Source organism: Vigna angularis, chromosome 9, assembly GCF_016808095.1.
Source record: "Vigna angularis cultivar LongXiaoDou No.4 chromosome 9, ASM1680809v1, whole genome shotgun sequence".
Lineage (NCBI taxonomy): Eukaryota > Viridiplantae > Streptophyta > Magnoliopsida > Fabales > Fabaceae > Vigna > Vigna angularis.
This window is the reverse complement of record NC_068978.1, coordinates 17258352-17330440: the sequence shown is the minus strand read 5'-3', so window position 1 is coordinate 17330440 and position 72089 is coordinate 17258352. Positions and strand designations below refer to the sequence as shown.

The window sequence follows — 72089 nt, the reverse complement described above, 5'->3', positions numbered from 1 at the left end:
AAGTGACCTCTGCATTGTTATATCACAACCAGAAGATATACTACAGCTAGCATATGCAACTAAAATTTCAATTCAGTAAAATGATTATATCATCCTAAGTGCAACAATAACAAAAAAACTGAATTTCTGATGATGTATCAGTTTTTTTTTTTTAAGAAACTAATTTTAATCAAGCAGCAAAACCATTAGTCCATTAATGTCAATCAACATGGAATGAAAAGAAATATTTGCTCTAAATTGATCACAATTAATGTTTCAAACTGGTCAAAACAGATTGCACAACTATCCAAAACTAGATAACTAAAAAGGCTTAAGAAATCTGAAATGGTAAGATGTGGTTAGCTACAATTCTCCATCTGATCAGCATTTACCCCTGTGGATGTCAATTAAATCAAAGGCTTCACAAATCTAAGTAATTAGCACAATTCAGATTTAGAAAAAAAAAATCAGTAATTGAAATATAGTGCAGTGTTTCTCTCGGCCAATGCTATTTTGGCTTCATGTGCATCCACTCAACTCCATTTTCTGAACTATTTCAGGGTATTTTCACTTCACTAACAAATTTCTTTTGGATTATATACACTCAATCTCACCATCACTCAACTGTTTAGCTTGTATCTCAAAATTTGGCTAGTGAAGTTGCCAAAATTTCACACTTATCTATAGGTATTAAACGATAGTAGGCACACAAAATGAACCTAAGAAAGGTGCTAGAACGGATTAAGAAAGCCAGAAAATTACAATCACAAATTAAAATCCATTCAGACCGAAACTGTTTGATATTTTGCAAAGGTGTTTGATAAAATGCCCCAATGAAATTCAGATTTTGAGTTTTTGAATTTTAGGGCCTTTAAACTGGATTGTATGGTTCTATAAGCTTTTTATCACTTGACTGTTCTTCTTTTGATCATTTATTTTCATTTTCAATCATTGAACCAACTTTTACCAATCCAGAAATGAATTTTTGCAAGGAAAATAAGCAAACAGTGGCTGGAAAAAGTGAAATCTCCACTAGAAAAGTGAACTGATTTTGGTGGTTTGATACCCAAAAACAAGTGGAAGTGATTCAACAGCTCATGTGAATGACCAAACAACTTTGCTTGATGATTTTAAGCATATTCAAACTCTTAAACAACTTAGAAAATGATTACTAATCAAAATCACAGGACCACTTCCTTTTCAATTCAAAAGATGTTGGTTCAAAATGTAAATCTGCATATATACTAATTTTTTACCAAATGAATAGTATGAGCAACTTTCAATCATCAATTTGAATTGCTCAAACTTTTGAAAAGCATAGAAACAGCAAATTTCGAAAGTCACCCATGCTATATCAATTTATGCAGTAAAATACATCAATTAAACCAACCAAATTCAGTTTTCCAGGGATTCAAAGATGGATAGCAAAGAAAATGACTCAAGGAAATGTTATTACACAGAACTAAGCTAGAATTACAGTGCTTAGTATGATTAAACTCAACATAGACCAAACAAAATGGGATACCACGGTGAAAAGTTGGAACAAAAAACTGGACAACAAAGGCTACTGGTTTATTTAAGGCAACCAAGCTATGTTAGATGCATTTCCTTACTTTTAATGGTCTGCCATTGATAACAGTTGAAAAATTGTTATTTTTATACTTAATTTTGACCTTAAAGACAACATTTATGACTTAGAAACTAGCTTGGAATCATGCTTTTGCTTATGTTTTGGAAATAAGAGAGTTGGATGGGTTTTATGCTTAGTTTTCCTTGTTTTGCAGGAATTGAGATGAATTAGATGAAAGAATTTGAAGTAGTAAGGAGCTGGACTCAAGAAAGGAAGTGAAAGTGCTTAAAAGAAGAGCTGCAAACACCGTTGAGCGCAATTCTACCGCTGAGCGGCATTCTTAAGTCCCGTAGTCACCGTTGATGGCCAAAACTACAGCTGAGCGTCAATTCTGCACACCCGCACTTATCGCTGAGCGGAAAAAGTGCCGCTGAGCGCCATTAATTTGGGCGTGGGCCAATTTTCTGTAATCTATAGGAAATTATATAAGGTTTTAGTCGAATTAGGGTTAGTATCTTGGGATAGAAAGAGGCAAAATCACACTTTCTTCACCCTTTGGAGGAGGATTTTTGGATACTCAAGCTCTATTCTTCAACTTTGAGGGTTCTATCTTTCATTCTTTCATTGTTTTGCATCTAGTTTCACCATGTCTATGGTGAACTAAATTTTCATTGTTGTTGGGGAACCGATGTAATCCTTTGAAACTCTCATGTATTGAATTGGTTCTATATTCTATATGCTTTCTTTCATTAATTGTTAGGGTTTTTCTTCTATACTCTATGCATGCTTTATTTAACTCATTCAATTGCATGATCATTGATGTTATTTGTATGGACACATATAAGTACATCTAGAACTGAGGAAATTCTCCAAAGAGTAATATTACCTAGACATACGGATAGAAGGATTGGTTGCCTTTAAGCTTCTGTGTGAATGTAATGCATGAATAATTGTTAGGGAGACAAGACATTGTAAACTAGTGATTAGGAGTATGCTTTCTTCACCAAGACATCGGGTTTAAGGTAAATTAGAAAGTTGCATTAATATTAATGAAGAAAGATGAATTCTTCAATACATGAGAGTGGATAGGATGTATCGAACACCCCAACAACATAATCATTCATATTTTACATCAATCACTTTTGCTTCTTTCGATCCAATTGATCAACACATGCATTCATATTTATTTTTCAGTATATGCATCTAAACCTACAAGATTTTGTTTACAAGTCCAATTTAATCAACAAATCACATAACTGTTTAGGCCGTGAGTCCTTTGGGAAACGGTACTTGGTCTTACCATTTTATTATTACTTGATACGATTCGGTACACCTGCCGAGTGTTAACAAGTTTTTGGCGGCGTTGTCAGGGACTCGTGGTTTAACTATTCTATATATGTGATTATTGATTAATTTTGACTTGATTTTTATCTTTTTATCTTTTTTTGTTTATCTTTTTATCTTTCTATCTTTTTGTTTTATCTTTTTAGTTTATCTTTTCTATCTTTTTGTGCTAACAATTGTTTTTAAGGTCTTGTTTTCTTGTGTATGCAGGATAGAATTCGAACTAGGAACAAGAAAATTTCGGAACCTCATCTTGAAGGATTGGACGAAAGTAGAAGGAGGAGGAGAGTTCGAACATCTAGAGAATTATTTCCTTCTCCGGAAACACTTCTACAACCCTCACCACAAAGGTCTAACCAGAGTACTAAAGAGATGGCCGAAGAGAACAATGGTAGACGTACTCTGGCGGATTACACCAATGTTGTTGGCCCTCATCACTTTAATAGCATTGCTAGGCCGAGGGTCAATGCTGCAAACATGGAGGTGAAATCGACATTGATACAATTGGTGAAGAGAAACCAATTTAATGGGCTATCACATGAAAGGCCATATGAGCATCTAACCACACTCAACGAGATTTGCAACACGGTAAAGATAAATGGTTTGCCAGATGATGCAATAAAGTTAAGCTTGTTTCCTTTCTCATTGGGAGGCAATGCTAAGTTATGGTTGAATTCTTTCCCGGAGGATAGCTTTACTGAATGGGAAGCTGTGGTTTCAAAGTTCCTAAACAAGTACTTCCCGCAGTCCAAAATCAACAAAGGAAGCAAGAGATTTCTTCTTTTAGACAAGGCATGGAGGAGACTCTAGGTCAAGCATGGGATAGGTAATAGAGCTTGTTGAGAAATACGTCCACTCATGGCTTTGATGAAGCAACAGTAGTCCTTCTTTTCCTTAGAGGTCTTGGTTCACAAACCAAGTTGATGCTAGATGCCTCAGCTAGAGGTAATATTAAATGCAAGACTCTAGAGGAAGCCACTGAATTGATTGATAACATGGCTACTAATGATAATGAGATGCATAATGAGAGAGGAGTTCTACAATTGCAATCAAATGATGCCTTGCTTGCGCAGAACAAAATCATAACTCAACAGTTGGAGAATTTGACAAAAACACTTGCTCAGTTGCCAAAGGAGCTAAAGAACGTTGCACAGGTTCAACAACAACTTTGTGAACTATGTGGTGGTGACCATATCAATGGTCAATGTGCTTTTCCAGTGGAGGCCTTAGAAGATGTCAATTTTATGGCCAATCAATTTCAATACTGCCAAGGGAACTACAACCAAGGGTGGAAACCTCATTCAAGCATGGGTCAAGGTCAGAATGGAAAAGCTGGACAAGCAGGACAATTCAATAGAGCACAACAGCAACCATCAATATGGCAACATGTATCTGTATTGAATGAGAAATCATCCAAACTTGATTTAGGGTCAAGCACTAATTTGATGCCTTTATCTCTACTCAAAAGAATTGGTGATCTCGAAGTCAAACCAACAAAGGTGACTTTGCTAATGGCGGATGGATCTTCCAAGAAACCTTATGGTGTGGCGAAAGATGTGATGATTTGCATAGACAAACTAAAATTCCTAGTAGACTTTGAGGTGATGGAGATGAAGGAGGATGATAAGGTCCCAATTATTCTTGGAAGACCGTTTATGAAAACGGCAAAGGTAATCATTGTCAACACTCAATTTTGTCCGGGTTCTGAAAAACGTGTTTTTATTGGTTTTTTATTATTTTCCTTTTATTTTATTTTACCTTTTGTTTTATTCTATTTTAATGTATTTAGGTCTTTGCTTTTAATTTAATTTCTATTTTATTTCTTATATTCATTTTGTTTGAATAGAGTTAATTAATCAAAATAATTGAAAAATTGAAAAATAAAATTAAAAATAAAATAAAATAAAAAATAAAAAAAAAACGTGGAAAAGGGCGCGTATGGGAGGCGTGTCTGGGGCGAGGGAGACCAGGTGGTTAGAAGGGAATATTTTCCAAGATTTTGGGGAGGGGGATTTTGTTGGATAAGGGAGAGAAAAACAAGAGGGGGATGACACACAGCTGGGGGGACCTTCATCTTGGATGATGATCGAGTTTCCCTGAGGGATTCATCATTTTTTCGCCTGCAAAAAAAAAAAGACAGACGCCAACCATAGGAGAGGGAGGACCCTCATTATCCACTCTCATTAGCCTCTTCATCTATCCATTCTCGTTAGCATCTTCCTGGTCGTAGCTCGTAGACACTTACGAAGCAAGGAAAAGCTAGAACACGAAAGGTAAGTCTTCACTCTTAAAATGCTCATATGCTATGAATGTTTGGGATATTGATGGCTGTTGTGTGCTTGTATTGAGTTGATATCTGCTTCCATTTGATTTGATAACGCCTGGCATGGTTTGCTTGCTCATATCTGTACTAAATATGTAATTATAGAGGGATACATATTTCTGTTACTTCTGGTTTGCTTCCCTTCTCCATCCATTTCCAATAGCCCAAACCATGCCCAAGGTTACTAGGAGCACCCGTCATCTTACTCTTCATTGATCAAACACCTCATGACCACAGCCCAAGGGCACTAGCTCCCTCGTTACTACTCTTCCGTAACCATATCCGCAACTATCTCCAAGAGAGATCTTCACCTGAAACAGTTAATCCATATAGCTCACGACAAGCCCATCATCTTTAACCCTTCACGGCACTGACCCCTCTCTGCTCATCACCCCCATTTTCATCCTTATACCACCTCACGGCCAACACCATCATTTTCATCCCTTTCTTCTTCATTTTCATCTCCAACACCTGATACCACACGGCAAAACCTCAATATTGGGTCCAACCATATTCACTTCAACCATCCCAAGAGCCAAACTCAATTAATGCAATCAAACACGGAATCAGAAAGCAGATAAAGGGGACTAGGAGAGCCCGTCGGTGGCGGCATCCCGGGCTGATGGCGCCGAGGTTGGAGACGGTTCTGGTGGCGATTGGGGTTACCGCCAACGCCCAAATCAGAAGAGGTGGTGGCGTGGTAATTGGGACACGGTGGCTGGTTAAGTGGAGACGGTGGCGTCGTGGCTGGTGGTGGTTCTGGTGGCGCGAGTTGTCGCCGGCGAGGCTAAGGCGTGTTCTAGTTGAGACGACGGTGGTTGGTTATGGCAGAGGCGGCGGTGAGTTTGGGGTACAGAGCAGGAGACCTTGGGTCTCTAGAGAAGGCGTGAGCTGCGAAATGAGGAATGAGGATGAACCTCCTGAACCCCTAGGAAATTCTAGGTTAGAAAGCATTCGACTAGGCCAAGCCCAGAAATAAACGCACGTCCGGGAACCTTAGGCCTTTTTTGGAACGCTCGTTATTTAGCCTCTTATCCAAACGTTCGTTCGGCCATTTCTTGGATGGATTGTTTGATAGCCATCTCCCCAACGAACGTCCGTTCGTCACTTCAATAACGAGCGTTCGTCATTAAGCTTCACTGTCTAAACGTTCGTTCGTCATTTCAATAACGAGCGTTCGTCATTAGGCTTCCCTGTCTAAACGTCCGTTCGTCATTTTCAATAACGAGCGTTCGTCACTCAGCCTCAATTTCTCAACGTCCGTTCGTCATCTCCTCAACGAGCGCTCGTCATTCAGCCTTGGTTCCCAACGTTCGTTCGTCATATCAATAACGAACGTTCGTCCTTTAGCTCTTATTTCTAAAATTCTGTCCGTCATATCCCCAACGAACGCTCGTTATTTCTGAATCCTGTCCCCAACGTCCGTTCGGCCACTTCCATTTATTTTGTTTATTCATTTTATTTTTATTTTTATTTTTTTATTTATTTTTTTTTTATATATATTTATTATTTTTATTCTCTTATCTTATTTTGTTCTATCTATTTATTTTAGACATCTACTTATCCTAAAATATATATGTAATAATACAATATTTAGAGTTTAAATAAAAGAATTTACAAAAATATTTTGAAAAGGTTTAAGCACACATGCGACCGCTCGCGTAGGCCTTGTGCTAAAAAACCTTTTCCTTTTCTTTTACAAAAGTTAAAAATCAAAGAAAAATATTTTGAAAAGGTTTAAGCACACGTGCGACCGCTCGCGTAGGCCTTGTGCTAAAAAACCTTTTCCTTTTCTTTTACAAAAGTTAAAAATCAAATAAAAATATTTTGAAAAGGTTTTAAGCACACGTGCGACCGCTCGCGTAGGCCTTGTGCTGAAAATCTTTTTCTTTTCTTTTACAAAAGTTAAAAATTAAATAAAAATATTTTGAAAAGGTTTAAGCACACGTGCGACCGCTCGCGTAGGCCTTGTGCTAGAAAACCTTTTCCTTCTTTATTAAAAATACTAAAATATTCCCAAACTACAAGTAATCTCTCTAAAAGAACTACGTAACCCTGATTTCTCATTCTGAATGAGAATACGTAGGAGCAAGGTCAATCCTTGTCGGGCCCAAAAAACTAAAAAAATGTATTTTGTTTATTTAGAATTTTATTTTATGGGATAGTTAAACATTTTTGAAAACCACATCATATTCGTGTATTTAGTTAAAGGTACTGCCTTAGGGCAGGCGTTGTAGGGTGCTAACACCTTCCCTACGCGTAACCGACTCCCGAACCCAGAATCTGGTATTCGCGGACCGTGTCTTATCATTTTATGGTTTTTCCGTAGTTTTCCATAATAAACTATGGTGGCGACTCCAAAATCTCTTTTCAAAACTTGTTTGTTTTTGGATCGTCGTCCCGTCGCGATTCCGGTTGCGATAGATGGCGACTCCGCTGGGAACGTTAGAGAGTCGAGCCATTTAATTAGATGCGCGAATTCGATGTGGTTTTGCTTATGTGTTTTTCTTTCCCTTTTCTCTATCTATGCTTGATACTTTGAATAATTGCAATAATTGTTGAATATTGAACCCTAGGGTAGACAATATGTTTATATCTGCCTAGGAATTTTTCTGGTTGTTTTGCAGGTGAGGGTTTGGATGTGCATAATTTTCTCCCTTCACACACACACTTTCGGCATATCATGAGCGGGGCCCTATACCCGGGTCTGAGCGTAGTTTAGAATTAGAGGAGTTGTGTAGCGGTGTCACTCTGGGATGTACTTCCTGTTTGGCTATCGTGAGAACTCCAGCTAGAGTTTGTTCTCTTCATATGTGTTTCCACACCTAGTTGATTACTCGACTGTTGTGGAGATACTATGAAGGGGGCCATAGCTCTAGTAACCTTTGACCTTTAGGTTCAGGGAATCATCCTTGTGAGATTGCATATACTTGACCTTGAACTCAAAGCAGTGAACCTTTGGTAGGGTACGATGGGAGGAATATGTACTTCTGTAACCCTCACGCTGTTCATGTTTTTATGATATTACATTTCATACCATGCATGTGCTTTGTTTCGTCATGTTGTTTTATTATCAGGCATCATATTCATACATCATTTAGTAACATGTTAATTTTAAAGGAAATCACAGGTACCTACTTGACTTCATACGAGATGGATGTTAACACAAGATCCGATGCCACACGGCACACCGACTCTTCCGATTTAAGAAAGAAGTATAGTCTAAGGACCCATGTTGGAAATTTGACCGGGCTGATAAACTTGGGCAAGAGGCTTAAGACTATAAAGAGAGAAACCTTTCAGAGAAGATATGGAAATTTGTTGAATTTAATGGAGGTTGAAGTACAAATACCCGCTATCACAGCCTTGGCACAATATTATGATTCTCCGTTTCGATGTTTCACATTTCAAGACTTTCAGTTGGCGCCAACCATAGAGGAGTTCGAGCATATCTTGGGTTTGCCACTGGAGGGCACCACTCCCTATCAACATTTAGAGCATCATGCCTCTATACCCACCATTGCTGCCATCATGAAACTACATCCCAAGGAGCTTGAAGACAGGATGATGATGAGGAATCAATTGCATGGGTTATCACAGGGATATCTAGAGCAGTATTTACATCACCTGGCTGATAAAGAGGATTGGGAAACTTTCATGGATGTATTAGCCCTCACCATATATGGTATTGTCTTGTTTCCCAAAATAGAAGAATTCGTGGATTACACCGCAATAGACGTCTTCGTGGCGAGTAAAACCAGATCAGAGAATCCTGTAACGGCAGTCCTTGCGGATGTTTATGGGTCCTTGAGTTTTTGCCATGAGAGAAAGGGAAAGAAGATTCTTTGTTGTTTACCAGCGTTGTATACATGGATGACAGCGCGCGTGTTTAAGGAAATGGTCGACGTTAAGAGTCTATCGGAGACTTTGTCACACCAAGGGCTTAAAGGTAAAGGAGGAAACGATTGGGCCCAATTCCTTGCTGGCTTGAGCGAAAGAAGTATAAAATGGCGCCTTCCTTGGCTCGGAAATAAACTGGCTATACAGCATTGTGGTAGTTTTCCTAATGTGCCTCTCATAGGTGCCCGGTACTGTATCAATTACAACCCCCTTTTGGTGCAAAGACAATTTGAGCATCCTATGAAAGGGGAACCTTCATCAGATTACCTTGCTACCCTATTCATTTATTACGAAGACGGGCATTTCATCGAATTGTTAAGAAAGGTTAAAAGCGCCTGGGAAAATGTTGTTCGAGCAGAGAAGGACTTGAGGGATGGAGTAGTGGATAGCAGGGTTAGTTATCACACCTGGATTCTGGAGAGAGTGAAAGTAGTCAAGTTGCCTTTCAAGCCAATCAAGGATCAATCAGCTAGTGAAGGACCATCCCAAGCCCCAGAAAGTGAAGATGTGCAACAATTGAAGGCTGAGATGGAGAAATTGAAGATGAGAAATGCTAGGCTGGAAAACGAATTATAAAGGACGTGTAATGATCTTGTGGATATGAGAAATGATAATGAAGAAAAGTCGCGAGCTTATGAAAACATTGTCAAAAGCCAAAAGGCTGAGAGGGATTATACATTTCGAGTGAAACAGGATCTAGCGGCCGCGAGTAAGGAATTATCCATGAGGGTAAATGAGAAGAAGGTGGCTTTAGAAGAGGGAAAGCAGTGGAAGCACCTCTATGAAGAAGCCAAAAGAGATAAGCGAGAAGCCCTGAAGAGACTAAGAGAAGCGCAGGTGCAGGTAGAAAAAGCGGGGCATGAGATGAAAGAGATGGCCATGTCGTTTGAGGCGGATATGAACCAGGAGCGTTGGAAGCTAGCAGAAGTAGAAGAAGAGCATCGAACTTTGATAAAACAAATGGAGGAATATATTGAGGAATAGGAGGAGCGATGGAGGTCGATAGAATTTGAAGAAAGGCATCAGGCCTTGATAAAGCGAATGAAAGAGCACATCGCAGAGCAAGAAATGGCTGTAAAGCACTGGAAGGAAAGCTTCTCTCAGTTGGCTGCTTTGGCAAATGGGGCAATTGAAGACATCCCCAGGATGGTGTCGAATGCTGAAGCTAGTACTCATTTTCGTAATTCACCAGCGGAAATAGAATTGTTTATTAATCAATGTAAATGGTTGGTGGGAGAGATGAAATCTTTCATTGCCCGGGCGCGGGATTGATGTACATCAGATTTATGTGTTTTGTTCCTTAGACGATGTAATGGATCAAATTTTCTTTAAATGAAAGATAAGGGATGTTTGTTTGGTATCGGCTTGTGTTAATTTTCCATCAGTATTCTGATCGTTATCCTGTGATTTCCACTTATCACTAGCATGCATCATGTTTTCTTTTGTTTTGCATTTTTCATCCTTATCTAATTTAATTTAGTAAAAAATAGTAGCAGTACGAGTGAGAGAACAACGACAAGTTTTCCACGACATCCGTACAGGACCAGAGCTAACTCGAAGGTCATGGAGAATTGGGAGCAGTCACACGAATCTATTAAGGCTGATGTCAGCCACTTGAAGGATCAGATGGCCCAGATTTTGGCGGCTCTCGAAGCCCTGAAGACTACGGGAGGGGCGACGCCTGCGCAAGTTGAGGGAAGTGCTCAATATTACCCTCCGTTGTTCAATGCTGGGAGCCAATCTGTTTCGTTCCCAATGTATGGATTACCTCCAGGTTATACCCCACCTGTGGGAGAATACACAGAAGGGGAGCAGACTTCATTCTCTTTCCCTACCACTGCCAACGTACCGCCAATCAGTACTCAGGGACCTGTTGTAATGTCTGCACCTATGGTAAATGAAGGAATGCATGCAAACATGTCTGATGGAATACGAGTAACCCCGGTGCCACCTGTGATTACCGGAGAGGGTTTTTCTACAAGGGCTGCGCCATATACTTCGTTTCAGGGGGTAATTAGTAATGTCGATGGGGCAAAGGATAAACTGGAGAGCCTAGAGGTAAGATTGAGGGCTGTTGAGGGATATGAAAGTTATGGATTCAGAGATGTTGCTAGATTGAGCTTGGTTCCTGGCGTCAAAACACCACATAAGTTCACAGCGCCAGATTTTGAGAAGTATAAGGGAAATACATGCCCAAAGAGCCATCTAACCATGTTTTGCAGAAAGATGGCTGCATATGCTTATGACGAGCAGCTGCTCATCCATGTTTTTCAAGATAGTTTGGCTTGAGTGGCATTAAACTGGTATACCCATTTGGAGCCGACTCGAATTCGTTGTTGGGCAGACTTGGCTGATGCTTTTGTGAAACAGTATATATACAATACACATGTTGCGCCAGATCGTTTACAGCTGCAAAACATGTCGAAGAAAGACAACGAAACTTTTAAGGAGTATGCTCAGCGGTGGAGGGAATTGGCTGCACAAGTGGAGCCACCTTTGTATGATAGAGAAATGGTGGCAATGTTTGTAAATACGCTCCAACCACCATTTTATGAACATATGGTGGGAAATGTATCTTCAAAGTTTCCCGATATCATCATGATAGGCGAGCGGATAGAGATCGGGTTGAAAAATGGGAAGATTGCATATGGCTCGTCGGTGGTTGCAAATTCAAAAAAACCAAATTTCAACTCAGGAAAAAGAAAAGAAGGAGATGTCATGCAACATCTGCAACCCCCGTGTGGAGAGGTCAGGCTCCCACTCATAACTATCGACCATACTGGGGTCAACATCCACATGCAGCTAACACGTCATTTGGTCATCAAATTAGGCCTCAACAACAACCAGGGTACTATCAACCACAATACATCCCGACGAATAATTGGAGGGGAGGGGCAAACGTAGGTTCCAATATGAATGTGGGTCCAAATACTTATCCAAGAAGGAACCAAGAAAGAAATTATGTTAACTTTACCCCAATTCCTACAACTTATACGGAATTATTGCCTCATCTTATCAAACAAGGTCTAGTTGTCGTTTGTCCCCTGAAGCCTTTGCAGCCTCCGTACCCAAGAAGTTATGATGCAGATGCAAAGTGTAGTTATCATGGAGGGGCCGCTGGTCATTCCACTGAGAGGTGTCTAGCTTTCAAGCATAAAGTGCAGACTCTAATTGATTCTGGGTGGTTAAAGTTCCAAGAGGATAAGCCTAGTATCGAGGCCAATCCTTTATCTGGGCATGGAAGTGCTTCGACGAATGCTGTCGAAGTGAAAGAACATGAGCTGGTGAGAAATGTGAAAGAAGTCAGGAGCTCTAGGATGTTTATTTTGGAGGCGTTTCTGAAAGTGGGTATCTTGAAGGGTGATTATGATGAGAGTATGGCATGTGCGCTCCACCCAGATGCTGAGCACTCTATTGAGGAGTGTGTTGAGTTTGAAGAAATTCTGCAAGACCTGCTGGATCGTGGTCTGTTGCAAGTATGCTACAAGAAGGAGGAGGGAAATGTATTTGCACAAACTGGTGATGAATCCGACATGATTTTACCAGAACCATTGGCGATTCGTTTCACTAAGACTACCTCTATCCCACCAACTCAAGGAAGGTCGCCCGTTGTTATCCATGTACCAGCCCCTTTTCCTTACAAGAACGAAAAAGCCGTCCCATGGAGATATGGGACACATGCGTCAGGCGAAATACAAAGCGTTGATCCTGTCGTCAAAAACATATCAGGGATAGGTGGAATGACTAGGAGTGGTCGAATTTTCACGTCACCAGAGTTGGCATGAGAAAGAATCAATGATAAGGAAGCAACGATGGCCGCGAAGGCAAAAGAATTCTTAAAGGGGAAGGGTGCACAGACAGAGGAGATCCGCGACAAGGAAGAGAGGAGAGAAGTTTCTGAAGAGGAGGCTTGTGAATTTTTAAAATTCATACAATAAAGTGAATATAAAGTGGTGAAACAGTTAAACCGTATGCCTGCTCGTATATCCTTGTTAGACTTGCTCATGCATTCGGCATCACACAGAAAGTTGCTAATGAAGATACTCAGTGAGGCTCACGTGGAGCAAGGTATTTCGTTGAATAAATTCGAGGGTATTGTTGGCAATATTGTTGCTAATAATTATCTCACCTTTACGGATGAAGAAATACCTGCTGAAGGAAGAGGGCATAACAAGGCTCTTCACGTCTCTATGAAATGCTTCGATCATGTTATAGCGCGTGTTTTAGTGGACAATGGATCCTCTTTGAATGTCATGCCGAAAGCAACCTTGGAAAAGCTACCTTGCGAAGGAATGCATATGAGGCCGAGTTCAATGATTGTGAGGGCATTTGATGGTAGCAAAAGAGAAGTGATGGGAGAAGTGGAATTACCAATGCAAGTTGGCCCGTGTGTCTTTCAAATAACATTCCAGGTTATGGATATCCTGCCAGCTTATAGTTGTCTATTGGGGCGCCCATGGATCCATTCGGCTGGAGTTGTGCCTTGTACACTACACCAGAAGTTGAAGTATGTGATGGGAGATAAGCTGGTGATAGTATCAGGAGAAGAGGATCTTCTTGTGAGTGGGCCATCATCCACACGCTACATCGAGGCGGCTGAAGAAGCTCTCGAGACAGCCTTCCAATCGTTGGAGATTGTGGGAAATGCTTGTGTGGAACCGTTTCCAGTAAATCCTCGTCTATCATGTGCTTCTATTATGATGGCCAAGATTATGCTAAAAGAGGGCTATATATATGGGGAAGGTTTGGGAAAATATCGGCAGGGGCGAGCATTCCCTCTAGAAATCGTTGAAAACAAGAACAGATATAGCTTGGGGTACAAACCTACCATGGAAGACAGGAAAAGGATGATTGAAGAAAGAAAAGAACGCAGTCTGGCCCGTGCAGAAAGACGAGGGCCCAGAGAGAGCAAAATTCACATTGTTGACATCAAGGAAAGCTTCCGCAGTGCTGGGTGGATCAACACTGGCTAGATAGCAGCTGTGGAGGATGAAGAAAGGCCTCAAAGTTTGAGCTTTGTGTGGGCTTGCTCCCCTGATACTCAACTCAACAATTGGGAAACACTGGATTTACCTGTGATGCTTAATGTGAACAAAATGTAATAGTTTTAATTAAGCTTATAGTTTTGATTGGGGCTTTAGAACTGAGATTTTGCGGATTGATTCTTTTTTTACTTTTCACTCAGCGTGATAATAAAGATGCATTTCATCATCATTTGGCATTTTTCTTTTTTTATCTTATTTATTTATACTTTTTCATACATTTAAATGATGCAGATGTGACAATGATTGTTTTGAAAATAACGATATCAATGTTCCTAATTTTGAGCACCCTATCAATAATACGGAAGATGATTTCGAAGATGATGTGGAACCCTCTCCAGAATTGTTGAGATTAGTGGAACAAGAATCTAAGGAGATAAAATCCCATCAGGAGAAATACTCAACTTGGGAGAGAAGGATGAGATAAGGGAAGTAAAAATCGGTACTAGTATGAAAACGGAAGTGAGGGAAAGTTTGCGTGCCCTGTTGAAGGAGTTTAAAGATGTGTTCGCGTGGTCTTACAATGACATGCCGGGTCTAGATACCGATATTGTGCAGCATAGGCTCCCACTCAAGCCAGAATGCCCTCCAATCAAGCAAAAACTAAGAAGAATGAAGCCGGAAATGTCACTAAAAATTAAAGAGGAGGTCCAAAAGCAATTTGACGCAGGATTTTTGGCTGTGGCAAGATACCCACAATGGGTAGCGAATGTTGTACCAGTACCTAAGAAGGATGGGAAAGTTCGAATGTGTGTTGACTATCGTGATTTGAATCGTGCAAGTCCGAAGGATAATTTCCCGTTACCACACATCGATAATTTTCGTTATTTTCGTTCATGGATGGATTCTCGGGATATAATCAAATTAAAATGGCACCGGAAGATATGGAGAAAATGACCTTTATCACATTATGGGGAACATTCTGTTATAAGGTGATGTCTTTCGGACTCAAGAATGCTGGAGCAACATACCAAAGGGCAATGGTGACACTCTTTCATGATATGATGCATAAGGAAATTGAAGTTTATGTGGATGACATGATTGCAAAGTCGGAATCAGAAGAGGAGCATATTTTTAATCTAAGGAAATTATTTGAGAGACTGAGAAAGTACAAACTCAGGTTAAATCCTGCCAAATGCACGTTTGGAGTAAAGTCTGGAAAATTGTTGGACTTTATTGTCAGCCAAAGAGGGATAGAAGTTGATCCTGACAAAGTAAGAGCGATAACGGAAATGCCTGCACCCAGAACAGAAAAGGAGGTTCGAGGTTTTCTAGGAAGATTGAACTACATTGCTAGGTTCATCTCCCAATTAACTACTACTTGCGAACCAATGTTCAAGTTGCTACGGAAAAATCAGGCTGTAGTCTGGAATGAAGATTGTCAAGTTGCTTTCGAAAAGGTCAAACAATACCTGCAAGACCCTCCCGTGTTGCGTCCACCTATGCCAGGAAGACCGCTCATTTTGTATTTGACCGTATTGGATAATTCAATGGGTTGTGTATTGGGTCAGCATGATGAAGACGGGAAAAGAGAGCATGCTATATATTACTTGAGCAAGAGATTCACAGATTGCGAACAACGATATTCGTCGTTAGAGCGAACTTGTTGTGCACTGGCGTGGGCTACTCATCGTTTAAGGCAATACATGTTGAGTCACTCTACTTGGTTGATATCTAAAATGGATCCTATCAAGTATATTTTCGAAAAGCCCGCTCTCACTAGAAGAATAGCTCGATGGCAGATGCTACTATCGGAGTACGACATTGTATATGTTACTCAGAAATCTATCAAGGGTAGCGCTTTAGCGGAATATTTAGCCCATCAACCCATTAGTGATTATCAGCCAATGCAACCTGAGTTTCCTGATGAAGATATCATGGCTTTATTCGCTGAGAACAAAGAGGACAAGAATGAAAATGCCTGGACGGTATTATTCGATGGGGCTTCGAATGTAATGGGGCATGGAATAGGGGCAGTGCTTATCTCTCCTAAGAATCAATACATACCAATAACGGCAAGGTTGTGTTTTAATTGCACGAATAATATCGCAGAATATGAAGCATGTGCTATGGGTATTCGAGCGGCAATAGAGTCTAAAGCAAAAATTCTGGATGTATATGGAGATTCAGCTTTGGTCATCCATCAATTGAAGGGAGAATGGGAGACTAGGGATAATAAACTAATTCCATACCAAGCTTACATCAGGGGATTAATTGAGTATTTCGATTCCATCACGTTTAATCATATACCGCGAGAAGATAATCAATTAGCAGACGCATTGGCTACCTTGTCATCGATGTTTGAAGTTGATCAAGATGCAGAAGTGCCAATGATTGAAATGAAGAGTCATGCGAAGCCAGCATATTGTCATTTCATCGAAGAGGAGGTAGATGGTAAAACTTGGTACTTTGATATCACGCATTATCTTAGGACCCGAGAATATCCAGAGAAGGCATCAGAAAACGATAAAAGGGCGTTAAGGAGGTTGGTTGGCAGTTTCATTTTGAGTGGGGATATTCTATATAAGAGGAATCATGACATGGTTCTCCTTAGATGCGTGGATGCAAAAGAAGCCGAGCTGATACTAAAAGAAGTACACGAGGGTACATTTGGCACGCACATGAATGGGCACTCAATGGCTAGGAAGATACTGAGAGCGGGGTATTTTTGGTTGACTATGGAAAATGATTGCTGTGCACATGTGAGAAAGTGTGAGAAATGCCAGGTATACGCAAATAAAATCAATATGCCACCCACGACCTTGAACGTGTTGTCTGCGCCATGGCCCTTTTCGATGTGGGGAATAGATGTCATCGGAGCTATAGAGCCAAAGGCGTCAAATGGACACCGTTTCATATTAGTCGCAATCGATTACTTCACCAAATGGGTTGAGGCCGCTTCTTATGCTAATGTGACTAGAAAGGTGGTGACCAAGTTCATAAAAAGGGAGTTGATTTGCAGATACGGGCTCCCTAATAGGATCATCACTGATAATGCCACTAACTTGAACAACCAGATGATGACAGAGTTATGTGAGGAGTTCAAAATTCATCATCTTAATTCTTCTCCTTATCGTCCAAAGATGAATGGGGCAGTGGAGGCTGCTAACAAAAATATCAAGAAGATTGTGCAGAAGATGGTGGTCACATATAAGGATTGGCATGAAATGCTTCCTTTTGCTTTACATGGTTATCGCACTTCGGTACGAACATCGACTGGGGCAACGCCTTTCTCGCTTGTATATGGAATGGAAGCAGTACTTCCGTTTGAAGTGGAAATTCCGTCCTTACGAGTTTTAATGGAAACCCAATTAGAAGAGGCTAAGTGGGTTCAAGCTCGTTTCGACCAGCTTAATCTCATTGATGAAAAAAGATTAACAGCAGTATGCCATGGACAATTGTACCAAAGAAGAATGAAGAAGGCATTTGATAAGAAGGTACACCCAAGAGAATTTCATGAAGGTGAGCTGGTGTGGAAGAAGATTCTACCTATACAAAAGGATCATAGAGGCAAATGGACTCCAAATTATGAAGGGCCATTTGTAGTGAAGAAAGCATTTTCTGGTGGGGCACTAATTCTCACGAGAATGGACGGAGAGGAGTTACCATTGCCAGTTAATTCTGATGCAGTAAAAAAGTTTTACACATGATGATTCCGTGATAGTGGTTGCCATTAAGGGGATGTTGATATTATCGTTAAAGATTATTGTACTCTGTGTTTTTTTTACTAAATGAAGTTCACGTGGTTTCATTCATGTTTTGGTTGTTTGCATTACATCTGAAATATTGCATGTCACGCTGAGCTATTAAGTAGTCAAGGGAAAATGAAAATGAAAATAAGTAAACGCTTGTTGATAAAAGCATCATAGGTATATCAAGTTGGTGAGCTCGGTCCTGGAGGATGTCGAAAAAAGGAAAAACGAAAAAGAGGTAAAAAAAAAAAGAAAGGTCACATGTTGAGTTTGTTGTTAATAAAGTTGTCAAGGGCATGGTATTTTCGAAAAGAAAAAAAAGAAATTTTTTTTGAAAAAATACCGTTGGTGAGTCCTTTCCTGATTCAAGGTTTTGGGTGTAACCGGTGGTCTTTTCTAGATAAAGCATCTGCATTCATATTACTTGAACCCTAATTTTTTCGTTTCCCTTAAGACAAAGGATTGTCATACACCTAATATTGGGGCAGTTTTCATCATGTTACATATCACCGATAATTCGTTGATGAGGGAGATATGTATAAAAAGTAAATAAAAAAAAAGAAGAAAACAAAGGAAACAAAGCAAAGGAAAAATGAGGTTGATGTGTCAAGATCTACATAGTTTAGTTTCAGGTTTAAATTCAAGAGAAAGTCAGACAAACAAGATTCGGAGTGACGGGTGGCCATTTTTCGTTATCCAATTGTCAAAAGCAGTTCATCCAATTGTACCCCTTTTGAGCCAAAATTCATAACTGTTTTCATCACCCTAGACAAGAATCATTAGCATGTCGACATCAATTTAAAAGGGTACATCATAAGCATCCAAAGTTGAGGAGAAAATCTATATATAAAAAAAAAACAGAAATGAAAAGGAAAGTATCATAAAAGACCACAACAGGGGCAACGAAAGAATGATCCAAAAGGAAAAAAAAAAACAATGAAAAATAAAGGATGCCTGAAGTTCAAATCCCTAAAGACAGTTGACTGGGCACCTTGCAAATGATTCTTGTTTAAAGACTGTAACCGTCAAACACTTATTTGGGCCTTCGTTATCCTTTCTTTCAAAACCTTTTGACCTTTAGCCACGGTACAAGCCAATAAAAGTCCACGCTGACTGAAGACTGTTTGTCCTAATCTTTCTCACGAATTTAACTTTGAAATAGAATGATGTGGTGAACGACGCAATTCAGTTTTATTTTCAAAAAAAAAAACCAAAAAAAAAAAAGTCTCCCTGTCAATCGAAGATCATCCAATTTGGGGGGAATCCTTCATACCCAAATCTTTTCACTTTTCCATTGTGCAAAATTGGAACAGTATGGGAGCCCAACATGTTAATAGCACTTTCCCCTAGATAAGGAACACACATACGTTAATTTTTTTTGCTCACAGAAAATCATTATTCATTTGCTTTTCGTAACCATTCTTCCACATCCTACAGGGTTCAAGTTAATTTGGATTGCAAAAAGCGATAAAAATAATTTTAACTCAGGGTTACACTTTCTTCCTGCTCATCAAAGGGTTCTATACCTATCAACGTTGTTTTTAAGGAATGCGTTTTGAACGTACATCGTGTTTGATGACAATATTAACAATGGATTCCAAGCATGGAATTTTTAAAAAAAAATGATGAAAAGCGAGAGTAAAAGAAAAGAACAAAATGAAAGTCTCATGTGTCTATGCATTCATGCACCATCATGACATAACATCATCTCAGAGGAAGGGAGGAGAATTGTTTGCAAAATCTTCATGTTGAACTCGACATTTATCAACTTTTCAAAGCTACAAATCATGTTTTAGTTTTCTGTTATCGACCCTTTGCGTGGCAATGGTCGGATTTAAATTTTTGTTCTGTGAGTTTGGCCCTTTGCGAGGCAATGGTCAAATCCAGGTTTTAGTTTTCTGTTATCGGCCCTCTGCATGGCAATGGTCAGATTTAAATTTCCGTTCTGTGAGTTTGGCCCTCTACGAGGCAATGGTCAAATCCAGGTTTTAGTTTTCTGTTATCAGCCCTCTGCATGGCAATGGTCGGATTTAAATTTCCGTTCTGTGAGTTTGGCCCTCTGCGAGGCAATGGTCAAATCCAGGTTTTAGTTTTCTGTTATCGACCCTTTGCGTGGCAATGGTCGGATTTAAATTTCGTTGTGAGTTTGGCCCTCTACGAGGCAATGGTCAAATCCAGGTTTTAGTTTTCTGTTATCGACCCTCTGCGTGGCAATGGTCAGATTTAAATTTTCGTTCTGTGAGTTTGGCCCTCTGCGAGGCAATGGTCAAATCCAGGTTTTAGTTTTCTGTTATCGGCCCTCTTCGTGGCAATGGTCGGATTTAAATTTCCGTTCTGTGAGTTTGGCCCTTTGCGAGGCAATGGTCAAATCCAGGTTTTAGTTTTTTTTTGTTACTGGTACTTTACTTGACATTGGTCATTCAGCATCGTGATTTGAATTATTTTGTCCGTTTTCTTTCATGATTGAAACCCGAACAAAATTAGTGTCTTTATCTTTACTTAGCTTTACTTAAATAATACGAAAAGATTAAATTTTCATATTATTTAGTAATATCTAAGTAAAGAGGGGCAACTGTCAACACTTAATTTTGTCCGGGTTGTAAAAAACGTGTTTTTATTGGTTTTTTATTATTTTCCTTTTATTTTATTTTACCTTTTGTTTTATTCTATTTTAATGTATTTAGGTCTTTGCTTTTAATTCAATTACTATTTTATTTCTTATATTCATTTTGTTTTAATAGAGTTAATTAATCAAAATAATTGAAAAATTGAAAAATAAAATTAAAAATAAAATTAAAAAAAATAAAATAAAAAATAAAAAAATAAAAAACGTGGAAAAGGGCGCGTATGGGAGGCGTGTCTGGGGCGAGGGAGACCAGGTGGTTAGAAGGGAATATTTTCCAAGATTTTGGGGAGGGGGATTTTGTTGGATAAGGGAGAGAAAAAGAAGAGGGGGATGACACACAACTGGGGGGACCTTCATCTTGGATGCTGATCGAGTTTCCCTGAGGGATTCATCATTTTTTCGCCTGCAAAGAAAAGACAGACGCCGGCCATAGGAGAGGGAGGACCCTCATTATCCACTCTCATTAGCCTCTTCATCTATCCATTCTCGTTAGCATCTTCCTGGTCGTAGCTCGTAGACACTTACGAAGCAAGGAAAAGCTAGAACACGAAAGGTAAGTCTTCACTCTTAAAATGCTCATATGCTATGAATGTTTGGGATATTGATGGCTGTTGTGTGCTTGTATTGGGTTGATATCTGCTTCCATTTGATTTGATAACGCTTGGCATTGTTTGCTTGCTCATATTTGTACTAAATATGTAATTATAGAGGGATACATATTTCTGTTACTTCTGGTTTGCTTCCCTTCTCCATCCATTTCCAACAGCCCAAACCATGCCCAAGGTTACTAGGAGCACCTGTCATCTTACTCTTCATTGATCAAACACCTCATGACCACCGCCCAGGGGCACTAGCTCCCTCGTTACTACTCTTCCGTAACCATATCCGCAACTATCTCCAAGAGAGATCTTCACCTGAAACAGTTAATCCTTACAGCTCACGACAAGCCCATCATCTTTATCCCTTCACGGCACTGACCCCTCTCTACTCATCACTCCCATTTTCATCCTTATACCACCTCACGGCCAACACCATCATTTTCATCCCTTTCTTCTTCATTTTCATCTCCAACACCTGATACCACACGGCAAAACCTCAATATTGGGTCCAACCATATTCACTTCAACCATCCCAAGAGCCAAACTCAATTAATGCAATCAAACACGGAATCAGAAAGCAGATAAAGGGGATTAGGAGAGCCCGTTTGTGGCGGCATCCCGGGCTGATGGTGCCGAGGTTGGAGACGGTTCCGATGGCGATTGGGGTTACCGTCGACGCCCAAATCAGAAGAGGTGGTGGCGTGGTGATTGGGACACGGTGGCTGGTTAAGTGGAGACGGTGGCGTCGTGGCTGGTGGTGGTTCTGGTGGCGCGAGTTGTCGCCGGCGAGGCCAAGGCGTGTTCTGGTTGAGACGACGGTGGCCGGTTATGGCAGAGGCGGCGGTGAGTTTGTGGTGTAGAGCAGGAGACCTTGGGTCTCTAGAGAAGGCGTGATCTGGGAAATGGAGAATGAGGATGAACCTCCTGAACCCCTAGGAAATTCTAGGTTAGAAAGCATTCGACTGGGCCAAGCCCAGAAATAAACGCACGTCCGGGAACCTTAGGCCTTTTTTGCAACGCTCGTTATTTAGCCTCTTATCCAAACGTTCGTTCGGCCATTTCTTGGATGGACCGTTTGATAGCCATCTCCCCAACGAACGTCCGTTCGTCATTTCAATAACGAGCGTTCGTCATTAAGCTTCACTATCTAAATGTTCGTTCGTCATTTCAATAACGAGCGTTCGTCATTAGGCTTCCATGTCTAAACGTCCGTTCGTCATTTTCAATAACGAATGTTCGTCCTTCAGCTCTTATTTCTAAAATTTCGTCCGTCATATCCCCAAGGAACGCTCGTTATTTCTGAATCCTATCCCCAACGTCCGTTCGGCCACTTCCATTAATTTTGTTTATTCATTTTTTTTATATATATATTTATTATTTTTATTCTCTTATCTTATTTTGTTCTATCTATTTATTTTAGACATCTACTTATCCTAAAATATATATGTAATAATACAATATTTATAGTTTAAATAAAAGAATTTACAAAAATATTTTGAAAAGGTTTAAGCACACGTGCGACCGCTCGCCTAGGTCTTGTGCTAAAAAACCTTTTCCTTTTCTTTTACAAAAGTTAAAAATCAAATAAAAATATTTTGAAAAGGTTTAAGCACACGTGCGATCGCTCGCGTAGGCCTTGTGCTAAAAAACCTTTTCCTTTTCTTTTACAAAAGTTAAAAATCAAATAAAAATATTTTGAAAAGGTTTTAAGCACACGTGCGACCGCTCGCGTAGGCCTTGTGCTGAAAATCTTTTTCTTTTCTTTTACAAAAGTTAAAAATCAAATAAAAATATTTTGAAAAGGTTTAAGCACACGTGCGACCGCTCGCGTAGGCCTTGTGCTAGAAAATCTTTTCCTTCTTTATTAAAAATACTAAAATATTCCCAAACTACAAGTAATCTCTCTGAAAGAACTACGTAACCCTGATTTCTCATTCTGAATGAGAATACGTAGGAGCAAGGTCAATCCTTGTCGGACCCAAAAAACTAAAAAAATGTATTTTGTTTATTTAGAATTTTATTTTATGGGATAGTTAAACATTTTTTGAAAACCACATCATATTCGTGTATTTAGTTAAAGGTATTGCCTTAGGGCAGGCGTTGTAGGGTGCTAACACCTTCCCTACGCGTAACCGACTCCCGAACCCAGAATCTGGTTTTCGCGGACCGTGTCTTATCATTTTATGGTTTTTCCGTAGTTTTCCATAATAAACTATGGTGGCGACTCCAAAATCTCTTTTCAAAACTTGTTTTTTTTTGGATCGTCGTCCCGTCGCGATTCCGGTTGCGACAATCATCAATGTGGATGATGGAATGATAGTGCTTCAAGACTGAGGATAAAAGGTGGTCTTTAATGTCTTCAAAGTGGAGCATCATATTTAAGAGAAGGAGGCTAGTCATAAAGCTGCATGTAAAGATGCACCCTTGACTAGTTCTAAAGCTACAAATTCGGTCATCAAAGGTAAAAATTGTTTCTTGTCACAAGTTAGGGAAGAAAAAAAAGATGGCAAAGGAAGGAAGGTTCACGATGACTTGATGGAGGCACAATTCAGACTTGGCGCACCTGTAAGATTCAAGAACAAGTTGTGGATTGTGAAAGATTTCAAAGAGAATGAAGTGATTGACATTGAGGCTCCATATTCAAGAAGAGTCAAAAAGGTGGATCAGAAGCAGTTAATGAGTTGGTGTGATGAAAGAAAGATAATCACCAACATTGAAGATGGAACTTGATCTTTAGTGGGTCAAGCTAATGACGTTAAAAGAGCACTTACAGGGAGGCATCCCAATGATTTGAGAACATTAATTTCTTTGATTTTGTTATTTTGGATATGTAATTTTATAAACTTTGGGACATTGATTTATGTTGTTTTGAGACCTTATGGTATAGCATCTACTGATGAATGCTAAGAGATTGAGTATCTACTGAAGGATATTATGCTATCAGACACTTACTGATTAGTGTTGATGAAAAGGGTATACACCTACTGATGGGTGTTGGTAAGAAAGATTTGCACCTACTGAAGGGTGCTAGAGGATTTTGGGTCAGGCTCTTGATGTTAAACAAGCGCTACTTGGGAGGCAACCCAGTTGATTGACTTTATTTTGTTGTTTGTGTTGATTTTGTTCTAGTTGCATGTTAGGGATTGAATGTTTGAGTAATGTGAGAAACTAAATGCATTAGGGTAGTGAGATGCATTGGTAAAGGACACCTAAGGCGAGCTAGGAAGAAGAAGAGTTGGTGCCGCAAATGCCGCTCATCGGTAATTATCGCTGAGCGTGACCGCTGCAGATTGGGTGGACTGTTTTGTTTTAATTAGGCTCAGCGGGATTTGGCCCATTAGGTCTTTTTCATACCCTAGGGCGCGTTTTGGTAGGCACTTTCAGATCTCACTCCTCCCACACACTCTCAAGAACTCTCCCAAGTGTTCTCTTCATTTTTCCTTTCTCCCCCCTTCATAAAAACCTCTCTTCCATTCACTTTTGCATCAAGTTTCCATCCAAGTTTGGGGTTTGGTGAGAGCATTGTTGTTGGGGGTTGATTTCTTCACATTCCTAGAGCATTTTTCACTCATTTAGCATCTTCACCCAAGTAAGTATAAGCATTTTACATTCTAGGGTTTTTGAAAGCATGAATTGGTATGAACATGGTTGTCTAAGCATGATTCTTGAGAGATTTTGATTCTTATGCATGATTAGATGAATCAATTACTGTTTGGACTGATTAAATTGCTTGATTTGGGTATGGAATTAGGAAGATTGCATTTGGGTGGAGATTAGAACATTTTTAGGGCAGTTTGCAAAATCTACAGAATCGCCGCTCAATGAAAATTTCCCCTAAGCGCGATTCTGGCATAATGGTGTTTTGGGTCTTTTTGCTTGCTGGTTTTACTGCACACGTTGCGTTGAGGGGCTCTGTTTGCCCTCAACAGTGATAGGAATGGTTTTAGGGTGTTGTTTGTGGTTTACTAATGCTTAATGATGTTTCTTGTGGTTTTGTGAATTGTGTTTGATGTAGGGATGGCCTCCTCATCGGGCAAGAGGATCAAGAATTTGGGATCAAAGAGGAAGGATAAGGAACCAGACCGATCCTATTCCAACAAGTTTCTTTCCCACAAGCATGAGTGTCATTTCAATGTTGTCCAAGATAGGAGACTATTAATGGAAAGGAAGGCTGGACTGATACCTGATTTCATAGGGCCAGGCACCTGCAGAGCCTCATGAGGCTGAGCCATTTCAGATGAGGGACATGTATATGTCTCTTATGGATGTGCGGATACAGTCCCTTCACAAAGGGCAGGTGGCCACAACTGAGATGATTATTGGGATGTATGATACACCCCCAAGACATAGGTGGACCATGGATGAGTTTAATAATGTGGTAGCGTGGCCAAAGGAGCAAGCCCAGGGTAGTGGAGCTGGAGCAGCTGAAGCTTCAGCTATGGATGATGATGATGATGATGAGGATGCTTTTGAAGATGTTGAGGATGATGAAGAGGAGGAAGATTCAGATAACAACATGGGATGAGATAGCATCTACTGATGGATGATATCATGACTAGAGTAGGATTTTTTCTATCTTTTGTTTTGTACTGTTGAACTCATTTGCTTCTGTGTTTAGAATAGGGTGTGATGTACTCAGTGAAACTTTATCTGCTTATGCATGATGAGTATTGCCTAATGATGCTTAGATATTGATTGATGTTGAGATTGTGCACTATATACTGATATGTAGGTGGTTGTTCACAAGCTATGTGAACAAATGCATGATGTTGTGATTGTGATTATGATGCTAAGTAGAATGTGTATGTGAAATGATTGGATGAGCTTATGTGTGAGGTTTTGAACTCCAGAGTTTTTGTGATTGAGTGTTATTACATTGAAAGCATGAATGACTTTGCCCAGATTTCTATGATTGAATCACTTGCTTATATGTGTCATATGATCAAGGTTATTTGTTGGTAACCCTTTATTAGCCAAATGTATGATTTTAGCCCAATAAAAGAGAGCACAATGTGTTCTATCCTTTGAACCCTTAGCCTTGAACATGATAGAAAAACCTTTTTGAAAAGCTTTACCTTGAGTTGAGTTGAAGATATCTTGTGGTATTGATAAATGTTCAAGTTTAGGGTTGTTGGGAAGTATAGAAAGGGGAAATAAATAGCATTGAGCTAAGCATGTGAAAAGCAAAATAAAAAGGAAAGAAAAGAAAGAAAAAGAAAGGCTCAATGCAAAAGAAAGTTGGGAAGAAGGAAGAATGGTTGTGTTTAGATGATTGACTTAACTCAAGGATTTTGTGATCCAAAAAAACCAATTTTCTTGTTCGCCCAGCCACATTATAAGCCATAGAAAAGTCCTTGTGATGATACTTGCTTGTGAATGTCTTTGATTGTGGTTAAATGAAAGGCAAAGTTAATTCGTGTGACATTGTGATAGTAGAGTGAATGAGTGACCTCTTATACACTTGTGTGTTTGAGTGAAACACTTTATCTGGTGAGGAAAGATTCCATGAGCACATGATTATATCTATGCTTAGTTAATTGATCATTCATGATATTAGCATTTGTTGGATACTATGTGATTATGTGAACACCAAAGCATGTGTGCATCTTGACTAAATTCTCTGTGATGAGCTAATTTGAGTAATTACTTGTCTTGAAAGAAAGAATTTTGAATGTGGTGAACCATTGTATGGATTGGTGGAAGACTGAGTTACATCTTGTTTGCTTGAGGACAAGCAAAGTTCTAAGTTTGGGGTTGTGATAACAGTTGAAAAACTGTTATTTTTATACTTAATTTTGACCTTAAAGACAACCTTTATGACTTAGAAACTATCTTGGAATCATGCTTTTGCTTATGTTTTGGAAATAAGAGAGTTGGATGGGTTTTATGCTTGGTTTTCCTTGTTTTGCAGGAATTGAGATGAATTAGATGAAAGAAGTTGAAGTAGTAAGGAGCTGGACTGAAGAAAAGAAGTGAAAGTGTTTAACAGAAGAGTCGCAGTCACCGTTGAGCGCAATTCTACCGTTGAGCGGCATTCTGAAGTCCCGCAGTCACCGCTGAGGGCCAAAACTACAGTTGAGCATCAATTCTGAAGACCCACACTTACCGCTGAGCGGTAAAAGTGTCGTTGAGCGCCATTAATTTGGGCTTGGTCCAATTCTCTGTAATCTTTAGGAAACTATATAAGGTTTTAGCCGAATTAGGGTTAGTATCTTTGGACAGAAAGAGGTAAAATTACACTTTCTTCACCCCTTGGAGGAGGATTTTGGATGCTCAAGCTCTATTCTTCAACTTCTAGGGTTCTATCTTTTATTCTTTCATTGTTTTTCATCTAGTTTCAGCATGTCTATGGTGAACTAAATTTTCATTGTTGTTGGGGAACCGATGTAATCCTTTGAAACTCTCATGTATTGAATTGGTTCTATATTCTATATGTTTTCTTTCATTAATTGTTAGGGTTTTTCTTTTATACTCTATGTATGCTTTGTTTAACTCATTCAATTGCATGATCATTGATGTTATTTGTATGGACACATATAAGTACATCTAGAACTGAGGAAATTCTCCCAAGAGCAATATTACCTAGACATAGGGATAGGAGGATTGGTTGCCTTTAAGCTTCTGTGCGAATGTAATGCATGAATAATTGTTAGGGAGACAAGACATTGTAAACTAGTGATTAGGAGTAGGCTTTCTTCACTGAGACATCGGGTTTAAGGTAAATTAGAAAGTGACATTAACATTAATGAAGAAAGATGAATTCTTGAATACATGAGAGTGGATAGGATGAATCGGAAACCCCAACAACATAATCATTCATATTTTACATCAATCACTTTTGCTTCTTTCGATCCAATTGATCAACACATGCATTCATATTTATTTTTTAGTATTTGCATCTAAACCTACAAGATTTTGTTTACAAGTCAAATTTAATCAACAAACCACATAATTGTTTAGGTTGTGAGTCCTTTGGGAAACGATACTTGGTCTTACCATTTTATTATTACTTGATACGATTTGGTACACTTGTCGAGTGTTAACAGCCATACCTTTAGCCACTTCCAATAACATCAAACAAATTTGTGCCAAGCAGTAGAATCAAATAAAACCAGCTGAAACATATTTGAAAATTTAAAACCAGATTTGAATTTCTTGAGCAGATTTGAAACCAGAATCAGTTTCTAGTGCTTTTGCTTATATCACCAAGGCTAGAACATGTTCTCATTGCCTTAATTTGTTGATTTACAGCTTTTCCATCACTCTAAACTCAAGCAACACCGAAAAACACAGCAGAACAGATTAATACTGGAACAAACATAATTAAAACTGCATCAGAATTGCACATGACTTATGATAAACTTGAAATTGAAAGATAAGGCTGAAAATGACTCAAGCAAAGAAGATTCACTGTTTAAAATGAAATATTCACTGTTTAAAATGAAAAATAAACATGATTACACAATGGAAACACAACAATAGTGACTGGAAATAACAAAATAGATATAAAAGAAATTCAAAATAGAAGCTGGAAATCTGAAAAAGAAAGCATAACAAAATGAAAAAATGAAATAAAAAATGGAGGAAATAGCTTAGCTCCTTGTGCATGGATGACCTAAGCTCTGATACCACTTGATGGAACCCTCTCCTAGCATTAAGCACGCAAGAAGAAGCTCCAAAATAGATGCACAACGAAATGAAAAAGGGTGCAGTGAAATGGATGCATAGAAGGTGTTTGATGAGAGTTTAGATGAAGGTATGGTGTGTGTATGATGCCTCCAAGCTTAGAAGGCCTTCCTACTAAGGAAGGAAGCTAGAGGAGAGTAGATGAATTTGAAATTCAGAGATGACTAAGGGATATAAGAGGTTGAGTAAGCAATTCTGCAACATTTCATTACATCCAAAAGTGAAAATTACAAAGGAGACACCCTTGAGCTGGGAAGTCCATTTGGTGCACCTGCACTGGAGCCGCCCCTGTCTGAGGGCGCTTGAGTGGCCTTGGTGTTGATTCCTTGAAGAGTGTTTTTCCCAAATCTGATTGGTTGGTCATGGTTCTTGCTTTTATTGTATCCTACAAACAAAACAACCATATAGTATTAAAAGAGGAATCCTTCTAAGACATAGAGAAAGAAAATCAAGAAAGAGCCTTTAAAAGTTCTTCTTCAACTTCCCTTTCCTAGCCTTAGCATGAGTTAGTACTCCTTTGGATGGCTTGCCTAATTAGGTTTCCATCATCACCCATCATAACCTATTTGACTAAAGAAAAACACTTGTAAATCAGTCCAAACCACTTCCTCTCAACATTAGAACCAATTTGACACCACCAAACATCTCAACAACAGCATTCATGACAAGAATCAATTCCAAATAGAATTAACAAGGTACCCAACATCATTCAACCAATAACCATCATTCCAATACATTAAATACTTAATAACCATCATTTTTAACACAATCGACAACATGCATCAATTTCATATACTACCAAATATAATTTCATACTTAATAATTCAATTATAAGATAATATTAGCTTCCCTTACCTTTTTAGAAGACAAAATTATCCTAGAAGACCTTATACCGCTTTTACAGCTCGAAGAGCTCTATCTGCATGCTATTTCAGAAACTGATTGGATAGAGTTGAAGATCTTACCACGAGGATCATACAGGTTGTCTCCGATCTTCAAACAAGTGAATAGGGTGCAATAACCCTTAGAGAGAAGGTAAAGACTCTAGAAAAGTAGTTTTTAGAGAGATAGTATGTTTTAAAATAATGAAAATCGTTTATAACAAATCCATTTATATTAAAACTTTTTAATATTAAAACAATGGAGTCTCTATTTTTAAATACTATCACTTCTAAAATATTATTTTCTAAAGCTTTATAATCTACATAAATATAATTATAAATATGACCATAGTTATGCCCATAAATAAGTTAAAATTATATTTCCTAATAATAATAAAATAAATAGTCATAATAATAATAATAATATCTCAATAAAAGTAAACAATATCAGCCTAAATATATTATTAGAAAAAAATACACTACTAATATAAAATGATTTTTATTAGCATTGAATTATAAGTTGCCATATAACTTTTGTTATAATATTATCGTAAACCTCATATTAACAAGGATTTATAGTTAAATGATAGTATAAAGTTACTTCATACCTTCAGTACATAATCAATAGTTAAACTCATAATATTATGTTACAGAGAACAAATACTCATTATTTTATTAATTAAAAAATGTAATTTAAAAGACATATGATATTTGATCGACTTAGAGCTACCTAAGAAATATATCAAATATAATTTAATAAGCTTAATCGTCTCAACACTTCCTTTAAACTTGATGACTCATCAGCACCCTTAATTTCCACATTAGCTAATGTAAATCCTCATCTCTTTTGTTTATCTTCACTATTAAAATAATTATTGAGTAATTAATATACTAATAAGAAGTTCTAATATCTAGAATACATGTGGTGGAGCTGTAATAAAAAAATACTGTTTATCTGAAAATGCCATCCACTATATGGTGCAATAAATTCCAAAAAAACATGCACAATGTGCTTTATGTCAAACCGGCCTGCCCTAATGTAACTACAATAATTCTATTTATATACATTATCTTTCTTACATTATTTTAGAATAGGAAAACAACAAAAGATATTTTAAAAAGAAGAAAATAAAACACGGTATTTGATTTGTTCTCTGTACAAAAATATTAACTGATTTTGTGCTAGTGAGAAAACTTAACCCACTACTTGTAGTGATACTTCTCTTATTTTTTTCACAAAATAATTTTCTATTAAACTACGTGCAAGTAAAATATATTATTAACAAAAAGATACATGTCAACACATTTATTTTGTTTATTTTTAAAATACAAAAATAAAAAAATTATGATGATGAAATAACAAAGTCCACTTAATTATTTGTCAGCTCTTAAAGGTATTGTAAAGTGAAAATGACCACCAAACCTAGTGTATAATGAACCATGGTTAAAGAATAATTCATCTCCAACTTTCATGGGGAAATCTGCTTACTCAATTCAAGTCAAGAACTTTATCATGTTTTCCAAACCCATTAATTATAATCTGCTTAGTCATCCTTCTTGTTACCATCATCATCAAAAGAGAAGAAAAAAAAGCTTTTTCCAGAAAAAGGTAGAAATGAAGCAATTTTTCAGTGGGTGGCCAATCCCTTCATTCATCACCACTGTTACACTGATTAAACTTCCTACCCTCATCCTTTTTGCTGCCAATTTTGAGGATCCTATTTTGTGGGGGTCTTACTACTCATACACTCCCCTGGATTCAACAAAAACTATTTAATTTTACTGAAATGAAAACATTTTTCCATTTTAATATGACCATACTTTTAATTTTAAGAAAAATATAGACCCAATTTTGAGTTTTTAATGAAATATCATTTTTTTTCTCAAATAAACACAATGAAATATCAGTTTAAGCAGTATCAATTTTGGGACAGAAATATAATTTAATCTAATTTATTTATTTTTATTTCTGTTTTTATAATCCGTTTAAATATATTTTTTTCTTCAATTTTGTGAGATACTTTAATAATAAAATGGTGACAGAATTTGAAATCTTAAAACAGAAAATACTTCAGATATTTATTACAAAAAGTTTTATTTCAATAAATTCGAAGTAAAAAACAATTTCATATAAAAAAGGAATTATATATTTTTTGTTAACTTTCCTTCATCATATTTATTTGAGATTTTATCGTACGTAAACCTAAAAGCATTTTTAGAACAATAACATTCAATATAAGAATGATTAAAACCTACTTATTTCAGTCTTTAAACCAACCTCTCATGACCTAATTTTTACGAACAAACAACCTTATATTAATCTATTTCATTGATAATCAACGTTAAAGAAGATGTATGTTCAAGTATCTGTGAGGAGGTCATATATTTAGAGATGGCATCTGAAGTGAAAGGTTTCAGAATTAAAAAGAAGAAAAGGGTATGCGAAATGGACAAAGAAAATGGCATAAAGAATAAAAAAATGTTGTCCAAGTGGAAATGATGAAATTGTTTGTCTGTGATGCAGTTGGATGATTTGTTTGTATGTGCACATATATTGCTGGCTAAATGGATCATGTGAGGAAAAGAGACAAGGGCTCTTTGTACGATAATGTTTGAGATGAGAATTTGATTTACATTACAAGCACTTGTTCTGTTTGGTAACTGGAAGCTAGCCCGTGAACCTCAATGTCACTCCCAACTCTCATGTCAAGTAACAGATTAAGGAGGGCGTGGCAAGTCCTTTCTGGACTCTACTTAGTTAAACATCATCTGTCACTTCCCACAAACTGGCCCCACACACACCTCACAACACATCATGCATAATATAGGATTCTTCTACACCTAATACTATATTATGTTTTTCTTTTTCTTTTCGGTAAACACCAACTTTTTCATCTTTTAACATCAAAATCATAATCATAGTTTAGTTACTTATAAAGATGTTACAATTATGATTTAAACAATTCCTTTAGTAAAATTTCATATTTATGTTTCAATTTTTTCCATCCCATTAAATTATAAATATTTAATACTTTTAATATATGAGTTGTTGATTTAAAAAATTTGACATGCTTTAATAATATCAGAATTCATGATTTTTCATTATTATTAAAGGTATGAGTGACATGAAAAAAGAAAGGAAAACTTATAACTCATAAATATTGAATCTTTAATTTTGTATCATATCATTACCTTTTATTTAAATATTTCATATTTTAAAAGTGATATGTTTGTTTAAGTATATATATCTCTGAAAAAATTTCCTTAAAAAGAAATTTCTAGTAATTTGTACTATAAAAATAAAAGTTTGTTTGAAAGATTCTTTTATAGAAATTTTTTGAAGGAAAAGAAATTACGAGAATCTAATAGAAAATTCTAGTAATTTGTACTATAAAAATAAAAGTTTGTTTGAAAGATTCTTTTATAGAAATTTTTTGAAGGAAAAGAAATTACGAGAATCTAATAGAAAATTCTAGTTATTTGTACTATAAAAATAAAAGTTTGTTTGAAAGATTCTTTTATAGAAATATTTTGAAGGAAAAAAAAATTACGAGAATCTAATAGAAAATTCTAGTAATTTGTACTATAAAAATAAAAGTTTGTTTGAAAGATTCTTTTTTAGAAATTTTTTGAAGGAAAAAAAAAATACGAGAATCTAATAGAAAATAGCCTTTAAAAAATTAAACATATATTTATTTATATTTTTAAAATAATTTATGATTTTTTTCTACAAATTGTAAAGTTTAAGAACGGTTTTTATTATTAAGATATATGGTAGGATTTATAACTGTTACACTTTCTACATATTATTAAATTTGAATTAACGCTATTATAGGATTAAAGTAAGTTAACATTAATTTATGATGAATTTATTGTAAATTTGTATTGTTATTTTAAGATTAGCCATGCACTATTAAAGTTAGAGTAGTGGAGTAATAATCGTGATTTTTCATATTATTCAGTCGGATTATGAAAGATGAATTTTGTATTATTCATTTTAAATATTTACTAATTCTTTTTTGGAAAAAATATGTTAACTAATTCAAATATTTTAGATTAAAGTTTACCACAACATTCAATTAATTTTAAAAGAAGACAACAAATTTTGGAAAAAAAGTCTTATAAATAGAAGGAAGAGTTTATTTTATGGTAATAAAATAATAGTGATGGCTTCGTAATTTAGCTTCCTATTGGAGCAATGCAAAATATACAGTAATAATTCATTTTGTATGGCTGACTTTGAATGTGATAAGAAATTGGAGCTGTTTTTCAGATGCAGGCTGGCTAGTAGCTAGCATCTAGCTTGCTATAGAGTCATAATGGTGTGTATGCATGCAACCGTCATTCATTCATGTTATGTGTTGTGTTTTTTATGCACAGAAACATGATGATCATAATAATAATAATCATAATAATAATAATAATAATAATAATAATAATAATAATAATAATAATAATAATAATAATAATAATAGTATCTAAAACTTCTTTTATTGGTAGCGTATCTCTCCTGAGTTTGCTGTGTGGTTCAGGATCTGTGCATGCTCCCAAAGTGGCCTAACTATTTAAATTCTAAACATATTTTATATGTTCAAACCATATCTCTTAATACTGTGTTAATTATTCCATCGTAGATTGTTTATATAAAGTTTCTTTGACTTATTTTTAACAATATTTGATTTCTTTTAGACCAATATCTTGTCCAATATGTGACATCCCAAATATATACATCATGCATATATAATAAAGACGTCATCATGCATAATACAGGAAAGCAGTCAAGAGTAATTAAGGATTACAGCCATCCTCAGAATAGTGCGGAAATTGACAATACGATTATTGGAATCTCCCATGGAAATCACGGAAAATTTAAAACTTAAAATACACACAAATGTAATTAAACGAGTTCACGAAATAAGAATTAGTAATGCTAGGTTGCAGCACTGCCGTCTCCATCAAGAGCTGCTCCCAAGGTATCCTCCCCGCCATCTGCTTCCATCCAAGTGGATGATCATCGCCAAATAACATATCCAAATTGGCACACAACACAAACAATGCAAGGGTGAGCTAGAGATAAAAAGCATGTTATACATAAAGCACAATTAATTCATGTTATCATACTTAGATTCATATAAAATAACAATTAGGGCATACTCATTAAATCATCATTCACCCACTCATACGACATACAAAAGTCATCCAAACATGATAAACTGACATCACAAGACTTGTTACTTTATACCCCGACTTGTTACTTTATATACCGACTCGTCCGGACTAGAATGATTACCGAGCTATGGTGGGTCTTGCACTCGTGGTGGTTTTATGGAACTTGAGCACTACCGCTCTGGCACTACCGCCTGGTGAAACTTTGGGGCACTCCCGCCCGGCCACAATCACGAGGTTAATCCGTTATCACTCACCTTGGGTCATGTGGAAGCACCCAAGACTAGGACCTCCTGCTACTCCTCACCACATGGTTCAATCCTCTCTACATGAGAAGAAAGACCATTGGAGCTTCAGGATGACCCCCAAAACTGAGCTACCATGTAATCATTCTATACAACCCCAAAACACCACCATGTATCCTCTCCTTGAGGATCATGGAATTACGTCCATGAATCATATTGTTACTCTGAAACTTAACCACAATTATGAATAATCAGATACCGCCATATTAACACAACAAATCCGACATATTTCATACATTCACATATTTCATGTCATAGATAATATTCCAAACATTGGTACATAATTCAATCCAAAAGCAAAGGAACTTAAAATTCAACATATTTGTAAAATACTATTTGGACAAGTACTATTCACTGCATACTATTGGACGAACGCTCACTCAATGTTTTAAGGACGAACGCTCACTTCTATATCCAGGACGAACGCTCAAATCACTGTGTTAAGGACGAACGCTCACTTCAATATTTAGAACGAACGCTCACTCGACGAACGCTCAATGGCCGAACGCTCACTGAACGAACGCTCAACTATTTGGACGAACGCTCAACTATTTGAACGAACGCTCAACATGTATCTAAGGACGAACGCTCTAGGACGAACGCTCACTGGACGAACGCTCGCTGGACGAACGCTCACTTGGACGAAGGCTCACTGGAACGAACGCTCGCTGGGAAGGACGAACGCTCTAGGACGAACGCTCACTGGACGAACGCTCGCTGGACGAACGCTCACTTGGACGAAGGCTCACTGGAACGAACGCTCGCTGGGAAGGACGAACGCTCACTCAGTGGGAGGACGAACGCTCGACAAACACTGTTTGGACGAGTGTCCCATACTAAGACGAACGAACGCGAAATACCAAATGGACGAACACTAATCACCTTGGACGAACGCTCAACACAACACTTCTTTGGACGAAAGCTCAGGCCGAGGACGAACGCTACACTCAGAATTTAAATAATACCGAACGCTCACAAACTAAGGCCGAACACTCACAAAATAAGGCCGAACGCTCAAGATCAATTACTTAGGCCGAACGCTCGACTACCGAACACCAAATTCAATACTGGACGAGCGCTCAAAGATCAAACCTTGACAAGACCGAACGCTTACTATTTATACATACAGAAACAAAATCTACTAAGACCGAATGCTAATATCACTAAAACTCAACAAGAACGAATGCTAACGAACTCCTAACAGTATGAGACCGAACGCGCAACTTGGACGAACGTTCAATATCTGGACGAACGTTCTTAGGCATTTGGACGAACGCTTAGCAGGCCGATTGGACGAACGCTCAGCAGGCCTCTTCCTTGGATGAACGTCCAATTCTTACAAATTGGACGAACGCTAACTGAAAACCATAAATGGACAAACGTTCCTAGCTATTGTGGACGAACGTCCAATTTGAAACCAAATTGGACGAACGCTCGATAATTTGGACGAACGTCCAATTTGAAGCCAAATTGGACGAACGCGCCTGCAGAATTTCAGAATTTGCAGAAACCCAGAAACGAAACCAGAACCCAAATATTCATCCCATTCTTCCCAGATTTGCATCAAATACAACATATATCATCAATTAAACAAAAGATCTAGCTCCCCTTACCTCTTGAAGACTTCTTTGAATTTATCTCCAAAGGGTTTGATCTCCTTCCAACTTCAAAAGTTCTCCACTTCTCCTCTTTCCGAGAACTTGCAGCCACTCTTCCACTCCTCCAGATGCAGCACCAAAGCCTCCTTGCACTTCAGCAGCTCTCCACCTCACGTTCTCTCAGTTTTGCAGGAATGATTTCCACCCCAAGCGCAGAACCCATACTCCCTTTTTATCTCCCACAAGCCTCCCATTTTTCCTTTCTATGGGGAAGCAACGTTGGCTGTCTCCTTGTGGCCAACGTTCCTTCCTTCCCCCCTTTGTTTTGTCTTTTTTTTTTTTTTTTTTAAAGTACGATTCCTTACATTCTCCCCAACAACAAAAATTTTCGTCCTCGAAAATTGCGTTTATTGAAATAAGTGGGGGTATGTTTCTCTCATCTCATCCTCCAATTCCCATGTGGAGTCGCCTATTCTACCATTCCAGATGACCTTGACGAGTTTGACAGTTCTCCCTCTAAGTTGTTTATTTTGGCTCTCTTCAATCCTCACAGGTTGTACTTCTACCGACATATCCTCTCTGACTTGCACATTTTCCGCTTCAAGTATATGAGAAGAATCAGACACATATTTTCTGAGCTGGGATACATGGAATATCGGATGCAAGTTTGCTAACTGGGGTGGCATGGCTATCTCATAAGCTACCGACCCTAAACGTCGTAGGATCTGATAGGGGCCAAGATACTTAGGAGATAACTTCCTAACCCGAATTGCTCTCCCTACACCGGTAGTCGAAGTCACTCGGAGGAATACATGATCCCCAACTGCAAATTCTAACGGCCGGCGCCTCCGATCAGCATAGGACTTCTGCCTATTCTGTGATGCTCGCATCCTTTCTTGTATAAGTTTTACCTTCTCTGTAGTCTGCTGAACTATTTCTAGTCCTGTCAAAATTGCTTCTCCATCCTGAAACCAGTAGAGAGGTGTTCTGCAGCGTCTTCCATACAGGGCTTCAAACGGAGCCATACCAATACTGGCATGATAACTGTTATTATAAGTGAACTCAACCAGTGGTAATATCTCATCCCATACTCCTAGGTGGTCCAAAATACAAGTCCTCAACAAATCTTCAAGCGATTGGATTGTCCGCTCGGACTGGCCATCTGTTTGGGGATGATAGGCCGAGCTCATCTGTAGTCTACTTCCCATTTCACTCTGAAGGGTTTGCCAAAACCTGGATGTGAACCTCGGGTCTCTATCTGATACAATACTCGAAGGCACTCCATGCAACCTTACTATCTCCTTAAGATATAGTTGTGCCAACTTTGTCATAGACATTCTCAAATCAATTGCCAAGAAGTGAGCACTCTTGGTCAATCGGTCCACTATTACCCATATTGCGTCATGTTTTCGAATAGTGCGTGGCAAATAGGTAACAAAGTCCATCGCGATGCTATCCCATTTCCATTCGGGAATCTCTAACGGTTGCAACAAACCTCCAGGTCTTTGATGTTCCACTTTTGCCTTTTGACAAGTCAAGCAAGAAGCCGAAAACTGTGCCACGTCCCTCTTCATACCCGACCACCAGAAGGACTTCTTGAGGTCTTGGTACATCTTTGTCATGCCTGGATGCATGCTAAAACGGCTTTTGTGACCTTCTTCCATGATTAACTTCTTTAATCCTGAGCTGCTAGGGATACATACCCTGCCTTTGAATCTCAAAATACCGTCGACCCCCAAGGCAAAATCTTTACCTTGATCAGTTCCAATCAAACTAGCTGACGTCTGGAGTTCAATATCCTTTGACTACTCTTCTTTAACATGTTTCAACAAGTCATTGGATACCACCAAATTACTGCATCTGATGCTGTCATCTTCAAATTCTACTTGCAACCTCAAATCTCTGAAGCTTGTTACCAGTTCTAATTCTCTGATCATCAATGAGGAAATATGTACTGCCTTTCTGCTCAATGCATCTGCCACTACATTGGCTTTCCCAGGATGGTATAAAAGATCAAAGTCATAGTCCTTAAGGAACTCCATCCATCTCCTTTGTCTCATGTTAAGCTCCTTCTGATCAAAGAGATATCTCATGCTCTTATGATCACTAAACACCTGAAATTGCGCACCATACAGGTAGTGTCTCCAAATCTTCAAAGCAAAAACTACAGCTGCTAACTCCAAGTCATGAGTGGGGTAATTCTTCTCATGAACCTTGAGTTGTCTTGATGCATACGCCACTACTTTCTTCTCCTGCATCAGTACACACCCTAATCCCTGATGAGAGGCATCACAGAAAACTTCAAAAGGTTTACCTGTGTCAGGGATAACCAAAACTGGTGCACTAGTCAATCTGTTCTTTAGCTCTAGAAAGCTAGTCTCGCAACGATCTGTCCAAACAAAAGGTTGATCCTTCCTAGTCAGTTGTGTCAACGGCGCCACAATCCGGGAAAAATTCACAATAAAACGGCGATAGTAGCCTGCTAAACCCACAAAGCTCCTGATTTCTGTAACCGTCTTAGGTCTCTCCCACTGAAGTACTGCTTGCACCTTAGCGGGATCAACAGCAATTCCTCCAGCCGAAATCACATGTCCAAGAAAAGGAACCTCTTCCATCCAAAACTCACACTTGGACAACTTGGCGTACAATTTTCTTTCTCTCAGCACTTCCAGCACTGCCCTAAGGTGATCTTCATGTTCTTCCCGAGTTTTAGAATAAACCAGGATGTCATCTACAAACACCACCACAAACTTGTCCAAGAAGGGTCTGAAAATTCGATTCATATAGTCCATGAAAATGGCTGGAGCATTAGTCACACCAAAAGGCATAACTACATACTCATAGTGGCCATACCTGGACCTGAATGCCGTCTTCTGCACATCATCGGCTTTCACTAAAATTTGATGGTAACCCGACCTCAAATCAATCTTGGAGAATACCGTAGCTCCGTGCAATTGATCCATCAGATCATCGATCCTTGGCAATGGATACTTGTTCTTGACCGTCAACTTATTCAGCTGTCGATAGTCAACGCACAACCTTGAGCTACCATCCTTCTTCTTTACTAGCAACACTGGTGCACCCCACGGCGAAGCACTCGGCCGGATAAATTGTTTCTCTAACAGCTCTTCAATCTGCTTCTTTAACTCAGCCAGCTCAGCTGGAGCCATCCGATAAGGGGCTATGGATACTGGTCCTACTCCTGAGACAAGATCGATAGAGAACTCCACTTCTCGCGGAGGAGGTAAACCAGGAACTTCTTCAGGGAAAACATCCATGAAGTCATTCACAACCAGAAGGTCTACACTCTGGTTCACAAGAGCTGAAAAGTTTACATTGGGAGTCTCATCCTCATGGAACATGATTAGGAAACAACTGGCACCCTCGAAGATGTCTTGCTTCAATGCGCCGAGTGATAACGACAAGTCTTCATCTTCTTTGGGAAATATTAACTTCTTACCACCGCAATCTAAAAGAATACGATTGGCTGCTAACCAATCCATTCCCAGAATTACCTCTAGCCCCTGCAGAGGTAAGCAAATAAGGTTCACTATGAACCTGCGCCCCTCTACCTCGATAGAACATCTAGAGCACACATTAGATGTTCTAACTAACCCAACTGCTGGTGTAGACACCACCAGATCACACGGAAGCTCTCTGACAACTAAACCAAGCCTCTCCACACAAGCCTTAGACACAAAAGAATGTGTCGCTCCCGAGTCAAACAACGTCACACACGAGGCTCCAAATAACAAACAACTGCTGACAATTAAATTACCTGCACTGGTTGCCTCAGCCCCAGTCAACGCATAGACTCTCCCGGTTGCCTGAGGTCTGTGTCCACTCCTCTGAATAGATCTGTCAGCCTGGCGTGGTTGTGGTCCTACCCTCCTAGTAGTAGGACAGTCTCTGGCATAGTGTCCCTCTTGCCTGCAGATATTACACCTCCTGTACCCTTCTAACTGAGGGCAAGACATCTGGAGGTGTGGTCCACCACACTTGAAGCATCTAACGGAACTGGCAAACCTGGATTGCCCCGATGACTGCGAGGATGAACTCCTGGACCTGAAGGAAGAAGGTCTAGAGAAAGGGGTCCTTCTAGAACTGGAGTCTCCTCGGGGTATCACAGGTCCACCAACCCTAAGTGGTTGGCTTGGTTGTCTCTGAGGTCCTTCTGGTTCTCCCTTAGTCTTTTCCATATCACGGGCCATCTCTACCAATGCGGAGAATTCTCTGATGTGCAATCCTTTCACCAGTAACTTTATATCCTTCCTCAAGCCATTCTCAAACTTGCGACACTGCCATTCTTCATTTATTGACATGGTGGTGAAGCGAAGCATGTGTTTAAAACGATCTGCATACTCCGGTATTGATCTGTTGCCCTGAGTCAACTCAAGAAACTCTACCTCTTTAGCATACCTGACACTATCTGGGAAGTATTCAGTGTAGAATTTAGTTCTGAACAACTCCCAAGTGATAGGAGTCTCGTTCCTCTCCAAGATCGTCTTCACACTGTTCCACCAATGTCCAGCTTCTCCTGTCAGCAAGTACTGGGTGTAGGCCAGCTTCTTCTCATCCGGACATCCTTTGGCTTCATAGATTCGCTCCATATCTTGGAACCAATGATCGGCCTCATCAGAACTACACTTGCCACTAAACTTGGCGGGATGATGTTGGAGAAAACTCTCCAAACTCCACTCCTGAACTGGAACGGTAACAGAGGAAGAAGCACCCGGAGAAGGTCTTCCATTAGCCATCATTTCCATGAGATACCTTTGAGTGTCTTCAGCTGATACTCTTGCAGCTTCTAGGTTCTGAAGAGCGATGGTGTTTTGTCCCACCAATGCAGCATTCTGAAGTTGCATAGCCTCAAGTACAGCCTCAAGTCTTGTGGTGTTCTCATAGGGCTCCGGTTGATAAGGAGGAGGAGAAGGTGATCTAGATGCCATTTTCTGCTCATACAGAGAAAATACCATTAGTCCAACCCAAGGAAACAAGGACAACCATCCCATAAGGCTAAGAGTACAAAGCACAAGCACGGCACACACATACCCTACAGGATCCTCTAAGGACAGAAACTGCTCTGATACCATCAATGTGACATCTCAAATATATACATCATGCATATATAATAAAGACGTCATCATGCATAATACAGGAAAGCAGTCAAGAGTAATTAAGGATTACAGCCATCCTCAGAATAGTGCGGAAATTGACAATACGATTATTGGAATCTCCCATGGAAATCACGGAAAATTTAAAACTTAAAATACACACAAATGTAATTAAACGAGTTCACGAAATAAGAATTAGTAATGCTAGGTTGCAGCACTGCCGTCTCCATCAAGAGCTGCTCCCAAGGTATCCTCCCCGCCATCTGCTTCCATCCAAGTGGATGATCATCGCCAAATAACATATCCAAATTGGCACACAACACAAACAATGCAAGGGTGAGCTAGAGATAAAAAGCATGTTATACATAAAGCACAATTAATTCATGTTATCATACTTAGATTCATATAAAATAACAATTAGGGCATACTCATTAAATCATCATTCACCCACTCATACGACATACAAAAGTCATCCAAACATGATAAACTGACATCACAAGACTTGTTACTTTATACCCCGACTTGTTACTTTATATACCGACTCGTCCGGACTAGAATGATTACCGAGCTATGGTGGGTCTTGCACTCATGGTGGTTTTATGGAACTTGAGCACTACCGCTCTGGCACTACCGCCTGGTGAAACTTTGGGGCACTCCCGCCCGGCCACAATCACGAGGTTAATCCGTTATCACTCACCTTGGGTCATGTGGAAGCACCCAAGACTAGGACCTCCTGCTACTCCTCACCACATGGTTCAATCCTCTCTACATGAGAAGAAAGACCATTGGAGCTTCAGGATGACCCCCAAAACTGAGCTACCATGTAATCATTCTATACAACCCCAAAACACCACCATGTATCCTCTCCTTGAGGATCATGGAATTACGTCCATGAATCATATTGTTACTCTGAAACTTAACCACAATTATGAATAATCAGATACCGCCATATTAACACAACAAATCCGACATATTTCATACATTCACATATTTCATGTCATAGATAATATTCCAAACATTGGTACATAATTCAATCCAAAAGCAAAGGAACTTAAAATTCAACATATTTGTAAAATACTATTTGGACAAGTACTATTCACTACATACTATTGGACGAACGCTCACTCAATGTTTTAAGGACGAACGCTCACTTCTATATCCAGGACGAACGCTCAAATCACTGTGTTAAGGACGAACGCTCACTTCAATATTTAGAATGAACACTCACTCGACGACCGCTCAATGGCCGAACGCTCACTGAACGAACGCTCAACTATTTGGACGAACGCTCAACTATTTGAACAAACGCTCAACATGTATCTAAGGACGAACGCTCACTGGACGAACGCTCGCTGGACGAACGCTCACTTGGACGAAGGCTCACTGGAACGAACGCTCGCTGGGAAGGACGAACGCTCTAGGACGAACGCTCACTGGACGAACGCTCGCTGGACGAACGCTCACTTGGACGAAGGCTCACTGGAACGAACGCTCGCTGGGAAGGACGAACGCTCACTCAGTGGGAGGACGAACGCTCGACAAACACTGTTTGGACGAGTGTCCCATACTAAGACGAACGAACGCGAAATACCAAATGGACGAACACTAATCACCTTGGACGAACGCTCAACACAACACTTCTTTGGACGAAAGCTCAGGCCGAGGACGAACGCTACACTCAGAATTTAAATAATACCGAACGCTCACAAACTAAGGCCGAACACTCACAAAATAAGGCCGAACGCTCAAGATCAATTACTTAGGCCGAACGCTCGACTACCGAACACCAAATTCAATACTGGACGAGCGCTCAAAGATCAAACCTTGACAAGACCGAACGCTTACTATTTATACATACAGAAACAAAATCTACTAAGACCGAATGCTAATATCACTAAAACTCAACAAGAACGAATGCTAACGAACTCCTAACAGTATGAGACCGAACGCGCAACTTGGACGAACGTTCAATATCTGGACGAACGTTCTTAGGCATTTGGACGAACGCTTAGCAGGCCGATTGGACGAACGCTCAGCAGGCCTCTTCCTTGGATGAACGTCCAATTCTTACAAATTGGACGAACGCTAACTGAAAACCATAAATGGACAAACGTTCCTAGCTATTGTGGACGAACGTCCAATTTGAAACCAAATTGGACGAACGCTCGATAATTTGGACGAACGTCCAATTTGAAGCCAAATTGGACGAACGCGCCTGCAGAATTTCAGAATTTGCAGAAACCCAGAAACGAAACCAGAACCCAAATATTCATCCCATTCTTCCCAGATTTGCATCAAATACAACATATATCATCAATTAAACAAAAGATCTAGCTCCCCTTACCTCTTGAAGACTTCTTTGAATTTATCTCCAAAGGGTTTGATCTCCTTCCAACTTCAAAAGTTCTCCACTTCTCCTCTTTCCGAGAACTTGCAGCCACTCTTCCACTCCTCCAGATGCAGCACCAAAGCCTCCTTGCACTTCAGCAGCTCTCCACCTCACGTTCTCTCAGTTTTGCAGGAATGATTTCCACCCCAAGCGCAGAACCCATACTCCCTTTTTATCTCCCACAAGCCTCCCATTTTTCCTTTCTATGGGGAAGCAACGTTGGCTGTCTCCTTGTGGCCAACGTTCCTTCCTTCCCCCCTTTGTTTTGTCTTTTTTTTTTTTTTTTTTTTAAAGTACGATTCCTTACATTCTCCCCAACAACAAAAATTTTCGTCCTCGAAAATTGCGTTTATTGAAATAAGTGGGGGTATGTTTCTCTCATCTCATCCTCCAATTCCCATGTGGAGTCGCCTATTCTACCATTCCAGATGACCTTGACGAGTTTGACAGTTCTCCCTCTAAGTTGTTTATTTTGGCTCTCTTCAATCCTCACAGGTTGCACTTCTACCGACATATCCTCTCTGACTTGCACATTTTCCGCTTCAAGTATATGAGAAGAATCAGACACATATTTTCTGAGCTGGGATACATGGAATACCGGATGCAAGTTTGCTAACTGGGGTGGCATGGCTATCTCATAAGCTACCGACCCTAAACGTCGTAGGATCTGATAGGGGCCAAGATACTTAGGAGATAACTTCCTAACCCGAATTGCTCTCCCTACACCGGTAGTCGGAGTCACTCGGAGGAATACATGATCCCCAACTGCAAATTCTAACGGCCGGCGCCTCAGATCAGCATAGCACTTCTGCCTATTCTGTGATGCTCGCATCCTTTCTTGTATAAGTTTTACCTTCTCTGTAGTCTGCTGAACTATTTCTAGTCCTGTCAAAATTGCTTCTCCATCCTGAAACCAGCAGAGAGGTGTTCTGCAGCGTCTTCCATACAGGGCTTCAAACGGAGCCATACCAATACTGGCATGATAACTGTTATTATAAGTGAACTCAACCAGTGGTAATATCTCATCCCATACTCCTAGGTGGTCCAAAATACAAGTCCTCAACAAATCTTCAAGCGATTGGATTGTCCGCTCGGACTGGCCATCTGTTTGGGGATGATAGGCCGAGCTCATCTGTAGTCTACTTCCCATTTCACTCTGAAGGGTTTGCCAAAACCTGGATGTGAACCTCGGGTCTCTATCTGATACAATACTCGAAGGCACTCCATGCAACCTTACTATCTCCTTAACATATAGTTGTGCCAACTTTGTCATAGACATTCTCAAATCAATTGCCAAGAAGTGAGCACTCTTGGTCAATCGGTCCACTATTACCCATATTGCGTCATGTTTTCGAATAGTGCGTGGCAAATGGGTAACAAAGTCCATCGTGATGCTATCCCATTTCCATTCGGGAATCTCTAACGGTTGCAACAAACCTCCAGGTCTTTGATGTTCCACTTTTGCCTTTTGACAAGTCAAGCAAGAAGCCGAAAACTGTGCCACGTCCCTCTTCATACCCGACCACCAGAAGGACTTCTTGAGGTCTTGGTACATCTTTGTCATGCCTGGATGCATGCTAAAACGGCTTTTGTGACCTTCTTCCATGATTAACTTCTTTAATCCTGAGCTGCTAGGGATACATACCCTGCCTTTGAATCTCAAAATACCGTCGACCCCCAAGGCAAAATCTTTACCTTGATCAGTTCCAATCAAACTAGCTGACGTCTGGAGTTCAATATCCTTTGACTACTCTTCTTTAACATGTTTCAACAAGTCATTGGATACCACCAAATTACTGCATCTGATGCTGTCATCTTCAAATTCTACTTGCAACCTCAAATCTCTGAAGCTTGTTACCAGTTCTAATTCTCTGATCATCAATGAGGAAATATGTACTGCCTTTCTGCTCAATGCATCTGCCACTACATTGGCTTTCCCAGGATGGTATAAAAGATCAAAGTCATAGTCCTTAAGGAACTCCATCCATCTCCTTTGTCTCATGTTAAGCTCCTTCTGATCAAAGAGATATCTCATGCTCTTATGATCACTAAACACCTGAAATTGCGCACCATACAGGTAGTGTCTCCAAATCTTCAAAGCAAAAACTACAGCTGCTAACTCCAAGTCATGAGTGGGGTAATTCTTCTTATGAACCTTGAGTTGTCTTGATGCATACGCCACTACTTTCTTCTCCTGCATCAGTACACACCCTAATCCCTGATGAGAGGCATCACAGAAAACTTCAAAAGGTTTACCTGTGTCAGGGATAACCAAAACTGGTGCACTAGTCAATCTGTTCTTTAGCTCTAGAAAGCTAGTCTCGCAACGATCTGTCCAAACAAAAGGTTGATCCTTCCTAGTCAGTTGTGTCAACGGCGCCACAATCCGGGAAAAATTCACAATAAAACGGCGATAGTAGCCTGCTAAACCCACAAAGCTCCTGATTTCTGTAACCGTCTTAGGTCTCTCCCACTGAAGTACTGCTTGCACCTTAGCGGGATCAACAGCAATTCCTCCAGCCGAAATCACATGTCCAAGAAAAGGAACCTCTTCCATCCAAAACTCACACTTGGACAACTTGGCGTACAATTTTCTTTCTCTCAGCACTTCCAGCACTGCCCTAAGGTGATCTTCATGTTCTTCCCGAGTTTTAGAATAAACCAGGATGTCATCTACAAACACCACCACAAACTTGTCCAAGAAGGGTCTGAAAATTCGATTCATATAGTCCATGAAAATGGCTGGAGCATTAGTCACACCAAAAGGCATAACTACATACTCATAGTGGCCATACCTGGACCTGAATGCCGTCTTCTGCACATCATCGGCTTTCACTAAAATTTGATGGTAACCCGACCTCAAATCAATCTTGGAGAATACCGTAGCTCCGTGCAATTGATCCATCAGATCATCGATCCTTGGCAATGGATACTTGTTCTTGACCGTCAACTTATTCAGCTGTCGATAGTCAACGCACAACCTTGAGCTACCATCCTTCTTCTTTACTAGCAACACTGGTGCACCCCACGGCGAAGCACTCGGCCGGATAAATTGTTTCTCTAACAGCTCTTCAATCTGCTTCTTTAACTCAGCCAGCTCAGCTGGAGCCATCCGATAAGGGGCTATGGATACTGGTCCTACTCCTGAGACAAGATCGATAGAGAACTCCACTTCTCGCGGAGGAGGTAAACCAGGAACTTCTTCAGGGAAAACATCCATGAAGTCATTCACAACCAGAAGGTCTACACTCTGGTTCACAAGAGCTGAAAAGTTTACATTGGGAGTCTCATCCTCATGGAACATGATTAGGAAACAACTGGCACCCTCGAAGATGTCTTGCTTCAATGCGCCGAGTGATAACGACAAGTCTTCATCTTCTTTGGGAAATATTAACTTCTTACCACCGCAATCTAAAAGAATACGATTGGCTGCTAACCAATCCATTCCCAGAATTACCTCTAGCCCCTGCAGAGGTAAGCAAATAAGGTTCACTATGAACCTGCGCCCCTCTACCTCGATAGAACATCTAGAGCACACATTAGATGTTCTAACTAACCCAGTTGCTGGTGTAGACACCACCAGATCACACGGAAGCTCTCTGACAACTAAACCAAGCCTCTCCACACAAGCCTTAGACACAAAAGAATGTGTCGCTCCCGAGTCAAACAACGTCACACACGAGGCTCCAAATAACAAACAACTGCTGACAATTAAATTACCTGCACTGGTTGCCTCAGCCCCAGTCAACGCATAGACTCTCCCGGTTGCCTGAGGTCTGTGTCCACTCCTCTGAATAGATCTGTCAGCCTGGCGTGGTTGTGGTCCTACCCTCCTAGTAGTAGGACAGTCTCTGGCATAGTGTCCCTCTTGCCTGCAGATATTACACCTCCTGTACCCTTCTAACTGAGGGCAAGACATCTGGAGGTGTGGTCCACCACACTTGAAGCATCTAACGGAACTGGCAAACCTGGATTGCCCCGATGACTGCGAGGATGAACTCCTGGACCTGAAGGAAGAAGGTCTAGAGAAAGGGGTCCTTCTAGAACTGGAGTCTCCTCGGGGTATCACAGGTCCACCAACCCTAAGTGGTTGGCTTGGTTGTCTCTGAGGTCCTTCTGGTTCTCCCTTAGTCTTTTCCATATCACGGGCCATCTCTACCAATGCGGAGAATTCTCTGATGTGCAATCCTTTCACCAGTAACTTTATATCCTTCCTCAAGCCATTCTCAAACTTGCGACACTGCCATTCTTCATTTATTGACATGGTGGTGAAGCGAAGCATGTGTTTAAAACGATCTGCATACTCCGGTATTGATCTGTTGCCCTGAGTCAACTCAAGAAACTCTACCTCTTTAGCATACCTGACACTATCTGGGAAGTATTCAGTGTAGAATTTAGTTCTGAACAACTCCCAAGTGATAGGAGTCTCGTTCCTCTCCAAGATCGTCTTCACACTGTTCCACCAATGTCCAGCTTCTCCTGTCAGCAAGTACTGGGTGTAGGCCAGCTTCTTCTCATCCGGACATCCTTTGGCTTCATAGATTCGCTCCATATCTTGGAACCAATGATCGGCCTCATCAGAACTACACTTGCCACTAAACTTGGCGGGATGATGTTGGAGAAAACTCTCCAAACTCCACTCCTGAACTGGAACGGTAACAGAGGAAGAAGCACCCGGAGAAGGTCTTCCATTAGCCATCATTTCCATGAGATACCTTTGAGTGTCTTCAGCTGATACTCTTGCAGCTTCTAGGTTCTGAAGAGCGATGGTGTTTTGTCCCACCAATGCAGCATTCTGAAGTTGCATAGCCTCAAGTACAGCCTCAAGTCTTGTGGTGTTCTCATAGGGCTCCGGTTGATAAGGAGGAGGAGAAGGTGATCTAGATGCCATTTTCTGCTCATACAGAGAAAATACCATTAGTCCAACCCAAGGAAACAAGGACAACCATCCCATAAGGCTAAGAGTACAAAGCACAAGCACGGCACACACATACCCTACAGGATCCTCTAAGGACAGAAACTGCTCTGATACCATCAATGTGACATCTCAAATATATACATCATGCATATATAATAAAGACGTCATCATGCATAATACAGGAAAGCAGTCAAGAGTAATTAAGGATTACAGCCATCCTCAGAATAGTGCGGAAATTGACAATACGATTATTGGAATCTCCCATGGAAATCACGGAAAATTTAAAACTTAAAATACACACAAATGTAATTAAACGAGTTCACGAAATAAGAATTAGTAATGCTAGGTTGCAGCACTGCCGTCTCCATCAAGAGCTGCTCCCAAGGTATCCTCCCCGCCATCTGCTTCCATCCAAGTGGATGATCATCGCCAAATAACATATCCAAATTGGCACACAACACAAACAATGCAAGGGTGAGCTAGAGATAAAAAGCATGTTATACATAAAGCACAATTAATTCATGTTATCATACTTAGATTCATATAAAATAACAATTAGGGCATACTCATTAAATCATCATTCACCCACTCATACGACATACAAAAGTCATAGAAAGATACACTCCAGGGTTCAAAGGATAGAACACAAAGTGTTCTCTTTTAGTGGGCTAATTTTATGTATTTGGCCAATAAAAAGGGTTTTTAACAACACGGCCTTGATCATATGATGCAAAACAAGCAATTGATTCAATCATAGAAAACCTGGGCAAAATCATTCATGCTTTCAAAGTAATAGCATTCAATCATATCAAAAACTCTGGAGCTCAAAACCTCACATATAAGCTCATTCACATTTGACATACACATCCTGCTTAATTTCACAATCACAATCATGATATCCTGCATTTGTTCACAAAGCTTGTGAATCACCTGTATAAGCATTTAATGTGCACATCATATCAACATCAATCAATCAATAAGGATCATCAAGCATTACTTATCAAACAATCACAGTTAATAGCAAACCATCACACAAAACCAGGTTTTCAATAGAGTACATCAAACCCTAATCTAAAAATAAAAACAAATAAGTTCAGAAAACTTAAACCGCAAAAGCATAATCATATGATAGCATTCATCAGTAAATGCTATCTCAGCTCCTCATCAGTCTGAGCTGTCCTTTGTATCTTCCTTCTTCTTGGATCTTTTTAGTCTTGATTCTTTTTGCCCGATGAGGAGGCCATCCCTGCATCAAACATAATTCACAAAACCAAAAGATACATTGTTAAGCATTAGTAAACCATAATGAAGAAATTAGCCCCTTCAATGATGCTCTCTCCCAACCCCAAACTTAGATGGAAAACTAGTGAGCAAGTGAGTGGAAGGGAGATTTTCTAAAGAGGGATGAGTGAAAAAAATGTGGAAAACCTAAGAGAATGTGTGTGGAAGTGTTTGTGCAGAGAGAAGCCAGAAAATAAACCCTAAAACGCAGATTGGGGTATAAAAATAACCTAATGGGCTAGGGTCCCGCTAAGGGGAACTTAAGCCCATCTGCGATAGTACCGCTCAGCGGTAATTGCCGCTCAGCGGCACTTTCGTGAAGTGCTCCCCTCCTTCTTTTCTTGACCTACGTGCCTTCCCTACATGTCCCTCATGGGTTCCCTGCAATTCAATGTTAAAAATGCTTATGCAAATCCTAACTAAAAATAAACAAACAAAAACAATCAATCAACTGGGTTGCCTCCCAGGTAGCGCTTGTTTAACGTCACGAGCCTGACCCAAAATCCACCAACACCCATCAGTAGGTGTTTCAAACTTACCAGCACCCATCAGTAGGTGTTACAACATGGTATCCTTCAGTAGATACTTAACCACCTAGCATCCTTCAGTAGATGCTATCTCCACCAAAATAGTTACAAAATAAAGTCCACAACTTAAAAATTACAAAACCAAAATAAAATCAAAAATTTATCAATCACTGGGTTGCCTCCCAGCAAGCGCTCTTTTAACGTCATTAGCTTGACCCAAGCTCAAGTTCCTTCTTCTTTTTCTTCTTTCTACTGAACCTCTTCAGAAATTTGATCAAACCAGGAACCTGTTGCAGTGTCTCAATCATAGGAACTTTAATCTCCAATTTCTTGAAGATTTCCATAAAGCACTTGAATTTCTTTTCCTTCCCATGATTCTTCTTTAGATGAGGATGGGATTTTTCATATGATTTCTTCTTCTTTCCTCTCATCTTCTTTTTCTTCCTTTTTCTCTCCCTAAAATTTCTCTTTTTCTTTTCTTTTATTTTTTTCTTCCCTTTTCTTTTTCTTTTCAACTTCTTTATTTTCACACAAATCTTCTTTCTCTCTTCTCTCTCAACCACTTCTTTCTCTTTTTCTTCATCTTTATTTTTCTCACTCAACTCTTCTTTCTCTTTTCTCTCTATCTTTTCCGCATCTCCCTCTATTTTTTTCTCATCAAGAATCTTGTCACTTTCAGTGACATTGGTTTGCCCTTCCTCCTTAAGGTTAACTTCAGTATTAACCTCATCATCCAATCTCTGACTAATGTAACGAAAGTGCATCTCCATCCTTTTACATGATTCTTCGATGCTTTTCTGAGTAGAGTCGGAACTTTTCAAAAATCGTTGAAGGGTGTCCTACAAACTTTCTGATAGAGAGGTTTGTTGCTGTTGCTTGTTAAATTGCCCAGTTTGTCCAGCTTGCCCACTTTGTTCCTGACCAATACTTGGGTGTGGTTTCCACCCTTGATTGTAGCTCCCTTGACGGTACTGATTGGTCATGTAGTTTACATCCTCTACGGCTTCAACTGGAAAGGCACATTGACCATTGATATGGTCACCTCCACACAATTCGCATAATTGGGATTGTACCTGTGCAACAGTCTTTAACTCTTGTGGCAATTGTTCAAGTATCTTTGAGAGATTCTCCAATTGTTGAGTCATTAACTTGTTCTGAGCTATCAAGGCATCATTGGATTGCAACTGTAGAACTCCTTTTTGTTGAATAGGAGCTCCTCTTTCACTGTTCCACTTATTATCATTAGTAGTCATATTCTCAATTATTTCTGTGGCTTCCTCTGGAGTCTTCCATTTGATATTGCCTCCAGCTGAGGCGTTAAGCATCATCATGGTTTGTGAACCAAGACCTCCAAGGAAGATTAGGACTACTTCTCCTTCGTTAAATCCATGCGTGGGAGTCTTTCGTAATAGGCATTTATACCTGTCCCATGCATGCCCCAGTGATTCTTCCATGCCTTGTCTAAATGAGGAGATCTCTTGCTTCCCTTTGTTGATTTTAAAGCTTTGTTGCTGCCATTTTTGGCTTTGATCCATGCTTGAGTGAGGTTCCCACCAGTGGTTGAGATTACTTTGGTAGAATTGAGTGCTCATATAGTTAAATTCTTGACCAAATTGCATTCTGCAGACATTAGGCACAAAACCCTAAAAACAATTGTTAGCACAAAAAGATATAAAAGAAGATATAAGATTCAGAGAATAAAATAATTTAGAAGATAGAATCAAATAAAACCTAATTTAAAAAAAAAATAAAATCTAACCTAATCTAAAAGATAAAATAAAATCTAATCTAAAAAAATAAAATCTAACCTAATCTAAAAGATAAAATAAAATAAAATCTAATCTAACCTAATCAAATAAAATAAAATAAAATAAAATAAAAACAGAAAAAATAAAAACAGAAATTCAAAAAGTCAAAGATAATCAATAATCACACAAATTAACCAGTTAAACCACGAGTCCCCGGCAACGGCGCAAAAATATGATGTCACAAACTTGTTTCACAATCGGCAAGTATGACCGAATCGTTCAAGTAATAAACTTGGTAAGACCAAGTATCGTTCTTCCCAAAGGACTCACGGCCTAGTTTAGTTATGTGATTTGTTGATTAGCTAAGACTTACAAACGAAATATTTGGAGTTTATATGCAAGACGAAAAACTAAACATGTATGCATGAAGTTTGATCAATGGCAAAGACAAAAGATAAACACTTTCAAAGGAATATATGAATGAATATGTTGTTGGGGGTCAATTTCATCTCATCCACTCTCATACATTTTAGGAATTCAACATTCAAATCATCATTGTTAATGCCACTCTCTAAAGTACCATTCTAGATGGCTTCTCCCTAATCAAATAGTTCATACAATTCCTAGCATTCCTAATGATTAGTTCATAAGTGCAGGAGCTTAACGACAACCAATATAACATTGGGAGAAATTCCCCGGATCTAGACTTCCCCGTACGTGTCCGTATCGACAAAACCAATAATCATGCAATAGAATGAGTTAAACAATGCAAGCATTGAGCAAAGAGGAAAAACCCTAACCAATGATGAATGAAAGCATAAGTCTTAGATTAAGATGCAAGCATAAATTCCATATATGAGAGCTTCAAGAGATTACATTGATTCCCCAACAAACATACAAGGTTTAGTTCACCATATTCATGGTGAACCTAGATGAATTACAATGAAAGTATGAAAGAATAAACCCTGAAAAGGTGAAGAGGTAGCCTGAGCATCCAAGATCCTCCTTCAAAGGGGTGGAAGAGAGAGTGTTTGCCTCGTTTCTGCCAAAGATACCTAACCCTAGGACGTGCAAGTCCTTATATACTATTCTAGAGTTACAAAAGATTACAAAAGCCCAAGCCCAAAAAGTGCCGCTCAGCGGTGAGTGCGCGTCACGTTTCTTCCCCTCAGCGGCCATTTTGCCCCTCAACGTGACTCCCGCAACCTCCTGAGTGCCGCTCAGCGGTAAAATGCCGCTGAGCGGTGCCTTCGACTTCTCTTTTTGCACTCTTTGCTTCCTTTTATAATTCCACTTCTCTCCTTCTTTACTTCTTTCACTAAATTCACCTCAAAACCTGCACAAAAACACTCAAATCAAGCATAAATCTGTCCAGCTCTCTTATTTCTGAAAATATAGATAAAAGCATTGATTTCAAGCTAGTTTCTAAGTCTAAAGGTTGCTTTTAGTATCAATTTTAAGCATGAAAATAACAGTTTTTCAACTGTTATCAACCGCCATATTAACACAACAAATCCGACATATTTCATACATTCACATATTTCATGTCATAGATAATATTCCAAACATTGGTACATAATTCAATCCAAAAGCAAAGGAACTTAAAATTCAACATATTTGTAAAATACTATTTGGACAAGTACTATTCACTACATACTATTGGACGAACGCTCACTCAATGTTTTAAGGACGAACGCTCACTTCTATATCCAGGACGAACGCTCAAATCACTGTGTTAAGGACGAACGCTCACTTCAATATTTAGAACGAACGCTCACTCGACGAACGCTCAATGGCCGAACGCTCACTGAACGAACGCTCAACTATTTGGACGAACGCTCAACTATTTGAACGAACGCTCAACATGTATCTAAGGACGAACGCTCACTGGACGAATGCTCTAGGACGAACGCTCACTGGACGAACGCTCGCTGGACGAACGCTCACTTGGACGAAGGCTCACTTGAACGAACGCTCGCTGGGAAGGACGAACGCTCTAGGACGAACGCTCACTGGACGAACGCTCGCTGGACGAACGCTCACTTGGACGAAGGCTCACTGGAACGAACGCTCGCTGGGAAGGACGAACGCTCACTCAGTGGGAGGACGAACGCTCGACAAACACTGTTTGGACGAGTGTCCCATACTAAGACGAACGAACGCGAACGCTCAGCAGGCCTCTTCCTTGGATGAACGTCCAATTCTTACAAATTGGACGAACGCTAACTGAAAACCATAAATGGACAAACGTTCCTAGCTATTGTGGACGAACGTCCAATTTGAAACCAAATTGGACGAATGCTCGATAATTTGGACGAACGTCCAATTTGAAGCCAAATTGGACGAACGCGCCTGCAGAATTTCAGAATTTGCAGAAACCCAGAAACGAAACCAGAACCCAAATATTCATCCCATTCTTCCCAGATTTGCATCAAATACAACATATATCATCAATTAAACAAAAGATCTAGCTCCCCTTACCTCTTGAAGACTTCTTTGAATTTATCTCCAAAGGGTTTGATCTCCTTCCAACTTCAAAAGTTCTCCACTTCTCCTCTTTCCGAGAACTTGCAGCCACTCTTCCACTCCTCCAAATGCAACACTCGTCTGTAACCGTCTTAGGTCTCTCCCACTGAAGTACTGCTTGCACCTTAGCGGGATCAACAACAATTCCTCCAGCCGAAATCACATGTCCAAGAAAAGGAACCTCTTCCATCCAAAACTCACACTTGGACAACTAGGCGTTTAATAAATAATTTGGACGAACGTCACCGAAGACTTGGACGAACGTCACTAAATATATTGAACGAACGCTATTTAAATTTAGGACGAACACTTATGGAAATTCAGGACGAGCGCTATTCTCGCTCATTACAATTTACGGAAATGGACGAGCGTTCGGTCTGAGACCGAGCGCCACTTAGGACGAACGTTCAATGGATGACCGAGCATAATTTAGGACGAACGCTCAGTGTAAGACCGAGCGCTACTTAAGACGAACGCTTGGTATAAACCTAGCGCTATTAGGACGAACGCTCAAATAGCATTTCAAAAGGGGACGCTCGTTCTTAAGTCGAATCCTTTCCAAATGAAAGAAATCCTACTCTAAACCATTGTCAGGGAAAACCGAACGGTAGAGGACCGTTCGATGACGAGCGCGCATTATCAAAGTAAGAACTATTACTTTGCACAGATTTTTCATATGATTCATATCTTATAATCTATCTCCACCATAAATCTCATACATTACAGAATCCATATTATCATATTTCAGTTCATACTTTATACCTCGTATCAAAATATCAAATTCCGTACTTTATAAGATTCTCATTAATCATTCCTACCAAGCAACAATAAGCATACGAATCAACCAATGCATACCACATTCATTCAGTGTAACAGCGATCGTTCATAACTAATACATCAGCATACAATTCATGCATACAATCCATACCGAACATGCATACAACATACAGTATAAATTAAATCACAATAAGCTTCCCTTACCAGGATTGTGCGTTCGTTCTACGGAAGGAAAACCAGATTCCAGTACACTCTTCTACTACTTAACGTTCAGCCCCAAAAACTCCTTAAGCTAAAATACAGAAAACTAATATCGGTTCAGGGAAAGTGCATGCAAATTCAGAACAAGGCTTGCATGTAGCTAAGGAAGAACAATGAAGAGTCTGGAACTTACCCGTTTCAGAATCCAAAACCGATCGGTTCCAGATGAAGCTCACGTTGCAGGGATCGTTCTCATGGTGCTGAAACGTGAACGGAGCAGAGAATGGTGAGTTGTGGAAGAGAGAAGGAGAAGAGTTCTAGAGAGAAGGTGGAGAATTTGAGATTCAGAAATCTTGGGGAAGAAGATGAATCGCGTAGAGAAAGAGGGAGAGTTTTCCAGAAATTAAGTTTCTCTTCCGAGGCAGGAAGTTCGTCCATTCATTGGCTGCCACCCGTCTTCCATTAACGTTTTGGAACGTTCCAAAAATGACATCTGGCCGTCGCATGCAAGAGTACGTGCGTGTCGTTAATGGCACTGAACACGTGTCCCGGGCGTTAATGGAAGCAGAGTGGTGATTCAGCACAGTAATAAATGGGATGTGACAATCCCCCTAACTACACAAATTTTCGTCCTCGAAAATTAAATCTTACCAGGAAATAGATGAGGGTATAAGTCTCTCATGGCATCCTCAACTTCCCACGTAGAGTCTCCAGTCTTGTCGTCCCATATCACTTTTACCAGTCAAACCTCCTTCCCTTTGTATAACTTAGTGCGAACGTCTTCAACGCGAACCGGCTTCATCTCCAGCGTTCGGTCTTGTCAAAGACGAACGTCCTCCAGCTCCAATATGTGCGAGGGATCAGACACGTACTTTCTGAGTTGGGAGACGTGAAACACCGGATGAAGGTTGGATAATTGTGGAGGCAAGGCTAGTTCGTAAGCAACAGGTCCAATCCTTCTCAAAATCTGATAAGGCCCCACGAACTTGGGAGACAACTTCTTTGATCTCAACGCTCTTCCTACTCCAGTCGTTGGATTCATCCTTAGAAAAACATGATCGCCAGCTTTGAACTCTAGCGGTCGTCTTCTCTTATCGGCATATGACTTCTGCCTGCTTCTGGACGTCTTCAATCTCTCTTGTATTAATTTCACCTTTTCAGTCATTTGTTGAACGAGTTCTGGTCCAGTCAATATGTTTTCTCCTTCTTGAAACCAGCAAAGTGGCGTGCGGCATTTACGTCCGTAAAGAGCTTCGAAGGGAGCCATTCCAATGCTGGACTGGAAGCTGTTGTTGTAGGTGAACTCTACTAACAGCAGTATTTCATCCCAAACGCCCATGTGATCGAGTACGCACGTCCTTAATAAATCCTCGAGCGTCTGGATTGTTCTCTCGGATTGACCGTCCGTCTGAGGATGGTACGCTGAACTCATTTGGAGTCTGCTGCCCAGTTCGCTTTGCAACGACTGCCAAAACCGAGAGGTGAATCTTGTGTCTCGGTCAGAGATGATGCTGGACGGCACTCCATGCAAACGAACGATCTCTTTGATGTAGAGCTTGGCCAAGTTGGTCATGGACATCTTCAAGTTGACAGCTAGGAAGTGGGCACTCTTTGTAAGACGATCCACTATCACCCAAATGGAATCGTGATTCTTGACCGTGCGAGGCAAGTGAGTCACGAAGTCCATTGAAATGCTGTCCCACTTCCATTCGGGAATCTCCAAAGGTTGTAGTAGGCCGCCCGGTCTTTGGTACTCAGCTTTCGCTCGTTGACATGTGAGGCAGAACGCCACGAAGCGAGCGACGTCACTCTTCATCCCAGGCCACCAAAACGACTTCCTGAGGTCTTGATACATCTTAGTCATGTCAGGGTGCATGCTAAGACGGCTGTGATGTCCTTCCTCCAGGATAATCCTCTTTAGCTCGCCATCATTCGGGACGCACGTCCTATCCATATAACGTAGAAGACCGTCCGTCCCGGTGTTGAAATGCTTAGCCTTATCTGTACCGAGCGCGTTTAAGATCAGCGCCAAATCTTCATCCTCACGTTGCTTCGCTCTAATCAGATCAAATACGTCGCTAGATATTCTGAGGTTACAGCACTTGATGCTGCTCGGTTCTAACTCAAATTGTAACCTTAGATCTCTGAAACTCTCCACTAAGCTCAGCTCGCGCACCATCATGGACGACACATGTACCACTTTCCTGCTTAGAGCATCCGCCACAACGTTCGCTTTACCAGGGTGATAAAGCAACTCGAAATCATAATCCTTTAGGAATTCAAGCCACCTCCGCTGCCTCATATTCAACTCCTTTTGATCAAAGAGGTACTTAAGGCTCTTATGATCACTAAAGACTTGGAAAACGGATCCATACAAGTAGTGCCTCCAAATCTTCAGAGCAAAGACGACCGCTGCCAGCTCTAAGTCGTGCGTTGGATAATTCCTCTCATGTATCTTCAATTGTCGAGAGACGTACGCCACTGCTCGTTTCTCTTGCATAAGAACGCACCCCAAACCTTGGTGAGACGCGTCACAGTAAACTTCAAATGGTTTGGCAGTGTCCGGAATTACCAAAACTGGAGCGCTCGTCAACTTCCGCTTCAGCTCTTGAAAACTAGACTCACACCGATCAGTCCAGACGAACGGGTGATCCTTCCTGGTCAGTTGTGTTAACGGTGCTACTATCTTAGAGAATCCTTCTATGAAACGCCTATAGTAGCCCGCTAGTCCCACAAAGCTCCTAACTTTAGTGACCGAGCGTGGACTCTCCCATTCCAAGACTGCTCATACTTTGGCTGGGTCTACTGAAATTCCACCAGCAGATACGACGTGACCCAAGAATTGCACTTCCTTCATCCAGAATTCGCACTTGGTAAACTTAGCGTACAACTCATATTCTCTCAACACTCCAAGTACTAATCTCAAGTGCTCTTCATGCTCTTCACAACTCTTGGAGTAGATGAGAATATCGTCAATGAACACCACCACAAATCTGTCCAAGTACGGCCTGAAGATCCTATTCATGTAGTCCATGAAGACTGCTGGAGCGTTCGTCACACCGAACGGCATGACTACGTACTCATAATGTCCGATTCGAGATCTAAAGGCCGCCTTCTGAATATCTCCTTCCTTAACACGAATTTGGTGGTAGCCCGATCTCAAATCTATCTTGGAGAAGACGCTCGCTCCATGCAATTGATCCAGCAGATCGTCAATGCGAGGCAGTGGGTATTTGTTCTTGATGGTCAGCTTATTCAATTGACGATAGTCAATGCATAGCCGAGAGCTGCCATCCTTCTTCTTCACCAATAACACAGGCGCTCCCCAAGGTGACACGCTTGGACGGATGAGCCTCTTGTCCATCAATTCTTCAATTTTCTTCTTAAGCTCAACTAATTCAGCGGGTGCCATTCTATATGGTTGAACGGATATAGGAGCCGCGGTAGTTACCAAATCTATGGTAAACTCAACTTCACGAACGGGAGGCAATCCAGGCACCTCATCCGGGAAGACGTCCGGGAATTCGTCCACAACCGTTCGTCCTTTAGTGTACTTGTTGGATGAACGTTCAAAACTGTTATCCGTAACCTCTCTGTCTTCATGCGTCATGATCAAGAAGCAACTGGCGCCTTCCATTATATCTTCCTTAATTTGACTGAGCGTCACACCCAACTCTTCTTCATACTCCTCAGGAAAAATTAACTCTTTAGCTCCACAATCTATGAGAATGCGATTGGTATTCAGCCAATCCATTCCCAAAATTACTTCTAAATCTTTGAGAGGCAAACATATTAAGTTCACCTTGTATCTACGCCCTTCTACCTTAATAGGACATCTAACACACATGGTAGACGTTCTAACCTCTCCAGCCGCTGGGGTAGACACCACCAAATCGAACTGCATCTCACTCTCGGTTAACCCCAGTTTCTCAACGCACGCCTTCGAGATGAAGGAGTGTGTTGCCCCCGAATCAAACAGCACACAACAATGATTTCCATGAACTAAGCAGGTACCAGTGACGAGCGTACCTGAGCTCGCTGCTTCTGCACCAGTGATCGCATACACACGCCCCACAGCTTGGGCTCGACCACCTCTTCCTTGCTGAGTCCTTCCAGCGTTCGGCAGTCTCATCACTGCACGTCCGCCTATATTACACTCGTTCTCCAAGTGACCGTTTCTTTTACAACGAGTGCAATATTTCCCTCCAACCAACTGAGGGAATGATGATCTAAAGTGAGGTCCTCCGCACTGAAAACATCTGACCGGCCCTTGTTGATTTGCTTGTCCAGCAACTACCATAGCTTGTGAACCACTCAACTGAGCTGGACGAGCGTATGGGGTCCTGTTCCGATTCACATTGGGTCTCCACAGAACTGGTCCTCTTGACGCCTGTTGTTTCTTCTGTTGTTCCGCCTCAGCCATATTTTTCTCTAGTACCTTAGCCCTCTCAACCATGGCTGGGAACGTCCGAATACATAGACTGGAAATTAATACCTTGAGATCGATTCTCAATCCGTTCTCAAATTTTCTACACTGCCACACTTCACTTGTGGCCATAGTATTAAATCTGACGAGATGTTTGAATTTATTGGTGTATTCCGAAACGGACATACTCCCCTGAACCAGTTGTAGAAATTCCACCTCCTTTGCAAACCGCACGCTGTCAGGGAAATATTCTTCATAAAACTTGTTTCTAAATACTTCCCAGGTGATCGGTTGTTGCGCGTCTGTGACAATAACTCTCACGCTCGACCACCAATGGCTCGCTTCTCCAGTCAATAAATATTCAGCGTACGCCAATCTATTTTCATCAGGGTATCGTTTGGCGTTGAAGATCTTCTCCATGTCCCTTAACCACTGGTCCGCTTCGTCTGGGAGACCCTTCGCACTGAACTTAGCCGGATGGTGTTGGAGGAAACTCTCCAAGCTCCATTCAGCAGTAGGCGGGGCAGCGTTGGAAGAAGACGCCCCTGAATGATGCCTAGTCGCTGCTAAGATCTCCATCAGTTGTCTTTGTGTAGTTTCAGAGTTGGCACGTGAAGCTTCCAAACTCTGCATGGCACTCTGATTCTGCTGCATTAGAGTGGCATTTTGTTCCATCAGTGTCGTGTTCTGTTGTTGTAAGCGGTCTATCACCGTCTCCAACAACCTAGCGTTGTTGGACGCATCAGGCTCGTTAGGCTGCGGGGGAGGAGGAAGTCTAGGCGCCATTGTTCTCTAGACCAGAGAAAACGAACGTTAGTCATGACTAAGAGTTAAAACAATAACTCATCAATCACACAATAAGCACACAGCAAAAACGTAATGCACTCATAACCTACAGCGTCCTTAAGAGAACAAAACTGCTCTGATACCAATAATGTAACATCCCAAAATTATACAGTCATCAACTATATACTTAGAATAATCACATATATTAATAATTCAAAACAGTTTTAAAACACAGGGAGCGATAATAACGAAAGAGGCCGAACGGTCGTAAATGTACATAATTTAACGAGCGTTCACAAAAGATAAGGACGAACGGTTTACAAAACAATGACCAAACGTCCAACTATGTACAAACCATAAAAGTGCGCTCGCTCACAGCACTCACTAATCTAACTAAAAATCGAACGCCTCTACTGTTCGGCCTTCACTTCCACTTCTACGAGATTGGCGTCCTCCAAATTTTCTTCTTCCAGTGTTTCTTCCAGTAACGCCTCTCCATCTGCTCACATCCACACGGATGATCATCGCATAGACAAGACGAAGGTTCAAGGACGAACGACAACATAATAAAAAGACACAGGGTAAGCTTATTGAATTTAATTCAAACCAACACATACATTTTATACATATCAATTCCAGCAAGTAAGTTCACAACATATACATTCAATTCATACATAAATTTCATCCAAATTCCTGATACTAGACTGACCGTCCGGACTGTATGAATCCTGTGTAGCTAAGGCGTCCGTGCACTCAGGTGGGGTAACTGGAATGATCATCAGTAGCCACCTAAGGTTAGTCTGTTCTATCCAAGTTACAGTTATGGACTAGACCTCCTGCCATTCCCACACATGACCTACTCCTCTCTACTTGAGAACGAGCACTCATGGAATATCAGGATGGATCACCATCTAAGCTTACCACGTTCATACTTACAAATCTCAATATGCAATCAAGAGTCGTTCCACCCTGGAACGCTCGTTCAAAATCCACAATCACAATTTCAGTTCTCATGGTGTTCGCACATCGTAATTCATTCTCTTAAATACATTTTCATTCTATGTTCCACTCTCTTAAAAAGATGAACGTTCACTCCTCTTCATAACAAGGACGAACGTCGAGGGCGAGACCGAGAAAGACTTCTTGAATTAGTTAAATGAACTAACTCTGGTACGATCGGGATAAATACTTAGAATAATTTAAGTTCAAGGACTCTATAACGAATCCAATGGATAGATACCTCACGACTTGGTTGAATAAAATAAACCGAACACAATTTAATTCAGGGGACAAACCGCCAGTCAATGACCGAGCGTGAAAGTAGGCGTTTAATAAATAATTTGGACGAACGTCACGGAAGACTTGGACGAACGTCACTAAATATATTGAACGAACGCTATTTAAATTTAGGACGAACACTTATGGAAATTCAGGACGAGCGCTATTCTCGCTCATTACAATTTACGAAAATGGACGAGCGTTCGGTCTGAGACCGAGCGCCACTTAGGACGAACGTTCAATGGATGACCGAGAAAAATTTAGGACGAACGCTCAGTGTAAGACCGAGCGCTACTTAAGACGAACGCTTGGTATAAACCTAGCGCTATTAGGACGAACGCTCAAATAGCATTTCAAAAGGGGACGCTCGTTCTTAAGTCAAATCCTTTCCAAATGAAAGAAATCCTACTCTAAACCATTGTCAGGGAAAACCGAACGGTAGAGGACCGTTCGATGACGAGCGCGCATTATCAAAGTAAGAACTATTACTTTGCACAGATTTTTCATATGATTCATATCTTATAATCTATCTCCACCATAAATCTCATACATTACAGAATCCATATTATCATATTTCAGTTCATACTTTATACCTCGTATCAAAATATCAAATTCCATACTTTATAAGATTCTCATTAATCATTCCTACCAAGCAACAATAAGCATACGAATCAACCAATGCATACCACATTCATTCAGTGTAACAGCGATCGTTCATAACTAATACATCAGCATACAATTCATGCATACAATCCATACCGAACATGCATACAACATACAGTATAAATTAAATCACAATAAGCTTCCCTTACCAGGATTGTGCGTTCGTTCTACGGAAGGAAAACCAGATTCCAGTACACTCTTCTACTACTTAACGTTCAGCCCCAAAAACTCCTTAAGCTAAAATACAGAAAACTAATATCGGTTCAGAGAAAGTGCATGCAAATTCAGAACGAGGCTTGCATGTAGCTAAGGAAGAACAATGAAGAGTCTGGAACTTACCCGTTTCAGAATCCAAAACCGATCGGTTCCAGATGAAGCTCACGTTGCAGGGATCATTCTCACGGTGCTGAAACGTGAACGGAGCAGAGAATGGTGAGTTGTGGAAGAGAGAAGGAGAAGAGTTCTAGAGAGAAGGTGGAGAATTTGAGATTCAGAAATCTTGGGGAAGAAGATGAATCGCGCAGAGAAAGAGAAAGAGTTTTCCAGAAATTAAGTTTCTCTTCCCAGGCAGGACGTTCGTCCATTCATTGGCTGCCACCCGTCTTCCATTAACGTTTTGGAACGTTCCAAAAATGACATCTGGCCGTCGCATGCAAGAGTACGTGCGTGTCGTTAATGGCACTGAACACGTGTCCCGGGCGTTAATGGAAGCAGAGTGGTGATTCAGCACAGTAATAAATGGGACGTGACACAAATAAACTTAAAAAAATATGTTAACCGATTAACATATAAAAAATTCAAATTGAATATGTTAACCGTATTTCGAAATACGGTTAACATATTTTATTTAATTTTCTTTTTCAATTTCTTAATATGTTTATTTATTTTTGTTTAATAAAAAATATTTTATAAATTAACATAGTAACATATATTTGATTATATGAAAATTGTTAATTTAATTAAAGTTTAATACATTATTTGGTCTCTATTTTGAGGGATTTGGTTCAAAATGATCGTACCTTTTAAAAACGTTCAGTAAGATCCCATATTTCGTTAAAAAATGTTCAATTCGGTCATTTTCGCTCACATCGTTAAAAATATAACGGTGCAAATGTCACCATGGCCAAACCTGAGTGAGCTGTGCAGTTTGATGAATACGTGACACGTTTGAAGAGTTTGCACTCTACAAATATTTAAAATAAATTAAAATGACGCAAGTTAGGTGCAAATCCCGACAGCCACCACTATCGGACCAAGACCGGTAAGGAATTGCACTGACGTATCCCGGTGGGTACTAGAGGGAATCCGGCGAGACCCACTAGCTGGGTATCCTCAATGACGACGGCAGCAGGGGAGGAAGAATGCGTGGCCTCCGATGGCTTGTGTGAGAAATAAGAAGCAACCCTAAGCTATATTTCAAAACAAAGAGAGTGCGCAAGAGAGAAACCACCACTTTTTGTCCTCCACCATGAGCGTAGTGAGTAATAGAGAGAAGACTGTGAGTACCAAGGAGTTGTGTAGGGGACCTTGTTGCAATCACGGGATTTTCTAGGAACCAAGGGGCCTTTAAAGAATTCACTAGAAAACCCAGGTAAGGGGAGTTAACTTTTTGATGTATTGATTGAGCATGATGCGTTTCCTTTAAAACTTGTTAATCTTCAGAAACGGTATGGATAAATAGTATACCCAATTAGAAGGTTGTGGGTTGCTAAGGAAAAAAAATAGTTTGGGATGTTATTCCCAGAATATGAGTTGAAGGATTACAGTGCATGTGGTTTTGTAGTAAGGGATAAGTGCATATCGTGAATCTTTTGAGGGTAGCCGTGGGTTGGCTAGGTTAAGAATGTAAAAGTGTTAACATGTTGTATGAGTGAAATATGACAATAGAGTGCATTGGTTTATGGGTATAATAAATTATTATTTTGTAATTGCATGGAATGTTTGATGGGTATTAAATGTATGGAAGTGGTATAAATGTTTAGTAATGTACTGTCATCACATAATGGTATGAGTGCATGTTTTGTTTTTGCAAGTGAAGAGTTTCAATGCATGTGGGGGCCAAGGTAAGATGAAGAGAAATATTATATTTTCTTCCTGTATAATGTAGACAAAGGAATCCAGAGAGTTAGAAGGGTTTCTTGATATTGGCATTTAATGGTTTTCGTTTTACCTACCTTGGGAGGGAAATCATAATATGGTTTATACCAATGCATGAGATTGTTATTGTGCATGTGCTGCTATGTCCCTTATTGATAGGTAAAGTACGCAAATGATATTCTAAGGTTGCATGGGTGGATTATAAGAATGGTGAAGGGTTACAGGCTAAGGTTTTCGTTGTGGAGATTTTAAATTTTGGGTTTATAAAATAGGTCTAGGGAAGCTAAAGGAGTTTTCTTTGAAGATATAAAGATTGTTAAGAGATGTGCAGAGGTTATCTAATGGTCACGGTTTTGTTGTTAATAAGCAATGATTCTTTGTTTTACTTATATTGATGTCATCCTAAGAGTGAAATATCTAGTTTTATGGGTTTTGAAAATTATATCATTATTGAGTTATTATTGAGTGGAATAGTATATAGGGTGATATAGGATGGAATCTGGAGGTGAGTATATAAAACTGGTGCATTGTTGGGTAGTGTCCAGAGAAATATTCTCTCTCTAATCAATACATAAATATCTATTTCTTCAACCATTAAAAGCCATTTACGTTTCTCTCTCTCTGCATTTAATTCTTCAAACAACCATTTATGTTTCTCTCTCTACATTTAATTCTTTTAGCCACGTATTCATCAAACTGCACAACTCACTCAAGTTTGGCCACGGTGGCATTTGCACCGTTATGTTTTTAACGGCATGAACGAAAAGGACCAGATTGAACATTTTTAACGAAATATGGGAACTTACTAAACTTTTTTAAAAGGTAGATCACTTTGAACCAAACTCCTAAAGGTAAGGATCAAATGATGTATTAAACATTTAATTAAAAAAAAATATTTATCTATTATTGAATTAAAACAAATAAATTTTTTAATTTTATTTTTCATTTAAAATATTAAATTTTATTTTTTAATTTATTATTATTGTTATTATTAAATAAAAAAATGAAAAGAAATTAAAAAAAATTAACTGTTGTTTGAATACTAGTAAGTGTTATCGAGCATTCGAACGTAAGTGATTGTCTTGGAATAAGGATACTAATGGTAGATTTTGAATTCCTTATTACAAGAATGCCACCAACATAGATTAAAAAAAATAATACTAAGGATTTATCAAAACAAGTTAAAAAAAAGGATCCCTTTTTTGTCGAAGTAAAGCGAAAATGTGTGTTGGGTTGCCATGGAACATCTCACTCCAACACTTACAAGATCTACCTCTTCATAATGAATAGAGAAAAGTTATAACATAGAAGAAACTCCATGTCCTATTCCTCTAAAGATGTTCTTTAATTACAGAGGAAAGGTGTGAAGACACTCTCTAAGTATCACTCTAAAATCTCTCTAAAAGTTCTCTAAAATTGTCCTCTAAAAGGTGTACAAAAAGTCTACAAAAGGTTTCTCTAAAACAAAGTAGAAGTTATGTTTTTATAGACTCTGACAACGTTGTTGCAACGGTGACATCCATGGCTCAATCCGTGAGGTTTCCTCCAAGGTAGGTTTCCTCTATGGCTTAAGCTGTGAAGTTCTATGGTGCACATTTGTGAGATTGCTTCTATGTGAAGGATTCTTCATGGCTTGAGCCTTAGGTTAGGGCTTGAGGAAACCTTCTAAGATGAGTTCTCTTCATTGCTCAAGCCCTAGATTTTAGTGATGCAAACATGTTGTACCAGTTTGCTATAAAGTGCTCATAATTTCTTTGGTTTTCTATCAAATTCAACTTTGACTCTAACATGTCATCAAAATTTTGCAAAACAAAAATTGGGGTAATTAACATAGATATTTCACATAATCAAGACAAGATCAGTGTCAAATTAACATTAAAATCAACTCATATTGAGCTCCAACTACGCCTCTCGAGTTGTAAGCTTCGTTAGATTTTTCTTTCATCTTAGAAATTCCCTCTCTATCAGGTTTCTCTTAAGCTTTCCATAATTCTATAACCTTTTATGATCCTAAATGTCCTCTACTTATGCATGCACTATCCAATCAATATAAAAGGAAATCTAATCATGTAATAACAAATTATCAAAAATGCAAACAAATTAAGCAACACATAAAGTTATGAAATAAAATAAACTTATTGAAAAAGTATCAAAGATGGGTTACCTCCCAGTAACACTTGTTTAACATCATTAGCTCCTAGTAAGTCTTGGTGGTGAATCTTCCATGATTGCCACCTTGATACTCCTTTAGCCTTTGTCCATCACATATTTAACTTCATTTTGTCTCAAGATCTTCAATTTCAATTGCCCTATATGGTTTTACAACCTTGACAACAAATGGTCCATACCATTTGGATTTCAGGTTGCCTAGCATGCACCTTTGAAACGTAGCTAGAGCGTTACACAATCCAAAAGGCATTTTCCTATATGCAAGGATACCCAAAGGACATGTGAATACCATCTTTCTTGATCTTGAGGATGCACGACTATTTGATTATAGCTTGAGTATCCATAAAGGAAATAACAATATTATTGACCAGCTTATCTGTCTAGCATTTAATCTATGAATGGAAGTGGAAAATGGTTTTTCCTTGTAACTTGATTGAGTTTTCTATAATCAATGGACATCCTCCATCCAATGATAGTTCTAAAGGGAATTGATTCATTTTCCTAATTACAAATACTATCATCCCTCCTTTCTTTGGCACAAATTGTACTAGACTTACTCAAGGACTATCAAAGATTGGGTAAACCATACTTGCTTCAAGTAACTTAACCCCTTTTTTTCCTGATCACTTCTTTCATGATTGGGTTGAGCCTCTACTGTGGCTGAGCCACAAGTTTATAGTTTTCCTACATCAAGATTCTACGCATACAATATGATGGACTGATGCCTTTTAAGTCTGTGAAAGTCCAACTTATATCTATCTCATTAGCCTTTAACACTTCATGCATTCTTTTATCTTCATCAAGTGCGAGAGAGTTACTTGAAATAACTAGTTTACTGCATTCTTTCCCTAGAAAAACATATTTTAGATGAGGTGGTAGCTTCTATAATTCTGGTTTCTGTACTTACAGCTCTGCTCCAACGATTGGACAATGTGGCTGCAACGATGGGTTAATGCTGTTTCAAACCTTGGGAATTGCCTCTCCATCATTCTCTTTTGATATGTCAAATTCTACAATTATTTTTCTGATTTCTTCTTCACCAAAGTTTTTTGCAGAGGATCAGATGGTGAAAATGAGCTTCTTGCATTCATGCAGATTCTATCCAACACATCCATTTTAAACCAATCTTTCCTTTCAACTGGAAATTTCAAATCCTTAAACATATCAAAGCTCATTTCTTCATTCTACACTCAAACCTTTAATTTCTCAATGTCCACATCGAATATAATATCACCAACATAAATTCAAGCAATAATGACGTTAGAGTTAAAGTGTTTGTAAAATAATGTGGTGTCTACCTTTCCTCTTATAAATTTGTTTTAGATAAGGAAAGATCTCAGAAGTTCATACCAAGCTCTAAAAGCTTGTTTCAATCCATATAAAGCTTTGTTAAATTTGAAAACATGTTTGTGATTGATTGAAGATTCAAAACTTGGAGGTTTTTGTACATACACTTCTTCCTTGATTTCACTATTTGAATGCACTTTCTACATCCATTTGGTAAAGTTTAATTTTTCTAAGGGCTACAAAGGATAAAAAAAAAATTATAATTAATAGCTTCTAACCTTGAAACAGGTGCATAAGTTTCATTGTAAGCAATATCTTCTTGTTGAGAGTAACCTTTTCTTACAAGTCTTGCCTTGTTTCTTATTATATTTCCATGTTCATCTAGTTTGTTGCAAAACACCCATTTTGCTCCAACAATATTCTTTCCTTGTGCTGGCTTCACGAGTGTCCACACTTCATTCTTCTGAAACTAATCCAACTCCTCTTGCATGGATTTTACCCAAAAGTCATCTTCTAGAGTTTTGTTCACATTAGACGATTCCACTTGGGAGATGAAAGCAGTTTGTCTTTTTTTGTAGAAGGACCTAGTCTTGACATTTTCCTTGATGTCATTGTTAACATCATTGGCAAGTGTACAAATCATTCCAGTAATATAAAATGGTAAGATCAAGTATCGTTTTCCAAGAGACTCGTGTGACAGTAAACGATTGTATAATTGTTTAACTAATTAAGACTAAAGAATGATTCCATTGAGTGAGATTTAAGTGCAATGAAATTAAACATAAAGCTTTGAATGTAAAATGATCTTTTGTAGCTAAATTAAGAGTGAATGAATGAGATTAAAGATGACATGAGATGGTAATGTTGGGGTTAGATGTCTCCTACTTCACTTTCATGCATATTAGAACTCATTTTCTTCATTCAAATGCTAATATCAACTTACTAGATTACTCAAAACCTGATTCCTTAGAAATCCCTAATAATCACTTCCGCATTAAGAAAAAAAGTTTATGATAACTAAATATCCTAGCTCTATTCCTAGATATTATTTCCTTAAGGAAGTTTAATCCAAGTCATTAAAAATAGGAGAAAACCACTAGCATTTAATGAAAGAAGCTTAATATATATTCAAAACATGTTCATATACATGAAGTTCAAAGGTTACATCCTTCCCCAAATAAAATTAAGTTAGCTCTCCATTGTCATGGAGAGCTTGAGTTACAATGGAAGAAATGGAGACCCAAGGAAGAAGAAGAAAAAGCTCCCACAAACCCAAACTTGCTCCAAGCGGTCCAAGAAAGTGAGTTTCGTGTTTTAGCCGCCAAAAGATGGAACCCTCGTTGCATGGTGTTAGGATGGTTGCGCAAGTGCCCCGAATCGTTTCAAGTAATAAAACCATGGTAAGACCAGGTATTGTTTTCCCAACAGACTCGTAATACTAGAGAATTGTGTGATTAATAACTCATCTAGACTCAATAGAACAACATTCAATTACAAGCATGTGCAAGAAAGATAAATTTACACATAATTACATGGTTGGACTTTGGTGTTGAAGACGCTTAGAAATGGAATATACTAGAAATGATATGAAATAACATTGTTAAGGTTACGTTTCACCAATTTACTCTTGTGTATACATAATTTCATCTCCTCTCCATCAATTAACTAAAGTCAATCCACAAAATTACTCTAGCCCTAATCCCTTAGGTGAAAGAGCCTAACTTTTCCCTATTAATTATCAATCCCTTGACTAATTAACAAGCAAAACCTGCATTAAGAACTAGGATCTAAGGCAACATGGAATCATCTTCCATCCCTAAAATCAATGAACCACAAGGACTCTTGTTTCAGTTCTGGGTTCGATCTTACGTCCCCATAACCCATGAAACCCCAAAACAAGTCATGAACGTCCCCATTACATGCAAGCTTTAAGATTGGAAACAAGAATACTAGCAATTGATAGAAAAGGCATATATATATATATATATATATATATATTCAAATCATTCAACAATTACACAAGATTCAAAGGCTACAACTAACCCTAACAAGATGGGTTTGTCTCTCCATTTCAGTGGAGAGCCTTTAATCTTACAAAATGGCCATGGAAGAAGAAGAAGAAACCAAAGAGGAATAAGGGAGTGTTCCCACAAACCCTAGCATCCCTCCAAGCTCTCCTTTCAGCGAAATTGCGCCTCCAAACCACAAAAGACCCAAACCCCTTTGCGTTTTAGGTTTAAATAGAACAGATCTTCCAATTCAGCGAAGGTCGCGCTCAGCCCCCCTCCTGGGGTGCCCGGGCGCGAGAGTTGCACGAAGACTGGCGCTCAGGCCCCTTATTGGGGCGCCTGGGGAGAAATTCTAACATCAAAATGGCACTCAGCGCCCTTTGCTAAGGGGCGCTCAGCGCGAGCACACCAAAGATCAACTTATGGCAATTTGTGCTGGTGGCGCTCAGCCCCCCTAAACCAGGGCGGCTCAGCCTGATTTTTCTACACTGCATATTTTTCTCTTTTTTTGCAGATCTGCTTACTTCTTATGGTTAGTTTAGCTCTATACATTGTTGGAGATTCTTCCAAGCACATTATTAGCTACAAAATAAGGGATTAGAGATGAAATTACATCAAAGTAGCTAGAAACACAATTATTCATAAAACTAAGATAAATGAGAGGATTGAGCAAGTTATAAGGTAAAGGGGAGCTGATTTTGTCTCTTAAATGAACCTCAGATAATGGTAAGAATTATCGTTATCACATGGTAACATTAAATAGGTCTAGGTTTCCACATAAGCAAATGTCGCGCTTAACGCCTATATAGGAGGGCGCCTATGCGAATTTGGGAAGCAAATGGCGCTCAGCGCCCTTGGAGAGGGCGCCCAAGCGAATCTGCGAGCCTACTGGTGCTCAACACCCCTAAAGAGGGTGCCCAGGCGTGACTGCGAGCCTGATGGCGCTCAACGCCCAAGCGTGACTGCGAGGCTTCTCTTGCCTTCTATTTTGATACTTTTGCTGCTTTTCTTGGGTTCCAGCTCCTTGATAGTTTTGATGTTCTTTCAGTGCACTCAATTTGCCTTCAAAAATAAGGGAATTAATGATGAAAACCCGTAAGTGTAACCTAAACTAAACTTATTCACAAAAGTTAGAGAAACAAGAGGATTAAGCAAGCTTAAAGCTCAAAGAAATGATTTGGT

The 72089-nt window shown here is 39.6% G+C and overlaps 3 protein-coding genes across 3 annotated transcripts; 2 read left to right on the top strand and 1 right to left on the bottom strand.

Moving 5' to 3' along the window:
• Positions 1-8369: 8369 nt before the first annotated feature.
• LOC128193895 (uncharacterized) lies at positions 8370-9692 on the top strand. Its single transcript, XM_052868085.1, has one exon. It carries the CDS (start codon positions 8370-8372, stop codon positions 9690-9692), a length of 1323 nt encoding a protein of 440 aa, XP_052724045.1.
• Positions 9693-15093: 5401 nt separating this feature from the next.
• Positions 15094-17808, top strand: LOC128193894 (uncharacterized). The gene has a single exon (XM_052868084.1). The coding sequence runs from the start codon at positions 15094-15096 to the stop codon at positions 17806-17808; it is 2715 nt and encodes a 904-aa protein (XP_052724044.1).
• A 26755-nt stretch (positions 17809-44563) lies between these two features.
• LOC128193893 (uncharacterized) lies at positions 44564-55404 on the bottom strand. The gene is made up of 5 exons (XM_052868083.1): positions 55170-55404; positions 47366-49239; positions 46860-47164; positions 46001-46595; positions 44564-45940 (listed from the first exon to the last, which is right to left on the bottom strand). The coding sequence occupies exons 1-5, from the start codon at positions 55402-55404 to the stop codon at positions 44564-44566; spliced, it is 4386 nt and encodes a 1461-aa protein (XP_052724043.1).
• Between the last annotated feature and the right edge of the window lie 16685 nt (positions 55405-72089).

Excerpts from the sequence above, each read along its gene's own strand:
- LOC128193895 (XM_052868085.1), top strand. The coding sequence starts at position 8,370 with ATGGATGTTAACACAAGATCCGATGCCACACGGCACACCGACTCTTCC.
- LOC128193893 (XM_052868083.1), bottom strand. The coding sequence starts at position 55,404 with ATGGAAGAGGTTCCTTTTCTTGGACATGTGATTTCGGCTGGAGGAATT. Across the intron at positions 49,240-55,169 it reads TTCAAAGAAGTCTTCAAGAG|AGCAGTTTCTGTCCTTAGAG; the intron begins GTAAGGGGAGCT and ends TGATGGTATCAG. Across the intron at positions 47,165-47,365 it reads TGGAGTTCTCTATCGATCTT|TTGACGGTCAAGAACAAGTA; the intron begins GTCTCAGGAGTA and ends CAGCTGAATAAG.
- LOC128193894 (XM_052868084.1), top strand. The coding sequence starts at position 15,094 with ATGTCTTTCGGACTCAAGAATGCTGGAGCAACATACCAAAGGGCAATG.